The sequence below is a fragment of the Ailuropoda melanoleuca genome, chromosome 2 (genome assembly GCF_002007445.2).
Source record: "Ailuropoda melanoleuca isolate Jingjing chromosome 2, ASM200744v2, whole genome shotgun sequence".
NCBI classification, from domain to species: domain Eukaryota; kingdom Metazoa; phylum Chordata; class Mammalia; order Carnivora; family Ursidae; genus Ailuropoda; species Ailuropoda melanoleuca.
The window spans coordinates 159,301,798-159,373,886 of NC_048219.1; the positions used below are offsets into that span (position 1 = coordinate 159,301,798).

Genomic DNA, 72,089 nt, shown 5'->3' on the forward strand with positions numbered 1-72,089 from the left:
AATCTTCAACGAAGGAGGAAAGACTATCCAATGCAGAAAAGACAGTCTCTTCAACAAATGGTGTTGGGAAAACTGGATAGCAAATTGCAGAAGAATGAAACTGGGCCACTTTCTTAAACTATACACAAAAAGAAATTCAAAAGGGATGAAAGACCTAAATTTGAGACAGGAAACCATCAAAATCCTAGTGGAGAACATTGGCAACAACCTCTTTGACATCCGCTGTAGCAACTTCTTACTAGACACATCGCCAGAGGCAAGGGAAACAAAAACAAAAATGAACTATTGGGACTTCATCAAAATAAAAAGCTTCTGTACAGTGAAGGAAATAATCAACAAAACTAAAGGCAACTTACAGAATGGGAGAGATACTTGCAAATGGCATATCTGATAAAGAATTAGTATCCAGAATCTACAAAAATCTTATCAAAGTCAACACCCAAAAAAACAAATAATCCAGTTAAGAAATGGGCAGAAGACATGAATAGACATTTTTCCAAAGAAGACATATAAATGGCTAAGAGACACATGAAAAGATGCTCAACATCACTTGTCATGAGGGTAATAAAAATCAAAACCACAATGAGATACCACCTCACATCTGTCAGAATGGCTAAAATTAACAACACAGGAAACAACAGATGTTGTCAAGGAAGTGGAAAAAGGGGAACCCTCTTACACTGTTGGTGGGAATACAAACTGGTATAGCCACTCTGAAAAATAGTATGGAGGTTCCCCCAAATGGTAAAAATAGAACTACCCTATGACCCAGCCATTGTACTACTCAGTATCTACCTAAATGATACAAAAAGGATGATTCAAAGAGGCACATGCATCCCCATGTTTATAGCAGCATTATCAACAATAGCCAAACTATGGAAAGAGTCCAGATGTACACACACACACACACACACACACACACACACACACACTAGAATATTACTCAGCCATCAGAGAGAATGAAAACTGGCCATTTTCCATGACATAGATCAAGCTACGGTATACTATGCTAAGTGAAATAAGTCAGGGAAAGACAAATACCATATGATTTTACTCACATGTGGAATTTAAGAAACAAAACAGATGAGCATAGGGAAATGGAAGAAATAAGAAAGAGGGGAAGCCATAAGATACTCTTAACTATAGAGAATGAACTGAGGGTTGATGGAGGGGAGGTGGGCAGGGGATGGGCTAAATCATGATGGGTTTTAAGGAGGACACTCATTGTGATGAGTATTAGTTGTTATATTTAAGTGAAGAATCACTAAATTATACTTCAAAACAAAACAAAACAAAATGTACCTCATCCTAGAAAAGATCATACATGACAACTCCACAACTAAAATCGTACTCAGTGTTATAAGCTGAAAAATCAGGAAGACAAGGAAGCTCACCCTTGACACTTTTATTCAGTGCAGTACTAGACGTCTGAGCCAGGGCACAGAGGGAGAAGGAGAAATAAAAGGCATCCAAATTAGAAAGAAAGAGGTAAAGTTGTCACTGTTTGAGGATCACATGAGATTATATGGAGCAAACCCAAAAGACTCCATGTACACATGTACACACACCTGTTAAAGCTTATATACAAATTCTGTAAAGCTGCTGAATAAAAAAAATCAATATTAAAAATCAATCACATTTCTATACACTAACAATGAAAAAATTTTTTAAAAATCTCATTTACAACAGCATGAAAATGAGTAAAATACTTAGAAACAGATTTAACCAAAGATGTGAATGATTTGTACATTGAAAACAGAACAATACTGATGGATGAAATTGAAGAAAACAGAAATAAACAGAGGGATATTCTGTATTCATGGATTCAAAGAATTAATATTGTTAAAATGTCCATACCACCCTAAGCAATCTACACATAAAACTTTTCATGGCATGTGGATCTAGCTGAAGCATTCCAACTTTTATGGATTGCATCTTTCTTTCTGAGAAGTTAAAAGTAAAGGAAAATATGACAGTCTTTTTAAAGGCTGGTTTCTATCTACAAAAATTTAGATCATACTCATAAAGAATAAAGTAAATGGTATTATTTACTGCCTCTATGATATTATTTTTAAAAGATGTTGCCATTCAGGGACTTAACAAAAGCATAATATATAACTTGATGTCTTATAGTATGCATTCATTAGCCATAGAACACATTTGTAACTGGTTTCATTGTGAATATTGTACAATGTCTGAATTACCCCACTTTTTAAAAACCACTAATTACTCTTCTCTAAGTTAAAAAAATTACCAAGCAATTTAGACTAATTTCTAAACCATTTTTTATATAAGGTACATTTCCATCCAGCTTCTGAGAATGTAATTTTTAGGACAGAATTGAAAAAGAAAAAATTATGTTTTATTTATTTTATTATAGTAGGCACAAAGAGATGTTTATTCAACTACAGATAGAAAAAATACTTTAATTTCAGTTATTATGGTATGATGGTATTATTAAATAATGTAATATTATCAATATTAATTTTAGTGAAAAGTAATATTACCAATTTGATGCTATTTTATGATTAACATACACTGTTGAACTTCATAAATTTTGTCAAATTTTTGAAATGTGTTTTAATATGAAGATTTATCCATTATGTTCAGAGCTTGCTTATTAAGCATGATTAAACAATATATATTAAAGCTTCTTCACGATATCTTTTTCCATGAGACATCTTATTTTTCCAACCTTTTTTTTTAAAGTTTTTATTTAAATTCCAATTAGTTAACATACAGCATAATATTAGTTTCAGATGTACTATATAGTGATTCAACACTTTCTTTTTTTTATAATAATTTTTATTTTGTTATGTTAGTCACCATACAGTTTATCCTTAGTTTTTGACGTAATGTTCCATGATTCATTATTTGCGTATAACACCCACTGCACCATGCAATACGTGCCCTCCTTAATACCCATCACCGGCCTATCCCAATCCCCCACCGCCCTCCCCTCTGAAGCCCTCAGTTTGTTTCCCAGAGTCCACAGTCTCTCATGGTTCATTCCCCCTTCTGTTCCTTCATTCTTCCCTTCCTTCTCCTACCAATCTTCCTATTTCTTATGTTCCATAAATGAGTGAAACCCTATGATAATTGTCTTTCTCTGCCTGACTTATTTCACTTAGAATAATCTCCTCCAGTCCCATCCATGTTGCTGCAAGTGTTGGGTAATCGTTCTTTCTGATGGCTGAGTAATATTCCATTGTATATATGGACCACATCTTCTTAATCCAGTCATCTGTTGACGGGCATCTTGGCTCCTTCCACAATATAGCTAGCTATTGTGGACAATGCTGCTATGAACATTGGGGTGATATGGCCCTTCTCTTCACTATGTCTGTATCTTAGGGGTAAATACCCAATAGTGCAATAGCTGGATCAGAGGGTAGCTCAATTTTTAACTTTTTAAGGGACCTCCACACTGTTTTCCCGAGTGGCTGTACCAACTTGCATTCCCACCAACAGTGTAATTTCATACAACACCCGGTGCTCATCACAAGTGCCCTCCTTAATCCCCATCAACTATTTAATGCATCCTCCTGTCTACCTCCCCTCTGGTAACCATCAGTCCGTTCTCTAAGGTTAAGAGGCTGGTTCTTGGTTTGTCTCTTTCTCTCTCTTTTTTTTTTCCCTTTGCTCATTCGTTTGGTTTCTTAAATTCCACATATGAGTGAAATCATATGGTATTTGTCTTTCTCTGACTTATTTCGCTTAGTATACTACTCTTTAGCTCCATCCATGTCATGAACTAAGGTCCCAGTGGGAAACAAAGTCGTTCCTCCATATTAGAGATGAATCCAATTATCCAAAAGCATTTGTCACTTAGGATAATTTTAAATAGAAATATTAGTAAGCACTCTAGATACAACTAGATGAGCACCAAATATCTTGGTCAGTAATATCAAAAGCAATAACATGGTGAGAAAAATATTATTTAAAATTAATTTTGTGCACGCATGCAAAATGTGATGTGGATTCCTAAGAAATAACTGGGTGAAACCACAGGAGTTTCACAACACCTATTTTTTTTTAATTTTAACTAAGCTTTATGCTCAACATGGGTCTCAAACTTACAACCTTGATATCAAGAGTTACATGCTCCACCAACTGAGCCAGCCAGGTGCCCCGACAGACATACTCAAAGTATGAACTCAGTAAATATTTACTAACTAGTTGAATAAATTAATAAAATATGGAAAAACATTAAATAATGTAAGTAAAATATGTGGCTTTAAAATACATTTGAAATATTATGCGATTATCCACTCAATTTTTAGCTATTCAAAATATTCAATATATTTTCTGAGGTGATTAATCTCTAGACTTTGGAAAAAAAACTATACTGCAAAAACAGATTCAGAAATTTGAATAATTTCCTCCATGTCTTAGTTCAGGCTGCTATAACAAAGTAATACAGACTTGGTGGTTTAGAAACAAAATAAATGTATTCCTTACACTTCTGAAGGGCGGGTCCTAGATCAGAATGACAACATGGTCAAGCTCTGGTGAGGGTGTTCCTCTGAGGCACAGACTGATGTCTTTTGGTCAGATCGTCGTGTGGCAGAAAGAGGGTGAGAGAGTTCTCTAGGGCTCTTTTTTAAAGGGCACCAATTCTATATATAATTGTTACTACTGTTATTTCAAAGACAATCACTATTGTCATTTAAGCTAGAAAGAAAATAATGACTGTCCCATATTTATTTTGACAAAAAAGTAGAAGGATACCTAATAGGACTAAATAAACAAGGAGAAATTTTGTTACATGTGACAAATGATGTTTTGTATCTCTTGATAAGTCAGAGTTTGAAATACCTTTTATTAGTACTAAATAGTAATATTTAATAACTATGAAATTTTATTATTCATTAAAAATAGTATTATCCCTAAAAATTTAGAGGGAAATATTCTAGATAGAGAATAATTCTTAGTCTAACTTCTTACCAGGAGCAACACCTGAGATAAAAGACTGCAGACAGTGGTTTATTTTAGGAAATGATCTTAAGGAACAATAGTGAGAGACTTGGAACCATGACACAAAGGAGGCTGAGAAGCCAATCTAAGCTTATGCTATTGGGTTGCTTACTCATGTAGGTCATTGCACCTAAATTCTGGGGAAACCTGCAGAATGAATCATGGACTTGTGCTCTTGAAACAAAGAAGGGTGACTATATATACACAGACTTTTTTCTTTTGTTCTCCCTGGTGAAGGGTTGTCTTATGTTATGTTAACCCTTACCATTCCAGGTTTGTGCCAAATCTGAATGACTGAGCTGATTCCTGTAGGAGTCCCATGTTCCCAGAAAAGCCCTGGGGTGGAAAGCAAGAGATGTATAGTTCCACCCGGTGACATGCTTGTAGGTTACACCTAAGGCAGCTGATTGCCACAGCAATGAGGAAGAACTGGAGTTACCTGAAGGCAAAGGGGATGAGCGCAGAAGACTAGTTATGTTGACTAAGGAACATAAATGTTTTTCTAGGCTGTGGTAATCTTTTTTTCTCTCCCCACAGTTAAAAAAAAAAATAACCAAAGTTTGTATATAATGTGATAAAACTAATCAATTCTTTTGAAAAATTTGATTATTTTTACATGATTTTATGCACAAAATATATGAATTAAATTTTACTATTTCGTTTGAGTTTCAAAAATTCATGAGACATGCTCCATTTTTGTTCGCTAGTTGGTTATGTTTTTACCAGATTTATTAGCCAGTACAAATCTGAGGTTTTCTTTTGATAAAAGAATACAAAGATCATTTGTATATTTGCAAATACTATGAGAATCTCTCTTTTCTTCAACTGTCATTCATATTTATCTCTTTATGGGTAGGTTAGATTTACACCTATTTTGGTTTTCATGCAATGGGATCACATAGCTAAAATTGTGAATTAGGTGGAATTATACCCCTCTAACAGAGAACGACAAAATGAACTCCCCCAGACCGAGACAATCCTGTTTCCCAGTATCCAACCTGTAATATGGGTTTTGGTAACTTTCTAGTGTTTCATCATGTATCAAAGCTTATCAGTGCCTAAAATTTTTCCTTCTTCTGACTACTCAGTATTTACTTAGCAAACTCTACACCTATTCTCTTCCCTGTGGATCTTGATAGAGCCAACACCTCAGCAATTTATTCACACCGCATGATTCTTTATATAAACCTTGTCAATGTTCCATGACTGAGTTAGATCATGGATGCTATTTGTAATCCATTGCTGTATACTTGTTCCCTACAAGAGCCTCCTGTCTATACTCCTTTGTACTTGCCAATGGCTTTAATTCTGATCATAATATTTGGCCTATTTCTTCCCATCCAGACAAATGCTGGTTGATTTCTTTATTTTATGTGTATAGCAAACACAAAAGTAAGATTTATAACTGCCTTAAATAGAAGGAGGTGTGATCATTTAAACAAAGGAACCAGCCCTTATAACATGCGTAGTGCACCTGCTTGTCAGTACAGATAAGCGCCCACTGCAAGCTCAGCACACTATCAATATCCTCCAGGACTTTCTGTTTCTTTCTGTCTGTTTGTTTGTTACCACAAAAGTCATCATAGAATGCCATGTGCCTCAACAATACTGCAGAGAAATAGAATCAGAAGCTGCTCTTCTGTCGGTGTGACAGAATAGGCAGCAACAGTCTCACTCACTGATGATTGCAGTCAATTTTTTTTTCTCAATTGTATAGATTTCAGAGACAAGAAAATACAGTAGTTTAGATCATAGACCACTTTGGTTCAAACAGCACCTTCATTTTCTGGCTGTATGACCATGGGCATGTTGTTGTAAAACTTTGTGCCTCAGCTTGTCTTCTGTTAACTGTGTATAAAATTATTTCCTATGTATAGAATTCTGATGAGAAGTAAATGAGTTAATGCATGGAATATACTTAAAAGAGTTATGCAACTATTAGGTGCAACATAAGAGTCAGTAATTAATGTTATATGAAACTCGAAAGCTCTCTTTTAAATATGCTCTCATCCCAAACATCTAATTTTTCAGTGATCACTCTGAGCACAGACCAAAAATCCAATTCACTTCTAAGATATAGACAGAAGAAAGGAGTAGTAACTGGAAGTCACAGTTAGGATGGGAAAAAGAGTAAAAGTTACAGAGTAACCAAAATGAAAGGCATGGAAGGAAGGATACATCATTGCCATTTTATTCTGAGACACTTCCCCAAGGCCTTTATCCTTTACTTCAAGTGATCACAGATGTTAATCACATCTATAAAATAACATCACAGCAGCATCTATGTTAGTGCTTGATTGAGGAAATGAAACTATAGTTTATCCAGGTTGACGCATAACACAGATTATCACAAGCCTCTTAAGCATTATATATTTTAATATATTTCATTTTATTGATATACATTTCCTATTATTATGAAAATAATTGTATTCAATATGCAAAGTAATTAGATTCAGAAAACAAGTACAGTAGTAAAGCATACAACTTAAGTCACTGATTAGGCAATATCATAAAGCCCGTCTAAAATCTGATTTGTATTTCTCAGTCTAAATGTATAGAGGCATGAAAAATTTCCACATGATGTAATGATGTCGATCGAACTTCCCCAGCAACTTACTACCAAATATTCAACACATAGGAAAACAAAAATCCTGAAATTGCATTAAATGTAAGTAAACTTAGATGAGTAACAAAATTGTTTTATGAAATGTTGCAGTACTATTGAAATGAACTGAATATATTTTTATAAAAGATTTCACAACATGAGGCCCCTGGGTGGCTCAGTTCGTTAGGCATCTGCCCTCGGCTCAGGTCATGATTCCAGGGTCCTGGGATCAAGCCCTGCCTCAGGCTCCTTGCTCAGCGGGGAGCCTGCTTGAGCTTGTTTCTCCCTCTCCCTTTGCCTGCCACTCCCCCTGCTTATGTTCTCTCTGGCTCTCTCAAATGAATAAATAAAATCTTAAAAAAAAAAAAGGTTTCACAACAAATAGTAAAAGCAAAAATGCCTCACAAATTGTAATGTTAGGTTTCAGACTATACCGGTAAGGAGATAAGGGTAAGGTTTTAAACAAAACTATCAGTGTAATAATTGAAGACATTTAATTATAGATTAAGAATGATGAAGAAGATTGTTAAATCAAAAATGTTTACAACAGAATGATGAGTCTACAGATATTAGTGACTACTCAGTCAAGAACACAGACTACATTCTCTCAAGATAGATGCTTGGAAAACATTCTGTGAAAAAAATGTCAAAATTATGAAGAAAGAGTCAAATACCTAAATAAATCCTTAAAAACAAACAAGTTTTTATAGCAACATTCATAAATGTGTGTAGTGATGAGACCTAACTCTAATCCTAACCTTTCTGCTAACTCTTTCTAGGATACTGTTAAGAGAGGAACAGGTAAAGGATATGCGGAGAGTTTGTTCTAAAAATAATAACATTCAAATTATACTTTTTTTTAATCCATAGAAAAGCTCTTGTATGCAAATATTTGTCAATTGATCCAAATTCTGTCAGTGACATTATCTACATGGAAAATCTAATAGCATTCTGATCTCTACAGTCCAGTTTGTTTGGGGCGCTGTAGAAGGAAATGGAATTACGGTGGCCCTTTTGGTCTTTTAATGACTGTATCTTTGTGGCACAAAGTTTTCTTATATGATTATGAATTGAAAGAAAAAAATTAAAATTGTACATATAATTCAATAACATAACAGTACTATACTGTATTGATGAGCTCTAAGAAGCACTTTTTATTTAATTTAGAAACTCATGTATTATTTCATTGGGCATTGCTATATCAGTGCAGAAACTTAGTTCACACCACCTCGGATTTAGTAAAACCTCTTCATATTATCAACTAGTAATCATTCTAACATTCCCCGGTGGTTTGTAATATTCATTTATTATAGGTACCTTATTCTTATATGTTTGGATCTGTATTGGAATTTACTTCATATATATAAAAAGAATATCCATTATCCATGATTTGCTTTCTACAGCTTCAGATACTCTTAGTCAACCATAGTCTGGGAGGAGATGACCCTCTTTCTGATGTACGGTCAGGTCAGTAGTAGCTGATGATATGTCATAATATATATTAAATATATATACCATTCACCTCACTTCATCTAATCATATAGGCACTTTACCATTTCACATTATCACAAGAAGAAGTACCCATCATACTGAGTACAGTATGATAAGATATTTTAAGAGAAAAAGAGGGAGAGAAAGAGACCACATCCATACAACTTTTATTACAGTATATTGCTATAATTGTTCTATTTTATTAGCTATTGTTAATCTTTTGTGCCTATGTTTAAAACAATTTTGTTTATTTGTCAGAGAGGGAAAGAGAGAGAGATAGCGAGCAAGCAGGGGGAGCAGTGGACAGAGGGAGAAGAAGGCTCCCTGCTCAGCAGGGTGCCCGATGCGGGACTCTATCCCGGGACCCTGGGATCATGACCTGAGCTGCAGACAGACACTTAACTGACTGAGCCAGCCAGACATCCCTCTTTGTGCCTAATTTATAAATTAAACCTTATCAAAGATATTTATGTATAGGAGAAAACAGTATATATGGAGTTCAGTACTATCTATGGTTTTAGGCATCCACTGGGGGTCTTAGAATGTATCCCCCTCTGATAAGGGGGGGCTACTTATGTCATAAAATAACTGATGGTAAATCTTTTCATCATATTTCATTACTTTGTTTCAATATTTATGATGACCTATATAAAGATCTCCACCCAGTGACTTTCCCATTGGCACTGCTCGGCTTCTCAACCGTCTTCCTTTTCATTAGTCTGGCATTATACTGATGAGGAACTTGGCATCATTTAAAGTATGAGCCTCAAGGCTCATGCTTATCTTAAAAGGCTGTCTTCTACTTAAAAGGCTTTCATCTACTCTGAAACTATAATAGCATCTCCTTAATTTCAATATGATAATTCCTAGAACATTTGTATATACCTCTTGAGAAGGGCCATTTGAAATTTTTTTTTAAGATTTTATTTATTTATTTGACAGAGAGAGACAGCCAGTGAGAGAGGGAACACAAGCAGGGGGAGTGGGAGAGGAAGAAGCAGGGTCCTAGCAGAGGAGCCTGATGTGGGGCTTGATCCCAGAATGCCGGGATCAGGCCCTGAGCCAAAGGCAGATGCTTAATGACTGTGCCACCCAGGCGCCCCCATTTGAAATTTTTGAAGAAAACACGATGCCTGATTTTTCTACAAAACAATGAATATGAAATCACTTTAGAACTGTAACATTCTCTCTTACCGCTAATGCCTACTTTTTTATTCTGAGGTTAGAGATGGTGGAAGTGTTTCCTCAAATGACTATAGCTGTTAATAATCTTGTGGATACAATGTTAAGATATTTCATAGCCTCTGAGACTGTGCCAAGGTTAGTGAAAGTTTTCATTACTACCTTCTACCTCCCTTTTCTTGTATCGTCTTTTCCCAGGCACCCAGAACTCTCATTCACTCTTTGGTGTTCCCTTCTTAGATTAAAGGCTGACTGTAGCTTCATTAGGCCATTTCCTACTCTAAAATATCTCTGATTTCCCTTCTCAAATCACACATGACATAAGTCTCATTCTCTTAGGGTTTTCTGAAAAATTACTTCACACCAAATAAATGGTTGATAATGATACAACATGCTGTTCCTAGGAGGAAGGATTTACTATTTAATCAAGGACTCCTGGAATGAGCATGGTAAAGCCAAAGGCATGGAACATCAAGGATAGGAATGAGGATGCCGGGGCCAAATGGCTTACTCTGCCTCCACAGGAGCACTGCATCAAATCAGAGACTCTGATACCAACGGATTAGATGATTTGAACCTGAGCTGTCTCGTTTTGAAAAACCAGAGAAAGGAGAAGCCAAGTCTGAGATATCAGTGGAGCATAATATTGGGATTGAAAAATATCAGGGCATTTAGATTAAGGCACATCTCAGCAAACAAAGTAGATAGAGGTTTAATAATGGGTGAAATAAGAAGCAGAGATTGGATGTAATTGGAACTTTCCTCTCATTAGTTATTCTCTACTTTCCTTCTCTTTCTAGCACTCATACAAATGCCTCTTTGTAATCTGGGACACATATTCTTAAGTTTAATGCCAACAGAGGAAGTGTTAAGGGGTACATGTGTCAGGATGAAAATGTTAATAGCACCTCATGCCCTGGGCTATTTGTGCTACTAAGTACACGCAGTTCTATTAGAGAATAACTTGCATATCATTTGTGCTCTGAGTTCTTGTTCACATTTCAGTTCTAAACCAGGAGCAGTATTTGAGGCATTTTTTAAGAGAGAGGTTTTATGTGATTATTTCCCCAGGAGTTTAACATTTCAAATATTTTAGTTTTTTTTCACTGATTAGTATCCAAAAAGATCAAATATATGTACAGTAGCTTGGAAGCTGTTGTTTTGTGTTTTGCACATCTAGAGTCCTAGAGATTAAATTCATGTTAACCGATAATTTCTTGGGAAAAAATATATGCTATAGGTTTAGCAATATCTACTTTAGAAACATTGTGTTATATATGGTGTAACAATATCTACATTAGAAATATCCTGTTACATATGCATGGCAAAGAAGAATACTTACAGTAATGAGAGCAGTGGCTTATTTTTTAAATTGTGTTTGATAAAGCTCTGAATCTGCATGGAGATGTTTATGTGATTGGGAAGCTAGCTGTTGGAGAATAGTAGCCATTAGGAGACTGGAGATGGCCACAGGAAACAATCTGGCAAGGAAGGAAATAGTGCTCATCATTGAATTAACAGTCGGTTAATTGATCCATCTGAAAAATATGCATCCTCTATTACTATTAAAATTATTAATGTGTGTTGAAATGCATGCAGGAAGATAAGATTCAGTAAGCCCACGTAATAACTTATTCTATATAAAACATTTTTAAGAAAAAGTTATATTGAAAAATGATGATTTTTTATTTATCTTTGAATTCATTTATCTTACCCCTTAGAATACACACACACACACACACACACACACACACACACACACACACACGTTTGCAAGTCATAGGAATTTACATTTTTTCTTAACTTATTTTGTAGCAACAGAAAATATTAATGGCTTTTGGGGCCACAGAACCGAGGTAAGACAGCATGTATTGGGCATGATTAGAGGTGATCTTCTCTACAATTTGGGCTAAAGAAATAGGTAAATTGTTTGACAGAATATCCAGGGCTAACAAGTACACATATCTTCCTCCTTCATTTCAGAATACAAGACACAAGTAGGAAAGAATTTCTCAAGTGTTCTATTTCACCCAATCACATTATTCTTTGTTTCATCTATTTCCTTGTTAAGGTTTTTGTTTGTTTCCTCCTGCCTTTTAGCTATTACAGGTAGAAATTTTTGGGGGGATGCCTGGGTGGCTCAGTCAGTTAAGCGTCTGCCTTCAGCTCAGGTCATGATCTCGGGGTCCTGGAATCGAGTCTCACGTGGGGCTCCCTGCTTGGCTGGGAGTCTGCTTTTCCCTCTGTCTGTCATTCCTCCCTGCTTGTGCTCTCCCTCTCTCTAACAAATAAATAAATAAAATCTTTTAAAAAAAGAATTTTTTTTCATCAGGATAAGTAACCGCATCATATATGTATTGATATGAAATATAAGGAAGCTGATTAGTATGACATTTTATACCCATTTTGATGGCAAATAAAAAAATAATCTCTTTTGACATGTACTTTACTGAGAGATTAATTTTGTGATCTGAGTCTGTGTGATGGCTTCCCAGATTTTTAAGCAGGATTGTGTACAAATGAAGTAATAGGTAGAGAATCATATTATTTGTCTTTTAAACGGGGACACTTGCAGTAATGAAAAGGGCACAAAAAATAATTACCAGGTGTCAACCAATCTATAAAAGGCATAAAACCCAGACCACCTTAGAAGAATCAAGAATAGTGATAGGATACTATTTAGTAAGATCATAGAATTCTCCAAGATTTCTTCATAGGTAAAAAAATATCTTTCCTTCAATCGTACTTCCTTCAAGACATTGAACAAACAGCTGTAGAGCCATTCAAAATGGCTGAAAAATAAAGGTGGGATTATTTTATTCAAGATGTCAAAATTATAATAAATAAACATCCTTAGCATATGGGTAGTCTGCCTTACATTTATTAATGTGGTTTTTTTTTTTAGATGAATATATCAGATTGGAAAAATGACACCTTCGAAAGCTCAAGGGATCTGCTTTCAGAGACAAGTGTGGAACACAGGACGGTTCCATGGTATTGGCACATGGGAGATACAGCACAAATTATCCCCAAGTGATGGCAGAGGCTAGTTAATTCAGCGGCCCAGATGACTGGGTCAGTTCTCAGAGCTTGTGAGTTCTAGCATAACTTGGGCAAAGACACAGACATCACAAAAAGAGGTGCACGAATAGCCATCATCTCACAAACTGATTTCAGGGACATTGCAGGCTTCCTTCCAGAAGTAAAAGACAGGAAGAATATATTTGGAGAGGTTATTAGAGATAACTTACTTAAAATTGCTAATTTTGCAGATAACATTACTGAGACCTACTGAAAGTGAGAGATTGGGCCAAGGTTAAACAGTTCTAAGAAATTTTATTATTGTCTTGTAGATGAAAAGGAATTTTAAAAATTATTCCACTTTCAACTGTGAGATAATAGGAGTATAGTAGAAGTGAGAACAAATGTGACTAAGAAAGAGTGTTCCTGAAGGATTTTTGTAGCTTAATGAAAATATGTAGATTTAGAAGAATAAGACACTCATTGATTACTTGTCATTTGAATTGTTAGGATAAGAATTAACTACTTTTATTATTTTTAACATTTTGATATTCAGCAGTAACAGAATTTAGTACCTAAAATATTCTTAGAAATTTAGCAGAGATTTTACAGCTTTGACCTTTCAATATTTCACATTAGGATTGGTTGGCAATTCTTTCTATCCCCACAGGTTATTAAGGTCATAAAAAGAGAAGGGAATTGAATAACTAGTGAATTGGACACATTTTATGAAAAGGCCAAAGAGGAAGCCTATGGCTCCTTAATTTATGGAAATTATAAGATATCAAAACACCTGGACAATAAGATATGTACTATGTGGGAAGGTAGGGGAATGTTTTTAATCCTTACTAAAAATAGATTTTCTAAATTCCTAGAATTCAACCTCACAATAATGTTTTATATTCCAAAAATCTAGGATTAGAAACAAAGGTGTACGCTTTTCAGGGGATTTCTGATAACACATACCCTTTAGGTTGTTGCATAGACAGCTCTGATGAATGCTGCATTGTAAAGACAGTTCAGTACCAATGACAGAGCTAACTTTAGGTGACAAAAGGCAGGAGGGATTTATTCTGATTTATTCTGATTAAAGGCAGTAATTTTTGTTCTTACTTTCTCACGTATAACCCCCCCAAAAAATAATAACCTACTATATTAATCATCTGCTCCCTCATCTATATCCTTGGCTCACTCTGTCAGGCATTAAATATTTTTAATTTTTTCTTATATGGAAGTATATAGTTAACCTCTTAGTAGATGATCTGACTTTAAAATATTTACATGGCTTAGGTATTTTAGTCATATTTGTAAAAAAAATGTTTACATAATAGTACAAAACAAAACAGAAGAAACAATACAATATTTAACTAATAAAATTGATAAAGCTTTATAATTAACAAAATTTATACATTCTTTATATGCTGAGAACAACAAGAAACTACTAACCACATTATTTTAAAACAGACATTCTCTCTTAAATCACATATTCTGACAGGGGAAAGAATTATTATATAGTAATTGTACAACTACACATATAAATGTATTTGTAAAATATTCTCCAAAAAAATAATAAGCTGCTTGAGAGTAAAATATAAAACATGAGTTTATGCAACAATTATTTAATGAAATCCATATATTTACAGACTACTTTTGAGTGTCAGCTTTAAAAATTGGGATAGTTATCTTATTACCAATGATAAGGCATTGGAAATTTTAAGTGTTAGCAAATATAATGTAACATTTTATGAATATATGAATGAATATGCATTCCATATATATGGAATATATACATCTATGTAAATGTGCATGCATATCTATTAAATAGATATAGTACATTTACTGCACTAAACATAATTATTAATATTAAATATATGCTGATGGATGTTGGCCTTATTCTCTTACGGATATTTAGGTTAAATAGATTCAAAAAATTTTATACAATAAATTATATATTTCATTTATGATTGTTCTCAAGTATAGGATTATATTAGGCATTGACATAATTATAACAAAAGCTGGCCTAGAAAAGAATTTTATAATCTAAGATATTATGAGCAAGAAGAGTAATATGAATGGTCATTTCTAAAACATAAGAAAACACTGTAGAATGTTTTTATATGGAAAATGGAGAAGAAGAAGTACAGCAATTACTCCCACCCCCACACACATACAACACACAGACACTCAATGTATTATATATAGTGCAAGGGCTGGGTACGAAGATGAGTAAAATTTGGGCCTGTCCTTTTAATCACAAAGCAAATAACTTTTATATGTAAATGTACCACTTAGTGTTATAATTCTTTAACGTTCTTGAAATACAGTTTTAAAACCATGATTCATTTTGCTGTGTGTGTATACAGACACATGCACACCCAGTTGCTTCACTAAATTGGAATTCTCCACTTATATGTAAGTGCACTGTTAATTTCCCAAGGCAGAACCTGTCTTCTGTTTCTGTATCCCTAGCACCTAACACAGCTAATACAGTACATGTCACACAGAAGGAAACTTACTGTTGCAGATTTATAATAGATTCATGATAGAGAACCAAAAATTTTTTTAACGATTTTATTTATTTATTTGACAGAGATAGAGACAGCCAGCGAGAGAGGGAACACGAACAGGGGGAGTGGGAGAGGAAGAAGCAGGCTCCCAGCGGAAGAGCCTGATGTGGGGCTCGATCCCAAAACGCCGGGATCACGCCCTGAGCCGAAGGCAGACGCTCAACCGCTGTGCCACCCAGGCGTCCCAGAAAACCAAAATTTTAAGTGAGTTTCATTTACCTTTGATTGTAGAGCTTCATTTTTCTTTGTAATACTTCTCTAAATCTCATTGTTGAGTGTTTCATCTCTGAGACATATATTCCTTTTTTTTTATTATTATATTATGTTAGTCACCATACAGTACATCCCCGGATTCCGATGCAAAGTTGGATGCTTCATTAGCTGCGTATAACACCCAGTGCACCGTGCAATACGTGCCCTCCTTACTACCCATCACCAGTCTATCCCATTCCCCCACCCCCCTCCCCTCTGAAGTCTTCAGTTTGTTTCTCATAGTCCATAGTCTCTGAGACATATATTCTTAAACAACAACAAAACCCTAAAAATGTAATTTAAATGTTAAAAGCCTCAAATATGATTTCATAAATTTAATTTAGAAAAAATCAAAGCAATGTCTGTTTCCTTCATTGTACATATTTTAATTAAATTACATTAAAGTGAGTTTTAATGTTCTAGCAGAAAATCTTCAATTTGCAAATTTTAAATGCAAAATATAAAAGACTTTACATCTAAAAAATAGGCCTTTGGGATCTAAATTCATTATCATAAAAGTGTGAAGTTCTAATTGTATTGCCTTTAATAATATATCTTCTATATAGATATTACTCAGTGCCTGCAAATTCAGGAAGTGGGAAATGGAGAGGTTATAATGCAGGGGAGATTTATGCTAAGAAGATTCCGAGTTGTCACGATTAAAAATTTTCCACCCATTATGTGAATCCTATTGATCATTGCAGGAAGCAGAAAAGTGTGTTGTTCATTGATTTTCTTTGGCTACTGAATGCATTAGGCCTGACACATTAGGCAAGTTTTCAAAGGAAGCGCAGTTAAGCTGATCTTAGTTCAGAGGAATATACACAATGGAATAAGAAACCTTGTAATTGCAAGAGCAAATAGAAGAGTCAGAGGACTATATTATGAGCCATATCAGCATAAAAATTAGACATGAGCCTTCCCAAGAGACTACAGTAAAACACATCAAGGCTTTGATGCTGTTTTTCACAAATGTAGCACTTACTGGATAAATTGGGTTTTAGCTTTTCACCCTTCAGCCAAGATATGAATGCAAAGCAATTAGTTGTTCTGTCTTCTTAGCTAACGGAGAATATCAGAATTCCATCAAGTTTATAAAAAACACAAATGAGGGCATTAGATAATTGCATCCCACAATGAGGTGAGTAGCCACAATGAGTTGCAATCTACTGCCTATAAATTCAATATTTTATTTCTAATGATCTATTACTGATTCCCCTTGTTATTATATTGATTCTTTAAGATACAAATTCACCCATGAGTTGTAGCTGACTACTGAACTAGAAAGAATAATAGCAAATGCAATCATAATGACTGTTTTACCCTGGAAATTAATTCCCATTAAAAAAATAAAGCTAGAAAGCACGATCTTGAATCCCTGTAGGAAGCTGTCTAGTGACTTATTAATACAATGTCAGAGTACAATGTTACCTCTCAGTAGTACAGGATAGTGTCAAAATGCTATGTATATTTTTCCAGTACATTAATTACCAGGGCAGTGTGTATGCTTTAGGCGAGGATTAATTAAATTTGCATAAACCACGTTGTCCTTTATGTCCACAAACAAACATTGTACATTTTGCAATCACCGTTCTCATTTTTTTACAGGCCACTTGGCATACAAGCGGACAATTCAAATTTAAAAGAATAAATGAAGACATATAAACTATTAATATCATGTTCTGATTTAAGGAAATTCCATAAAAATCCACTCCCTGGGCATACTAATATGCCTTTGGATATGTTTGGAAATTTGTCTTTTAATACAGAAAACTATTATGAGTTACCCATCATGTGCAGAATATTTGAATTTTAATAACTAATTTGCTTTTTGATATATTATCAAAATGGTATAAAGATAAGTATTTTTAAATATTACAATAACCATATGTTGGCCTCTGTACACAGAGGGCAAGAAGAGACTGAATAAGGAGGCTGGCCACCCCAGATGGGTAGGTGGCAGGTTTAAATTAGCAAGGGTACTTACATATGAGTCTTGTCTTGGGAGGTTGCAAAGTGAGTAGATGTCCACACCTGCCCACCAGAATCTTAAAAGTTTGTATAGAGGCTTTCACTGGGTTCAATCATATACACTACCCAAATGGTCTCAACAACACCTTACTCTCTCAGCATCCTTCTCTTTGCTCTCCTCCCTTTCCCAGGGATTCCACCCTTTAGTGTCCCAATCAGTCTTTGTCACAAGTGCTTAGACCTTAATCTGCAGCAGCTTGTACCCTCCTAGCTTTGCAAAATGGTATGCTAAGGTGTCCAATTTATTATCCTGCTCTCCCACCTTGTCTGCCAACCCTGGAGCTAGCAGAATAGTCAACACCCACAAACCCTTCTATAATATCAGTTCTTCTTCCAACCTTCTAACTCAAACTTAAGCCTCTAGGTGGGCATGGGCAGGCAGCCAAACTGCACACAGCAGAGGCCAGCCCACTGTGATGGCAATTCATTTCCCTTCTTTGCTGTCGTGCACTTTGTGTAACTCTTGCAACAAACATGTCAAACCAGGTGGTGTTTTCATGGCCTCCCATACTCACACAACAGTCCACAAGCCTCTAACGTACAGACCACCTTTCCTCACACAGAAGTTGATGGACAACTTGGGATTTCTCCCACCTCCTTTCCCAAGGACTATTTCTTTAGTCTCCTGCCTGGCTCAGCAATTGTTGGTTCACAAACTGGTCCCCATATGGGAGAACAAGGAGAGACTGAAGAAAAAGACAGACCACCCAAGACTGGTAAGTGGCAGTTTTAATAAGCAAGAGAACTTATGTACAAGGCTTATCTTGGGTGGCTACAAGACAAGTAAATCTCTGCACTGGCCCCATAAAATCGTAAATGTTTATATAGGGGCCTGAATGGGGTTCAGTCACATATACCACCAAGATAGTCTCAAAAACACACAGCTCTGTTAAGGTTGTGTCCTTGAAAACTCTTCCCACTTTGGGAACTATAGGCAGAACATACATTCCAAGGATGGGAGGGGGTGAGGAACCTCCAATTGCCCAAGTCCACTTTGTGAGTCAACTGGCAGTCACATTCTTTCAATGACTTCTTCCAACACTACATTATTTCTTTGTTATTACTTATAACAGAGTTTTTTGGGGTATGACATCTATTCAGGGAAAAAAGAATTTCATGGAATTTCATTTATTTACTAGTGTTTTTTGAGCAATTTAATTATAGTGTCAAGATGCGACTCTAGAACTTTATATGGCAAGTCTAATTTTCTTTGTTCATGTTTTTAATGTCTCTGGTCTTTTTCTTTTCTTTTCTTTTCTCTTCTTTTCTTTCTTTTCTTTTCTTTCTTTTCTTTTCTTTTCTTTTCTTTTCTTTTCTTTCTTTTCTTTTCTTTTCTTTTCTTTTCTTTTCTTTTCTTCTTTCTTTCCTTTTTTCTTCCCTTTCCTTCACTTCCATTCCCTTCCTTTCTTTTCTTTCCTTTTAAGTGTTCAAGAAACAATTCAAAGAATGATGTGCTCTAGTTGAGTAGATGGCCCTTGCCTGTGATTCTCAACAGTCTATTAAAAGGTATATAATTTTACCTCTTTGGAAAGACTTAACTCTCTTCTTCCAAAACTCTACCAGCCTCTGCAAAAATAATTCCTATGACATTTTATTTTTCTCCATGGTTCTTGCATCTTTTGTTTTAGAGGGCCAGACTCCATTTTCCTCATAGTTTGCTTCAAAATAAACATTTAAAAAATTCTGCCAGAAATAGTGACATTATATAAATACAACTATGGTAAGGAAAATTTAAAAAACTGAAAAAGAGAATTTCCTCTGGGGAATGTATGTTTTGTGAGAGAACATAAAATACTGTACTGAACATGGCCAATAACTTACTAAGAAGTCAGTACTATGTTGCACTACTACATGCAAAAAATTTAGTAAAGGAAGTGACAGTAAAACTTCATAGTGTATTCCAGTCTGGAAATTGGAGATAATTTGGAGTTTTGTTTAGAAGATGAAGGCCAAAGTGGAATGTTGAAATTGGGAAAAAGATTAAACCAGAGGCTTTGATAGTTTTCTTCAAATATTTGAGAGACTATCTCATGAAATTGACATCATCTTGATTTTACGTATTTCCAAGGCATAGATATTGCAACAAAGGATAAAATTACAGAGATAGATTTTGTTAAAAAAAAAAAGGATAAAATATTTATTGTAAGAATTAGAGAATCATGAAAATGGAATGATCTGACAGAAATATTGAAGTCACCGAAGCATTTAAGCACTCAAGGAATGATCTTCCCCAATAAGGTGGTATATTGTTTTCTTAGACTAATCGTTTAAAATGAAAAAGAAGGCTGGAACAGTATTTAAGTTTTCTTAATGTCAATTTAATACAGGAAAAAAATCAATGAGATCTAAAAGTTGAGGCTTTGATTAAATTTTAACCGACTTCTAGTATTTCCCACCCGAAGTTTCTATATATTTTTAAATGATTCTGACCAAAAAAAAATAGTTTAAAAAAAATCTAAAACTGCCTTTGCCATGTAAACTTAAAATGGTACCTTTGTTAGAATTTATGTCTATATCAGCCCTCCAACAACATCTCCTCTTCTTTCTGTAGTAGTCAAAAATCATTACAAGGTCATTAAGGAGACAAGGACTAAGAGGGAATGGTAGAAATGAGATAAAATGTAAATGAAGAAAGATGATTCTTAAGCAGTAGGGTGTAATCTAAATGACCTCCTTAGGACTGTGAAGATATATAACAAGAGCTACATAACTACTGCTTCGAATTTTGATTTGTTTTATTTTGTTTTCTTTTTTTTTTTTTTTAAAGATTTTATTTATTTATTCGACAGAGATAGAGGCAGCCAGCGAGAGAGGGAACACAAGCAGGGGGAGTGGGAGAGGAAGAAGCAGGCTCATAGCAGAAGAGCCTGATGTGGGGCTCGATCCCAGAATGCTGGGATCACGCCCTGAGCCGAAGGCAGACGCTTAACCGCTGTGCCACCCAGGCGCCCCTATTTTGTTTTCTTAAATGTTGCTGAAACCCCAGAGGCAAGTCCCTGGGAATAATATGCTATGGCTACAGATTTTTGCCTCTGTAAAATGTGAACCTAATCAGTGAGAGTGGCCAATGAAAATATAAACCACGACTTTCTTTTCAGCAATACAGAAAAACACACTTAAATTATCTTTTTTTCTCTATTTCACTATGTGAGATATTTCACTATTCAGCAAATCAAATAGTCCATTCATGGATTTTGTCATCACAACTCTCAGCAGGAAGATACAATAGGTGATAACCACTCTTTTTTTAACATGTATAACTGAAGATACTTGTGTGAACATAGTCAACATAATAAGAATATAGTAAATGTTACTCTATGTCTATTATAGAAGACTTCTTCATTTATATCAGTCATCTGGTATGTCTGAGATTGTGTCCTTTAGAATGGATAATGTTACTCTTCAGCAGTAAATTAGGAAAGTAATAATAATTTTAGAATAAAACAAATGATGAAATGAAGGTCCTAACTGTACTGCTCATTCAGAAGCATTATTATTCATTATAATCTCACTGCCTACCATATAAAATCAAATGATGTGTATTTTAATGTAGAATTTAGTGAAAACTGTAGAAATCATCCCTTCTCTTGAACAAGTTCCATATATTAAAATTAACTATTAGCATTTCATTTCAGGCCAAATAANAAAAAAAAAACCCCCCCCCCCAAAAAAAAAAAAAAAAAAAAAAAGAATCACATAGCAGCCCGGCGGAAGTGAATTGAAGAATTTCTCTAGCAGGAATATGAGGAATAGCATCATTTTTGAAAGATAAATTTCTATAATGTTTACATATGCCACATTGTTCTGATATGGAATTCAAAGAGAAAAGTTAAAGCAACTTATGCTTTCTATATGTGTCCCCGAGCGATAATATACATAAAACAATTGTAATTTCACTTCCTCAAAAACTAGAAAGATGCCTGTTAACTGGAATATCAACCTATGTAAAATGAAACTGAACTCTGAATGTGATGTCAGAATGCCTTACCTAGTGTTCCCTGGGTATATGACAGCATACCAGAAGGGCTCTAGAGCTTATGTAAAACATACTCATTATATATTTTGACTATTGTTTTCTTTTTTCAAAATACATTTTTAAGTGAACTGTTTTTTCCCAAATTTTGATTTTTGTTTTACCCCAAAGCAATATAGATAGATAGAATGTTTGTATATATGGTCAAGAAATGTACTTAAATTAATCAAACAAATGGACCCAAATAAGAGGGTTTTACTTAAGAGACTGTGATCATATATTACAATGAAGATCCAGAAAGTAGGGATGGAAAAGAAAAGATTGACATTTAATTTTATTTCCTCCTGTGTCTGAATTATTTCATGGCTGGATATCATTTTTACTATGGTAAATGGAGAATCATAATAGTTGTTAAGTTATGCTCCCTAAGATAATTACTCATTAACATAAATTAAATGGAATTTACTCTGTCATTATAATTGTAGACAAATGCTTTTGTTTCATTTTGGCCTACAGTAAAATAAAACAAAAACAAACACAATAAACTCTGATTATTAATTAACATTTTATTAGTTTATCATCCTGGATTACCACAAGATGTACTAGGTGCAATGTATCGTTTTCAATGAAGTTTCTTGCCAATGTTTATATGAACACAGCAGAACCTATTATTTGTTGGAATCTGACATAAATTTGGTTTTGCTCCAATACAGAGTTTTTTCTTGAAATATATTTCAAAGGGTTGTCATTGTTGTTGCTATTTTATATTCCAAGCAAAGAAAACATGTATAACTGAAGATCTTATGTAAGAACACGTGATACATAATTCAGAAATGGTCTAGTTAGTTATTAACTTGGACCAGAACATAAACATTTGATGTTACAATTTGGATAAATGATGTCAACTATGCCAAATGTCTGACATTTCTTCTAACATTTTTAAGTTACTTATAAATTAATCAGTAGATGTGGCACTTCCTTTCTATCTATTGGCAAAGTTAGAGGAAAATCCAAAATTGTTAATATACTTTTTAAACTGAAGATATTGTCAAAATTTTTGAAATGGTGAAATTCCTTTGACAAATAAAATTTTAACTTTAAAAATAAACCACCATTATTTTTGTTAAATAGAGCATCTGAAATTCTTATCCAATGTGTCTAATTGCTTTATTAAAAATAATTTTATAATATAATTCATTGCTTAATAAAGAACATGTGTTAATGTTATTTATGTTATTAATGTTATTTGGTAAATCCAGTAATTATGACACATTAACAGAATAAAAGAAAACCACATGAAAATGTCTATAGAATGCTAAAAAAGCAGTTGACAAAATTCAACACCCTTTCATGATAAAAATGTTCAACAAAACAAGAATAGAAGGAAAATATCACTATGATAAAGACCATACATTAAACACCTATAGCTAACATTGTATGCAGCGGTGAAAACTTGATAGCTTTTCCTCTAAGATTAGGAACAAGGCAAGAGGGCCCATTCTCACTACTTCTATTCACGTAATACTGGAAATCCTAGCCAGAGGATTCCCATAAGTAAAAGGAATGAAAAGCATCTTAGTTGGGAAGAAACAAAACTGTCTGTTTGCAAATGGCATCATCTCGTATATTAAAAATCCTCCAGACTCCATAATGAAAAAGTGAGGGCTAATAAATGAATTCAACAAAGTTGCAGGACATAAAATCAACACACAAAAATAGTCTTTCTATACACTAACAAGGATCTATAAAAGAAATTAACAAAACATTCCCTCCTACAGTAGCTTGAGAAAGAATAAAATACTTAGGAATAAACTTAACCGAGGAAGTGAAGGTTTATACTGAAAACTATGAAATATTGCTGAAAGAAATTAGAGCAGACATGAATGGAATGACATTTCATGTTCATGGACTGGAAGACTTAACATTATTAAAATATCCATACTACTCAAAGTGATTTGCAGATTCTATGAGATCCCTATAAAAATCCCAGAGGCATGTTCTTGTATACGTAGAAAAGAGCATCTTAAAATTCACATGGAATGTTAAAGGATCCCAAATGGCCAAAACAATCTTGACAAAGAAAAACAAAGCTGCAGGTCTCACACTTCTTGATTTCAAAACATGTTAAAAGCCATAGTAATAAAAACAGTATGCACTGGCATTAAGACAAATCCAATCAATGGAACAGAACAGAAAACTCAGAAATAAATTTGTATATAGTCAGAAGGTTCTAGACAAAGTTTCCAAGGCTACTCAGGGGGGAAAGTATAGTCTCTTCAACAAATGGTGTTGATAAAATTGAACATCCACATACAAAAGAATGCAATTGACTTTTACCTTATACCACGTACAAAAATAAACTGAAAATAGATTAAAGACTTAAATATAAGACCTGAAACTACAAAACTCCTAGAAGAAAAGTTGGGGAAAGACTTCATGACATTAGATTTGGTAAGGTTTTGTTGTTGCTGTTGTTTGTTTTTGTTTTTTTCTGTTGTTTTTTTTTTTTAGCTATGACAGCAAATACAAAGTCAACAAAAGGAAAACTAGACAAATGAAACTACAACACACTTAAAAAACTTCCACACAGCAAAGCAAACAATCAACAGAGGGTAAAGGCAACCTATGAAATAGGAAAGAATATTTTCAAACCATATATTAAATAAGGGGTTCATAGCTAGAACATATAAAGAACTCTTACAGCTCAATAACATAATTTGATTACAAACGGTCAAAAGATCTGAATAGACATTTTTTAAAGATGATATACAATTGGTCAAGTATACAAAAAAGATGTTCAACATCATTAATCATCAATAGTGAACTTGAAATCACAATGAGATGTCACCCTATACCCATAAAGATGGCCACTATCGAAAGAAAGAAGAAAGAAAGAAAGAAAGAAAGAAAGAAAGAAAGAAAGAAAGAAAGAAAAAGAAAGAAAGAAAGAAAGAAAGAAAGAAAGAAAGAAAGAAAGAAAGAAAAAAGAAACAAATGTTGGAAAGATGTAGAGAAATTAGAACACTTGTATATGTTGGTGGTAGTGTAAAATAGTGCTGTTGCTACAGAAAACATTATTGAAGTTTCTCAAATAATTAAAAATAGAATTACCATATGTTCCAGCAACCCAACAGATGAACTTTGAATGATGCAGGAGTTAGGGGAGTTGAGCCCTCAGGCAGTGAAAAATCTGTGTATAACTTTGAGCCCTCCCAGACTTAAGTATTAAAAGCCTACTTTTGACCAGAAGCCTTGCCTAATATAAACAATTGATTAAAAACGTATTTTGTATATTTTATGTGTTATATACTATATGCTAAAATAAAGGTAGAGAAATGAAAGTTTCATGGAGAAAATTTAAAAAGAGACAATACATTTATAATACTGTACTGTATTTATAAAAACAAGTGGATGCATGAAGTTCAAACTCATATTGTTCAATGGTCAACTTATATACAAAAGAACTGAAAACAGGATCTCACAAAGATATTTCCACACTATATTCATTGTGATATTATTACAATAACAATGGGGTAGAAGGAACCTAAATATCCATAATAGATGAATAGAGAAAATGTAGTATACACATATAATGGAATATTATTCATCCTTTAAAAAGATAGAAATGCTGTTTTATACTACGACATGGATGAAATTTGAGGACATTATGCTAAGTGAAATATTCAGTTGCAAAAGGACAAATACTGCATGATTCCATCTTTATAAGTTACCTAAAATAGTAGAACTCTTACAAACAAAAAGTAGAATGGTGGTTGCCAAGGGTCAGGGGAGGGAGAAAAGGTGAATTGTTTCATGGATATATAGAGTTTAAGTCTTACAAGATGAAAGATTTTGGAGAGCCATTGTACAACAGTGTGCATATAGTTAATGCTACTGTACTGCACACTTAAAATACTTAAGATGGTAAATACTGTTAAGTGTTTTTTAGCACAATAAAAAAATTACCCTGAAATGACCTCAAAATCAAAGAGCCAAGTGTAAGAGCTAAAATTACAAAACCTTTAGAAGAAAACATAGGGTGAAATCTCCATGACCTTAGATTTGGCAGTGGTTTCTTAGATATGACACTAAAAGAACAGCCAACAAAAGAAAGGATAATATGTAAATTGGACTTCAAAATTAAAAGATTTGTGCATCAAAAGACACTATCAACAGAGAGAAAAGGCAACTCACAGAATGGGAGAAATATTTGCAAATTACATATCTGCTAAGGGATTCACGTCGAGAGTATATAAGCTGCTTCTACAACTCAACATCAACAACAAAACATGCAGCCTGATTTAAAAAAAAAGTGTTGAGAACATGAACATCTATTTCTTCACAGATATACAAATAGCCAATAAACACATGAAAAGATGCTCAACATTTGTAATCATTAGGACACTACAAATCAAATCACCAAGATATATTACTTCCTGTCCATTAGATTGGCTATTATTAAAACACACACACACACACACACACACACACACACACACACACACGAAACAAACAACCCAAAAAACAGAAAAGACAGAGTGTTGGTAAGGATGCACAGAAATTCAATCGCTTGTGCATTATTAGTGGTGGATAAGTAAATAGTGTGGTCCAGCTGCTTTGAAAAACAATATGGCAATTCCTCAAAAAAAAAAAAAAAACAGTACCATATGACCCAGTAATTCTCCTTTGGATATAAAGCAAAATAACCAAAAACAAGGAATTGAACAGAAAAGATATTTGTATACTTACACATTCATAACAGCATTATGCATGATAATTGGAACATGGAAACAAACTACATGTTCTTTGATGGGTGAATTTAAAAACAAAATGTGGTATACACATGGAATGGAATATTATTCAGTCATTTTAAAAAAATATTTTATTTTATTTAATTGACAGAGAGAGAGAGAGAGAGAGAGCACAAGCAGGGGGAACAGCAGAGGGAGAGGGAGAAGCAGGCTCTCTGCTGAGCAGGGAGCCCGAAATGGGGCTTGATCCAAGGACCCTCAGATCATGATCTGAGCTGAAGGCAGACACTTAACGACTAAGCCCCCCCAGGCGCCCCTATTATTCAGTCTTAAAAAAATTCTCACAAATGGGATGCCTGTCTGAAATAATTTCATAATCGTGGGCATAGGGAGTACAATTGAAAACCAAAAACCATTGGATATGATCTTTATAAAAAAACTAAAGCATAAGAGAAGATAAATCACCATGTGAGTGAGATGGCAGATGGATAACATGGACTTAGTTTCAACTACCAAAAATTATAATAATTTGAAGGAAACTAAAGGAAAAAATAAACTTTATTTCAGAGGAGAAAATAAATGTATTAAAAATAATATAAACTATCATGAAGAAACAGAATGATGAGAAAAAAAAGAACAATCAGAATAGACAAAAGGAAAAAAAGCAAATTTTAAGGAAAAAATATGATAACTAAAATAAAACTTCAATAGATTAATTAGCATATGAGCAATAAAATTCCACAAGTCACAAGGAAATGGGAAAATGTAAAAGTATTTAACAAAAATGAATAATAGAATGAAAAGTTAAAACCTAACTGAAACTTTGCAATAAAAATTGAAGAAAAATTTTAAATTATAGATGTGAATATTTGAAGAGAAATTTGATCATATATTTTCAGACTTTAAACATGATATAAGTCCCCTAACTAATAATGATGTGAATCCCCAGGAACTCAGTGATTTCTGAGAAGTGTTAATAGAAATAAACTCAAAACCATACAATGAAACATCAACATATTGAAAAGAGTGAATATCTTAACATCAATAAAAATTTAAGGAAAACTAAAATATGACAAACTGTGAGTAAATTTCTCATCAGCAAATTCACAGGTTGAGTGAAAAAGGAAAAAAATCTAGCTTTATTTTATGCACAATGCATTCCTAAACATAATGATAAAAAGTGGTTGAAAATAAAGAAAAATATGCCATGATACTGACAAAATATATGAGTAGTACACCTAAAAATCAGGGGGGAAAAAGTCTCTAATAAAACAAAACAAGCATATTGGGATGAGCAGGAATGATTGATGGAAAGGTAATAAAACTAAAACCCCATCTCCCCAAAAATACATCTTCAGAATATATGAATGCAAAATTTAACACACTTTTCAGGAGAAATCTTAATAAACTCTCTCAGAAACAAGTTGAGGCAAACATTAAAAAAACCTAGTATTAGATCGATGTCAAATTTTATTCATTTAAATAAATATCCTCACTATTATCAGAATTTACCAAATAATTCAGTATGGAAATAATCTATAAATCCTTAATCAAAAATCATCTTACCTTTCCTTCTATACAAAAAAGCATTGAGGTTTTTTTAAATATGTAGTTTGTCAAAGTATACATCTAAAGCAAAGGTAGAAAAACTACATATCTAAAACAAAAGAAGAAAATGTTTATATTTTTTCCCTAAGGAAAAATATGGCAAAGAGTTTTGGCAGGCTAAAGATGATCTTAAATTTTAAAAATCATTTAATGCTTCACTCTTTGAAAACACAATTTATTATGAGTTCATCAACTTGTTCTTTTCTGAGGCTTAATCTGCTCTAGGAGGAGACCCTGAAACTGAATTTCGATGCAAGTAGTTTGAGAACTGATTATGGGAACTGCTGTTCAAGGGGTATGGGAGACAGGAATTGGAAGGAAGTATTAGAGCTTTGGGCTATTGGAGTTCAGTCCCCATGGGGACTTCTGGGACACAGTGGAAATCCTACCTCAGACACGTCTTCTGAAAGACATGAAATCCCTTCATTTATGGTCAAGCGCTGTTACTAGGCTGGTAAATTCTAGTTCTCAGGACCTGCCAGGTGTAAAGACAAAGCATGTTTTGGCCAGAGAAAACGTTAAGCAAAGAATTTTAAGTACTCATAGTAAGAAGCTGTCGTATATAAAAGACTTGTGAGTGCTGGCATAATAAGCCAGAGCACTGAGAGCATCTTCAACGGCTGTATCTTTTCCTAAAACTTGGGTTCTATTTTTTTATTATTATTATTTTAAAATTTTTTATTATGTTCAGTTAGCCACTATATAGCACATCATTAGTTTTTGATGTAATGTTCAATGATTCATTACTTACATATAACACCCAGTGCTCATCACAACACAATTCTTTATATTTAGATGAATATTACTGCATGACACAAAGCATCCACAAGTTCTTCAAAGAGTCAATAAATTGACTTCGGAATAGAGTTAAACAAACTGACACAGCCTCATTTACTGTGAATTGACTAGCTGGTTACTACTGTCATGTATGTGTATATTCATTATTGTTCATTATTATATAAGACAATAAATGTTAAAAATACAGAAAATCTTTTTCTAGTAATTGTTTATACTTGTGATTTTCTGCATAAATGGACAAATAATGTAATAAAATACATTTCGCATTTGTTGCTTTAGATATATTATCTGGCACGGACAGTTTGTTTCTGTATATTCCAAGGCTTTGGTAGTCATTATTCCCACCTCAATTACTTATAATTGAGTAATTCTGGAAAGGTTTTTTTTTTTTTATTAGAAAAAATAAATTTATTTTTTATTAGAAAAAATAAATTTATTTTTATTAGAAAAAATAAATCCTTTAATTACTAATGTGGAGGAATAAAGGATAAAATATATAGTTTATATATTACCTACTATATATTCTATCTCATGACAGATATTGAGCAGTCATAAATGTTTATTTGAACAAAATAAACAAGTTTCAGTGAACACTTTTATTTCAGTTTAATGTTATGCTCTAAAAAGATAATTTATACTTCTTCAAGAAATTTAAATCTTATATAATCAAATTTTAGGTTTAATAATAGCTATTTATTGGTTATGAGTATGTATTGCTTTCATTTATTTATTTGACTATGTGCTGCTTTTAAATGTGTAATTATAAAAATATTTTAAGATAAGCAAAGTAAAAGCTTGAACAAAGCAACTCCAATATATATTGCTTATATAACAATTTTAAACTGATGTACCATCTTAAATCATGTCATAACCATACATTTTTTGTTTGCTTCCTAAATTTCTTGAAACATCCCTGTGAATTCATTATAATTATAAGCTTTATTTTGATGATTTCATTCTGGATTAATGTTTCAACCTCCCGGCAGGGGAAAAAAAAAATCTAAGTTTGTCTTCTGACTCTTTGTAATATTTCTGCTAAATGTAGTGAGGAAAAAATAATTTAAATTTTAAATTCACTTTAATTTCATTACTAAATACCCTTTAGGGAAAACATTTTTTCTCTGTCAAGATAATTAATAATTTTAAAGGGTGTTTTCAATATGCATTTGCCTGTAAGAAAATATATAATACAAAGGCTTGGGAAAACAAAAATTATATATTTCCAGATATGATATGCTCCATGTATCTACTGGGAATGTGACTACATTAATATCCAAAATTAAACATAAAAGATACACATACTCTTTTCACAAAGTCAATCTCTGAGATAATAGCCTATTAATATAAAAAATAAATAAAATATTTTGCTTCTATTTGCTTAACCAGTTTCTAATTTGTTTTTCAGAACTGTAGTAAGATATTTCTGACACAACTGTTTTGCTTTGTGAGTCCTTTCTGTCATATCTTCTCTCATATCAACCATTTCCAAAATGTATAGTGACTGTTTTCTGTGATGAATTACTTTTACCTCTGTTGGAAAACATTAAGTTTTTATGGAAAAAGGGGAACAAACCAGTGCTAAATAAAATGCATGCTGAGTAAACTCAAGCAGTGAGCATGTTATTATTATTTTTTTTACAACCAATAGCACAAGGTGGGTGGCAATTTTATTTTATTGTTTGTTTTATTTTGTGTTTTGACTTGTAAAAGTTTTATTCTTAGGAGACTGAAAGATTCATAAATGTCACAAGGTGGTTGACTGGTGATGGATGATGATGGAGTGGGAAGAATGTGACCAAGAGAGGCCTTGATTCCAAACCAGCCTACAGGACTAATCCATCTGATAAAACAGCATAATCTAATCATAAAACATGATTTAGTGTTAGGTAGAAAGTAACCTCTTAATGAAAATCTAAGGCTTCTCTCAGAATAAAACTGAGTTATTATGTGTAAAACTTTATAGATTGTGCTGGGATAACTGTGTTGAGAATCAGTATGGCATAAGGAAGGGGGAAAATATTTTCATGTTAGCTCTAACTGGATTTGAACTTCGATTTTGCCATTGAAGAGTTGATTGAATTTACCTGAAATATTTAAATACTCTGCAATTCCTCTTCCTACGTAAACAATCTTTAGGTATGTTCCAATCATTAAGATAAAAAATGTAAAATTCAAATAAGTGAGTGGATCCATAAAAGTGCTCCTTGCCATTATTGTCTTCATAATGTATATTTTAATAATAGCATAATTACAGTATTCCCCCTTTATCTGTGAGGATACATTGCAAGACCCCCAGTGGGTCCTGAAAGCACAGATTGTACTAAACCGTATATATACTATGTTTTTCCTATGCATACATACCTATAATAAAGTTTCATTTATAAATTAGGCACAGCAAGAGATTAACAATAATAATAATAAAATAGGATAATTAAACAATATAATAAAAGTCGTATGAATGTGCTCTCTCTCTCTAAGAATATCTTATTGCACTGTATTCACCCTTCTTATGGTGACATGAGATGATAAAATGCCTATGTGATCAGATGAAATGAAACAAGTATCGAGTATCGGGAGGTGTTGAAGCTGTTATTGAACTGATGACCTTCAGAGGAGGATGGATCATCTACTTCTAGATTGCAGTTGGCTGCAGGTTAAAGAAACCTCAGAAAGTGAAATCATAGATAAGAGGGGGACGAGCGTTATCTTGTTTAGTAGGGAACTCTCCTTCAATATGTAGATACTGGTATGTGTCTACTGATAGCCTTTAAGCTTTAGACAGAGAGTCTACGACTAAGAGGTGGTTGTAGCAAAAAATAACATGAGTTTATTGATGTACTTATAAAATTAAAGTTCTCTGAAGCCAAACTTTATACTCCACTTTTTCACGCCTATCAAAAGCCAGTTGCCAGTTGAACTACCCTATGACCCAGCCATTGCACTACTGGGTGTTTACCCCAAAGATACAGACATAGTGAAGAGAAGGGCCATGCACCCCAATGTTCATAGCTGCATTGTCCACAATAGCCAAATCATGGAAGGAGCCGAGATGCCCTTCAACAGATGACTGGATTAAGAAGCTGTGGTCCATATATACAATGGAATATTACTCAGCTATCAGAAAGAACGAATTCTCAACATTTGCTGCAACATGGACGGCACTGGAGGAGATAATGCTAAGTGAAATAAGTCAAGCAGAGAAAGACAATTATCATATGATTTCTCTCATCTATGGAACATAAGAACTAGGATGATCGGTAGGGGAAGAAAGGGATAAAGAAAAGGGGGGTAATCAGAAGGGGGAATGAAACATGAGAGACTATGGACTATGAGAAACAAACTGAAGACTTCAGAGGGGAGGGGGGTGGGGGAATGGGGATAGACTGGTGATGGGTAGTAAGGAGGGCACGTATTGCATGGTGCACTGGGTGTTATACGCAACTAATGAAGCATCCAACTTTACATCGGAATCCAGGGATGTACTGTATGGTGATTAACATAATAACAAAAATCATTAAAAAAAAAAAAAGCCAGTTGCAGAATGCTTGCAAGTTCCGTGGCCAACTACATAGTTAAATGCGGTGCCCTCAGGCTTCTGGGTGGTTCAGTCAGTTAAGCATCTGCTTTGGGCTCAGGTCATGATCCCAGGGTCCTGGAATGAGTCCTGCATCGGGCTCTCTGTGCAGCAGGAAGCCTGCTTCTCCCTCTCCCTCCACCTGCCTCTCTCTCTCTGTGTCAAATAAATAAAATCTTAAAAAAAAAAAATGCAATGCCCTTTGTACTTAAATGCTATGCTTAGGTTAGAACTGGAAAGTATTCTAGCCAGTTATATAAACACTGGGCACTCTTATATTGGTTTGGTTAAAGTGGCTCAGAAATTATTGCCACTAAATGAAGTTTTTTGTTTGTTTTTAGAATTCTATTTGGGAATGTAGATCACTATAATGACATTAAAAGCAGCAGAAATCGTTTTATACTTTGTTATAGCTTCATTAAATTCTATAAGCTAGGGCACGGCTTTAGTGGGAATACTGAAGCAGATTCTGAAGTTGGAGCCTGTTCTTAGAGGCTCTCAGCTAACTCTGCTTCTCACAACTGAAAGTCAGATGAGGGAGATCTGAACAGTATACCTCCGTTGCTGACACAGGATTATCCCAAGCACTGAATTATGACAGAATGGTGGATAATTGGTGGATAACACACTTCAAATAATTAGTATCTTTGTACCTTAAGATAGGAGTAAACAAAACCACCTCTTTGAGCATAATTACATTGCATTAATACACACTAATTAAGTCTTATAATGATATTTGAATAGCCCCAAAATTTAAATTTATGTCCCCTGTAGCCCATTAATTAATATTAGCTCCCTTTTCTGAAAGTGTTTTACCATGTCCCTCACTGACACCAACATCAAAGTTTATCAAGCAGTTGATAAAAAATTTACAGAATAAGTTGATAACAAAAGAATATGGTCAAAATCTCTGTTTAAATTATATTCAAAATAGGCTGTACTATGTGAAAGATAGGTACTATATATGAAAACATTTCCTCAATCATATTTATGTTCCCCAGGGCAAGGAGATTATCTACTACTTTGGAGAAAATTATTGAATGTTTATTAAAATAATGAACTGATTTATTAATTTTTGTAAGTCGGTATCTAAAGTCATTAATTTTTAGACTATTCCAGAAGTAAAGAACACATGTACATAAAGCTAGTTTTCACATAGAGCACAGCATCGCTGGAATAAACAGCCAGTACATGGTTCAACATTTTATTAAAATATGAGACACATTATATTCTAATTTATCTGTCCACCTCATTAGTTGTTCCACCTCCTCTTATGCTGATGTTTATTGTAAGCCTCTATTAGTGCTTTATACATGGTAACTGATATTTGTTGAATAAAGAAACACTGATGGATAGAGTAAAACACATGAATGGAAAGGGAAGGCTAACTCCTTCTCTTTGGGCAAAGAACTCACAGGGATTATTGGGACATTTCTTCATCTGAAAGACACACTTAACAGATGGTCTCCACCCTTCATTGGTTGAATATTCAGAATTAAAACAGATTTGGAGAAAATATCAGAGCAAAAATCAAAATGAAATGTTATAGATTAAATAATTTTCAAGAATAATTTTGAAGGCTTTTTTCCAATCAGGACACTAAAGTTCTATGAGTATTTCATGAATACTAATTTTAATTTCTTTTCTCTACAACAAGTCTGCTCAAAAAAAAGTATAACCTCTGTTAGGTTTTTTCCTTTTTTTTTTCCCTAGAAAAAAAATTGGCAACAATTAAGAGAAAGATAAATTCCCAATACTTGATATCTGGTGGTGGCAAAAACCCAGGCAGTAGGTTTGTGCCTCAGGTATATTCTCTACGAGAAACTCTATTGTACAGAAGCATTTTCCTCCATCTAAAAGGTCCCTTGAAGTAATTGCTACTGCAGAAGCAACCATTATGATTTGCATTGACTTTCAATATTTCTCACAGGCATGCAAGACCCTAAATGCAGTTTTCTCATCTAAAAATATGAGTTTATAGACACTAGTTTATTGATCATTTTTGCTATTGAGTGGATATTATTGACATATCGGACATTCTTTCATAATGCTCTCCCATTAAGGAAATCTGCACTGAGAGTGAAAATACACCATGGGACTGCCTTGACACACAACTTCCATTTTAAATAAGCTGAAATTGAACCATAGTAAGTTGTTAAGTGTGATGGATTAAATTACACATAGAATGAGTATTACAAATTAAAATTGAGTTCTATAAGAATTCAAAATCAAACATAGCATTTAAGTGTAGCTACTTAAATGGGATGTTTAAGTTCATACACTAAAAAGAGCCTATACAATGGGGAAAATATGGTCTCTTCAACAAACAGTGCTGGGAAAACTGGACAGCTACATGCAAAAAAAATGAAACCAGACCACTTTCTTACACCATAAACAAAAATAAACTCAAAATGAATTGAAGATTTAAGTGTGTAACCTGAAACCATAAAACTCTTAGTAGAAAACATAGGCAGTAATTTCTTTTGACATCAGCGATACAATTTTTTTTTTTAATGTATCTCCTTAGGCCAGAGTAACAAAAGCAAAATTAAAGTATTGGGACTACACTAAAATAAAAAGGTTTTGCATAGTGAAGAAAACCATCAACAAAATGAAAATGGGAGAAGATGTTTGCAAATGATACATCCAATATGAGGTTAATATCTAAAATATATAAATAACTTATGCAACTCAATACCAAAACACCAATAATATGATTAAAAATGGGCAGAGGACCCAAATAGACAGTTTTCCCAAGAAAACATACAGATGGCCAACAGGCACATGAAAAGATGTTCAATATCACTAATCATCAGGGAAATGAAAATCAAAACCACAATAAGTTATCACTTTACACCAATCAGAATGGCTAAAATCAAAAGTTACAGAAATAACAAGTGTTGGTGAGGATTTGGAGAAAAAAGAACCCTCATGTGCTGTTGGTGGTAAAGCTAATTGATGCAGCCACCGTAGAGAACAGTATGGAGATTCCACAAAAAATTAAAAATAGAATTGCCACATAATCCAGTAACTCTACTACTGGCTGTTTACCACACACAAACACTAATTCAAAAAGATATATGCAGCCTTATGTTTACTGCAGCATTATTTACAATGGTCAAGATATGGAAACAACCTAAGTGTCCATGGCTGGATGAATGGATAAAGAATATTACCTATATCTCTGTCTATATCTATCTATATCTATACCCCCCCCACACACACAATGGAATACTAGTCAGCCATAAAAAAGGAAATCTTGCCATTTGTGACAACATGGATAGACTTTGAGAGTATCGTGCTAATTGAAATAAGACAGAGAAAGACAAATACTAATGATTTCACTTATATGTGGACTCCAAAAACAAGACAAAATCAAACAAAATTAGTAGATATAGAGAACAGATTGGTGGTTTTGAAAGGGGAAGGGTTTTGGGGGCTGAGTGAAAAGGGTAAAGGGGGTCAATTGTACGGTGACAAATGGTAATGACTTATTGTGATAACATTTCATTATATAAGGTATGCAAATATCAAATTATTGTGTGGCATACTTGAAACTAATATGTTATATACTAATTTTGCCTAAAAAAAGCTTAAAAAATTTTATCTGTTTCCTATTGCTGCTGTTAGAAATTACCATGCAACACAAATGTGTTCTCTTACACTTCTGGAGTTCAGAAATCTTAAAGCAGTTTCACTGGGCTAATGGCAAAGCTATACTTGGATGTGAAAATGTTATATAATACAGGTCTAAGAATATATTCAATTATTTTCTGAGACCTTGATTCTGGCTCTTCCTATTATACTTCAAACTATACTATTATTACCAATAAATATCAATAATCCGATGTCTGTTGCTTTCTCTAAGGAATCTTTCTGAGACAGTCTCAATTGAAATATTTTATCTCTATTTTTTTTCAGTTGCTTATTGTTAAATGTTAGTGCTCATCCTTTTTCAATCAAACATTTAACAGAAATCTGAAATATTTACAAAGTCTGTCCTTTGAGGAGCAGTAGATTGGTGTGTCCTACAGACAAAATTCTAATTATTGTATGTTTATGAGAGTTCCTGTGGTGTTAAAAACAAATAAATATATAAAAGGGCATGTACAGACTACTCACGTTAATATGGTAAGAAACAAAGATTAAGATCAATTTAAAGTTGTCTACCATAAGACAAGACAAAGTGTACATTTTCCTTTTTACTTATTTTACATGATATTCAGAACAGTAGCTAGAGTTTCAACCAAAATCCTTAGTATTGAAGTTGCAGGATCCTTACTTAAGCTGCACTGTTTTATTTATGAAATTGATCATTGTTTCAAAAATCCTATTTCAGAAGACTAGTCCAACCCTATTTACAGTGACTACTACTCTGACTAGATAATTATAATTTATATTATAATTAAAATGCTCAGATTGGTTTTATTCTCTGCTAGATTGTAATGAAGCTTTATGGGTAGCTATAATTAACCTCCACTGATATTAATTATGCACATTCAGGGATCTAGAAGTTGCTGATCATGCAGTTCTCTTAAAGATGCATGGGGCAGTGTGGATTGAAGAGTATACACAGCAGCACTTGCAACCATAGTCTACGTGGTGAGCAAAAATAGACAGTTGCTAGAAGTGACATGCAGAAGTCATTCAGTTCATGTTCATTATAAATTATTTCATTTTCCGCCTGTTAGGTATATGAAAGCCATATATGATGTCACACATTTTCTCCAAAGTAGCTCAGGCTCTCAATAGCTCAAGTTACCCAGCCAATCTGTAAAAGGTGGATGACACTGTTCAATTTTCTATCAGTGACTTTTCCAAGGTTAGCCAAAGAGATCCAGCAAGATTCTGTTCCCCAAAAGAACGTAATGGGAACTGAATCTTTATGCAGTGTCTTTATGTTTGAAATGTCACTACAAATGCGTGTCCATCTCTCCTCTCTTCCGTTACTCCCTTTGTTACAATCCACTCCTAATGTGCTTTCTTTCTTTGGTTCTAATAAGGTCCTTGATTTTGTGTTTACTAACATCAAGAACAGAAGCACAATAGGAAGTGTGGGTGCATAGTTCAGCAGTAGAACTACTGCTTAAAATATAACAGCATTATGCAGAGAAAGGGGAACCCTCTTATGCTGCTGGTGGGAAAGCAAACTGTACAGCCACTCCAGAAAACAGTATGGAAGTTCCTCAAAAAGTTAAAAATAGAACCACCCTATGACCCTGCAATTGCACTACTGGGTATTTACCCAAAGGATACAAACATAGTGATATGAAGGGACACCAGCACCCCAATGTTTATAGCAGCAATGTCCACAATTAGCAAACTATGGAAAGAGCCCACATGTCCACTGACAGATGAATGGATAAAGAAGATATATATATATCATATCACACACACACACACACACACACACACACACACACACACACACACGGAATATTACTCAGCCATCAAAAAGAATGAAAACTGAGTCCTTGGGCTGCCGGGTGGAGTGAGCACCAGGCCTCCCTTCCACCAATGGCGCCTTCCCTCTCCTCGAGGTGTCATCCTCCCAGCCGTTCATGGATATGGCACCCAGAAACCAGGTTTGACCATGTGAGAAGACTCTTGTCTTTGGAAATGGCCAACAAGAAGGAGAAGCTAAAATTCAAGCAAGAGCAGTTGATGAACAAGATTGTGGCAAACCCTGAGGACACTACCTCTCTGGAGGCTCAAATTGTTACCTTGACGGTCAAGATCCATAATTATGAAGAACACGTGCAGAAACATCGAAACGACAAGCACTATCTGCTGATGAGCATTGACCAGAGGAAAAAGATGCTCAAAACCCCCATAAGACCAACTACAGTGTCTTTGAGAAACCATGCAAGGAGCTGGAGATTGAGTACACCTTTCCCCCTCTGTACCACCAGAAAGGCCACCAGCACTGGGCAACCAAGAAGACCTTGTGCATTCGGGTTTTCCAGGAGGTACAAAAGCTCAAGAAGTACAAAAGGGCCATAAAAGCTAGAGCAGCATCCCAGAAACAAGACCAGAAGAACCCAGAGAGCCCTTCCAAAGCTGTACTAGAGGCAATCAAAGAAAATAAATAAATTTTATCAGAGTTAAAAAAAAAGAATGAAATCTTACCTATTGCAACAGTGGGGATGGAACTAGAGGGTATTATGCTAAGCAAAATAAGTCAGAGAAAGACAATGATCATAAGATCTCACTCATATGTCGAATTTAAGAAACAAAACAGAGGATCATAGGGAAAGGGAGGGAAAAATAAAATAAGACCAAATCAGAGAGGAAGACAAACCATAAGAGACTTTTAACTATAGAAAACAAACTAGGGTAGTTGGAGGGGAGGTGGGTGGGGGGGATGGGGTACCTGGGTGATGCGTATTAAGGAAGGCACATGATATAATGAGTACTGGGTGTTATATACAACTGACGAATCACTGAACTCTACCTCTGAAACTAAAAATATACTATATGTTAAGTAATTCAATTTAAATAAAATAAAATTTTAAAAAATAATAAGAAAAAATATAACTGCATTATGTTTTAGAATTGGCCTAAGAAACTGGATTACACAATTTCTTTTTTTTTTAGTTATGGAAATGCAGCATTTATTTTTTTATGTTTAGTTAGCCAACATATAGTACATCATTAGTTTTTGATGTAGTGTTCAGCGATTGATTCGTTGCATATAACACCCAGTGCTCATCACAATTTCTTTTGATCAAGAACACCTGTCTTTTGCTTGTGTTCCTTCTCCATCCTCCCCCTTCACTACTTCTAATACCTATTGAAATACCTATTTCACTCAATTTATTTAGTCACCGTAAATGGGGTATAAACCTCCACCTTCAGGAGTGGCACAAAGACCAGGAAACTTCTATGGGAGGTGTGAGTACACAAACATAACTGTGAAAAATTCAATTTAATTTAAAGTACCTTCAACCTTAACCCCAAGCTATCTCAACACAATTTGAAACTTTATGTTTTTAAAATTAGCAACTCCAACAGCCAGAGGGCATTAATTAGCACCAGGTAATGGGAATTTTCCTATTGTCATGGATCAAAAATTCATATTTATCTCCTTAACGGCTTCTTCCAGTAGGCGATATGGTATTCTTTCTATATTTCAGGACCTGCAATTTTTTTCTTTCCTCAGGCTATTCTCAATAGCTTAAAATCATTAATATTGAAGCTGCAGGATCCTTACTTAAGCTGCATTGTTTTATTTATGAAATAGATCATTGCTTCAAAAATCTTATTTCAGAAGACTAGCCCAAACCTATTTACGGTGACTACTCTGACTAGATAATTGATACTAACAGTTAGGTCTGAAACTATGCAGGACCGTAGGTATTACCCTGCTAACAGGATAGCCTGCTGCAGTTTTACACACACACACACACACACACACACACACACACATACACTCAAGGAGGTATACCCTGCTTTTCAAAATTTCATATAGGCCACTTTGCTTTTTTGAAAGACCTACATTTGTACATGTTTTTCTAACTTAAAGAAATGAGAAAAGGACCTTTACTTTTACAGGAAAAGGTAAAAAGCAAAAATAGTGTTCAGCATGTGTTTTGCAGCAAACCCTTATAGAGGCAGCACTCACCCCTAGCAACCAGAGTGGCCCCCCAAGCTCTTTCCCCAGGAACTACATGCAGCATCTCAGCATCTCAAGCCACTTGAACTTTGAACTGTGTGAATGTGTACTTTATCTCAATCTATTTTGTGCATCCTTAGCAAGATGTATCCTAAGTTTTCAGAAAAGCTTAAGAGAGGTTGTTTTTGGGGTCTGGGAATGTTCAAAAAATTTTAGTGTAAATTAACAATAATTGTTTCTTCACTTAAACTGTTTCAGCGTACAGAAATTTTCAGAGGAAAGCTCTTCTTTCAGATAGCGGGAGAATCTTGTATAGACGTACATATGTATACATACACATATATATGCATATCCACATATATGTATTTATATATGATATGTTCTTATATATGTGCATATATACAGAGTATGTGTGTCTACCTCTCTATAATAATCTATACCTATATCATCTATACTCATATGTATCTACCATCTATTAACAGGAACACTATATTTCTGGATCAGAAAACAGGCTTTTTTATTTATTCACAGAGCAATCTGAGCAGCACTGACTCCCCGGGCCCCAATCCTCCACAGGGCGATGCAATGAGAGCAAAATGCCACTGCATGCAATGGTTGCACCAGAGGAGATTTAATTATGAAACCTGGAGCATGTGTAGGGCAGCTTGTACATCTAACCATTCTCCCTCTGGAGATAGAGTGAAGGAGACCTTTGTTCTGGAATACAGACAAATCCTCTCTGGGGGAGGAGAGGGGAGGTAGAGAGAAGGTCCCTCGCTCTTTCACAAGTCTGAAACTTAAAGAGATGACTCTGAATTTATTGTACTTAGAATCTAAGTAAATGGATCCAGGGGAGAGGCTACTTTACATTCCCTTGGAGCAATACGCAATGTCTAACTTCAAAGTCATTTTACCATTCAATCCTCCTTAAACTCAAGTACCAGTGTTCTTTGCTCCCAAAGCTCTGACCATATAGAAACATAAAAAAAAATATTCACAGAGTGTTGTTTCCGAACACCAATATGGGGTGATTTGCATAGATATTTAGTAATTATGGGATCTAAACTCCAAGAGATCACTTCCTTATTCCAACCTATTGCCCTTAAATTAACAGTCTTCTCTTCGCTCTGGTCATTCTGGCTACCGAGCATAATTTCTTCAATAATCTTAAATAATTATAACCCAGTGGTTTTTATTACTGAGGAACAATATTTTTGCATCACACAGCCTGCTCAAGTTCTGATATGGAGATCCTTAAAGGTTGACCTAACTGTTGAAACCATCTTCTCTCATTAAGGGAGACCACTGACATGTTTAAGCAGGAGTGTGTCCATAGTGTTAATTTATGATGATTTTTTCAGTAGCAATTGGTTTGAAATATAAATGTGGAGAAACAGGAGACTGGGAAAACACATTAGAAAATATAGCAGTAGCCCGGGCATAAGATGATATATTCATGAACTAGAGTAAAAACAGTAGTGCAAAGGAGGCATTAAAAGCAGGAGACATTAGAAGGGAAGAGCTGATGCCTGAATTTGGAAGTATGGGTATAATGAAAAGTCAAATCACCAACACTTACGTGGTGGGAAATGAAAATATCTTTACTTATAATTAAAGTCAAAGGAGAATGTTAGATTTGATGGGAATAGAGAGCTTTTAGAAATGTTATGTTTGGACTGTTAGAATAGCCAAGTAGAAAGGTACAGTATACTCTAGAATGTCACCACCAGAACACAGGGCTGTACTGACCGTGGGTATGGCAAATGCAATTGTACCGTTAGAATAGCTAGTTTATCCCTGGTCTTATTCACTTAATGAAGCTATTTTTCTGGTGGCAACTTGGTCTCGTAGACAAGTATGATATGCTTTTCTTATGAAGTCTTCACACATTTCTAGCTGTGTCATTATTCTCAGGAACATTAACTGTCACAGGTGGTTATCAAAACTTTACAGGTTTTTGTCCTCTGAAATCTCTGTAATATGTTTTGAGTGTGTGTTTCAGAGGATATCTCTTTTTGTCTTAAAAACTAAATTGCACACAGTTCAATCTCATCCCATTAGGGATATTACATTATGGGTGTTTCCTATCTCTGTGAATTAGTTGTATATTTAAGTTAAAGTGAATCAATATAATTGTACTTCTAATGATTTCATTTTTCCTGTGTAATATTAATGTATTTTATGAATGAATAGAAAATGCACTTCTAATATTAATTAATGACCAATTGTTCCTTTTAAGTACTATTTCCAAAAATATTTTCAGTAATCATTCACTGTTTTCCTTTTCTGTAATACATGGGTCACACAACATGATGTCAACACAGATCTTTATACTTTTTACCTCCTTTTGATACCATTTCATGTGAATTACGGGCACTAAAACTTTTAACAAGTTTTCAAATTATCTAAAATGATACAACTAATATTTGGTTGTAATTCAAGAACAAAAATACACAAAACTTTGAGCTAATCTAATTATCTGATTTATTTTACAAGAATTAAAACAATTATACTCAGGTTAATACATAAGCTTACCATTAGAACACTCCTGGTACTTTAAGGTAAGGGATGGTGCATATCTATATGTCATATGTGAAGCTAATAGTAGTCTCCAGGAACACAAGCCTTTAATTTCTTGTCTAGTTGCTATATTTAGTTGAATAAACAAATAACAAAGATGAACACTTACGTGATAGGTAGCAAATTAAACTTTTCAAAGAAGGTACTACAATGGCTAAGCGGGTAAAATCAACAAACTGTCATATTTTTCAAACTACAGACCACTTAGAACTTTTAAATAGAATTTTAAAATGACTGTGACTAGGGGTTCCTGGGTGGCTCAGTCAGTTAAGCATCTCACTCTCGATTTCAGCTCAGGTCATGATCTCAGGGACAGGAGACATTCTCTCTGTCCTGCTCCCTCTGCCCTTCCCCCCCCCCTTTAAAAAGGCATGTGACAAATGATTTAACCTGGGCATGCATATATTCTGCCACAAAAGGAAGTGGATGAACACAGTAATTTCATGTGTCTAAAATCATTAATATAGCTCTGACTTAATGATATACTTTTGTGACTTTTTTGTACGTTGAAATATGCAGTTGGAAAAAAAAAAGTCTCTTAGGATAACACACACTCTAATACAGCTGGTATTGAGATGAAAATACACAACAATAAACTTCCATGGCTCAGATTTTGAGATATGCCACTTTAAAGGAAAAGCATTTTAAGAGGCAGAGTCTTGATGTGGGAAATCTGCAAAGAGAACTGGATCATAATGATGTATAAACTCACAGCAGACTCAGTGCAAAATCAAATCTTATCCACCTATATCCTTGAGATACAGAAATTGTTTGATTAAATTAAAGTATATTTTTAGGAATCTTTTACCATATATTTCAATTGTGTGCTCTTTCTCTACAAATAATAAACTGAATGAGCTAGGAGAGAATTAAATATCAATATACTGGTAGGAATACTTCCTACTTTTGAAATGGCTTATTTGTGGAAATGACTTTAGGGGACTAATGTGAAGAATGCCATGGAAGCAACCTTATGATAAGTCATTTGTTTTTCTGTAATCTGCCTTATTGTTTATCTTGTTAAGAAACTTGTTGAGCAATTCTGCTGGATCTTCTGACACCTGACAGGAGCATCATCAGTCACTGCACAAGCTTTGGCCTACAAACACTTTTACGGGATTCAGGAGGGATATGGATTTAAATTTTAAACTGGTTTCTGTCAGTGTGACAAATGAACACCAGAAAATTGTAGGACAATGGTAGAATGTTGAAATGCATGCCAGAATAATGGGCCAATCTTCAAGTAGAATCGACAAAAATAGCCTTCAAGCATCTCCAGGTTACATCATTAATATCATTCTATGTCTAAGGCGTAAGGACAGCTTATTACTGAAGCTTTCAACTCCGCATTATATTCAGAAGTAACATAACTGACTGCTCAGAGTAATTAAACCCTTTAGAATGAAAAACCCTGTTAATAAAGCATTAAATTCTTAGCATTATTTTTTTCAAGAGTCAAATAACAAAGAATAACCTAACAAAGGCTTATGATAATGATATCTGAAATTTTCTACCAGTTTATTTTTCCCAAATTCATTTGCTTTATTCTTTTACTAGTTACTATAATGGTGATACTCTGAAGTGTGCCATCTTATTCAGATTTTAAGAATCTGTTTTGCCCGAAAGAACTAGAAAAGATTACTGCATTTAATGAAGTGCATTTTAATAGACCTAGGGACTCGTCACAGAAATAGCAGAAGCAGTGACTGCTATGTTATCAGATGGGGCACAGTGGGGCCTGCCTCAGGATTTAGATTCTATACTTGGAAGTCAAAACTAGAAAAATGCTGGGTTTCAGACTCTTTTGATTCCCAACAGCTTTGCTTTGTATCCTTATGAAGTAGCTTCGCTGTTCTCTAGTAATGAAATCCAACTTAAAAGTGGTTCAATGTTGATATGCTAATACAAGTAACTTTAAGATGCTGCTGGGAATATTTCATATGGAATTTTAAAAAAAAATATTTTATTTTATAACATTTTAATGTTATTATTTTATAACATTTAATTTTATCACATAATTTTATAACATTATTTTGTAAAATTTCTAAACTAAAATGCTTGTCAGAGTTATTATCACACAATTATGAAGAAGAAAATCTTAAATGAAAATGCCTATTCATAAATGTTTTTTAAACATTAATATAATTAAAGATTCTCTGAATACTTGCCTTCACCCCAATCTCAAAAATTTTGTAAAAACAGATTCTGTTTCAAGTAAAAAAAAAAATGCTGTTTAGCTTTAAAATGTTGAGGTCAAAATCAAAATAAATAAAAATAAAATGTTGACGTCAAGTCATTTTTGAGTCGTTCATCATATGGTAAATTTGCATCCAATCAAAAATATTAAAAGTAAGAGGGGTTGTTGTTGTTATTGCTGTTATTATTTATGAGAGAGAGGTGGGGGAGGACAGAGAGAGAGAGGGAGAGAATCTTAAGCAGGCTTCACAGAGTCTGGGATGTTTATCAAGGGTCAGAGGCTTAACTGACAGAGCCACCCAGGTATCCCAAGTGCTTAATTTTATAACATGACATGATATCTATTTTATTTGCAGATAATAAGGGATACAGATGGGGAGAAATATGTGTTTGCTTTTATTAACATTTTTTAGCCATTAGAGTAATGAATACCATAAATAAAAATAAGTGTTCAAATTGTGATGGCACAATTTAATACTTTGTTGAAAAGCAAGGTTGTTTTTTTCTTGTTATTATATAAAACTACATATCTTATCTGAATTTATCTAAAGTAGAAATGATTTAAGCCACGGAGCCACCAAATATTTGAATGGTATTAAGTGCTGTTTGTTTATATATATATGTATGTATGTATATATATATATATATAATATATATATAGAATATATATAGGATGTTATATATAAATATCACAGGATAGTGAGCTTCAAGTTGCTAAAGGATTTGTACTATTATATTGATTTCATTGATATTCCTGAACATGCTAAAATGAAAACTACTAAAACAAAGTAGGCCTAGTAAACTAATTTTAGCAATCTCGTACATCTCTAGTCAGTTCAACTCTGTATGACTTACAGATCAACCTGATCCTCTGGGGAGTCTGAGGGAACATCACGCCTTTATAATCATCATGGTAGCTATAGAATATATTTTTTAGTATTGCTAAAATATCATAAGGGGCATAAAATAAATCACTAATCAATTTCATACAGAAATAATGATAATGACAAATAGCCAAGGTGAACTCTTCTAAAAATGCACATACTAAAGAAAATTATGTTAGCAGAACTATGAATTGATACACTGAACTAAATACATTAGAAATACGTTGTTTAAATTTTCTTTGGAGTATGGGAACATATGTAAATGTGAAATATAAACACATGAAAGAATAAGGGAAAAAAGGTTTGGGCCATGAGCAATTCAAACATTAAGGAAAGTGGAATATAAAAGAAAGGAAGGTAATAGAACACAAGACTGTAAAAATTTCACCAGAAATATAGGTTCAAGTAAAACAAACAAATGAAGGTAATAAAGTGAAATGAAATGTGCTTTAATTTTCTTTCAACTTCTTGGAGTTCTGAGCAGAATTACAGCACCTACCCCGTAAACTTGTTTAGCAAATATTCATTAAAATGAAATATAATGATGATGGTTGCCAAAAGTGAATAGAATTGCTCTTCTTTCTAAATAGTGTGGAGTTGATTATACTGGAAAAGTCAGGATCTAAAGCCAAAATCTCTTGACAATCAAATAAAAGCAAAAATCATCTTTGGCAATCCTAGTCTAAAAACCAACGTAGAACTCACTTACAGTCAAATTACCCTTCAAAGTCCCTTAGAAAGTTGTGATGTTGAAGACCTACACACTTTTTCTCATCTGCTTGGCTATCGCTCAACCGAAGTTTTTCTCTAGCATTGAAAGAGATAGCTCTTTTGTTTTGCAACAGCTAAAGTAGTTGTCTTACACTGGAGGGCTTTGTATTAAATTTAAAAATTTCCTTAAATATCTAGCATCACATTCAGCATTAGGAGAGATCAGTCTAATTCTGGGTCAGGGGCTTCTGAACCTAAGGGAATGAGCAAATCTAATTATTTCAAGCTCACTTTTGGGACTGATAATAAAAATTGTCCAGGCTATTTAATTGCTATTTCTATCTTTGAAAAAAATCCCACTCTGTGTTTTTTCAGTCCCTACATATACAATCAAGAATATTAAATACAGTTAAGTTGAATGTATATATGATGTGATTCCACAATATAATTCTTAATAGTATTTTGTCTTTACATTAAATTCCCTTTATTAGGGTTAGTTATTTTATTGTTTTTACCTTTACAAACATATGGATATGTCTTTCCTCCCTAAACTGGACCTAATAAATACTTTGAATGAGATCAAGAGAGTTCGTTATTTCCGTATCTGATATTCTGATTAATCCTACATAATAAAGCGCTGGAAAAGATAAGGACATTTTTCAAGGGGATTATGGTTTTAGTTAAGTGAGTAGAGATGTGTAAAAATAATTTCAGTCTCATTTGGGACAAGGCAATTTACTTTATTTCCAAGATGCCAGGTGGATTTGTGTGGACTTATGTGAACTATTTCTTATGCTATATCATAAGTATAACCATTGGCTGTAATTCTTGCTCTTTTATACTTGAGTCATTTACAACAGAAATTTCTATCTGCTTTGCACTTAAGAGTATTAAAAATCCATTCTTTATAAACCTAAGCTATTTTACATCTTATTTTGTAAAAAAAAATAAGATGTATAAGAGATATACATTTCATTATGTTTCAATTAAAGACTACAGAAAAACCAATTGATGAATAGTACAGAGAGACATGGCAGCTTTGAAACATTTTAAATGTTGATACAAGTTTTTCTCCAGCATTTCACAGACTGTGATCTGATAATATTCTGTCCTGATGAAGTGTTGGCTTAGGGACTATGACACATCTCCTGTAGTGTTGGCTTAGGGACTATGACACATCTCCTGTTTTGTATTTTCTTCTAGTGAAACTCCAGCAAATCTGGTATGGAGGAATTCTGGAGTGGTGTTGAAGAGCAAGGGCTTTATACTGAGGAGATAATGGAGACTAATTGACTAGAGGGTTCGCATGAATTGAGCACTAGCGGTGGATGAGAAGAAGGAACATATGGGAAGAGCTGAGGAGAAAGCATTCTGGTCTGAGAAACCAAGGAAGAAGAAAGTTAGCCCTCTGTGAAGAACATAAAAAGTGAAGTGATAAGAAAAGAGCAACTAAGAGGGGAATGGAAGGAGAGGGGAAAACATATGCAGACTTTTGAAAGTTCTAGTCCTACTAAGTAGTTTGGGCTTCATTTTAAAGACTAATTCCCTGTGGACTGTCCTCGTTTATAAAGTGAGGATAATGCTATTATACATTGCATAAGGTTGCTATAATAATAGCTAATAGTTACACAATATGATATGTTAGACACTGTTTAAAGGTATGTTTAGTATTAAAACTCTTTTTAATATAGATATCGTCATCCCCATTTTATGGCTAAAGATATTGAGGCAGAGAAAATTAAATTCTACAAGTCACACACTTTGGACATGCGTGCACTTCTTAAAAGTTAGAACCAAAATTTATACTGAAGTCATTGACCTCTAGCTGCTGTGCTCCTAACCACACGTATGCCATCCTCCGTTATCAGAACTAAATGTGATTATGTATATGATGAAGGAATGTCACCACTCTGATACTCTTTGTGTCCTACACTCTAAAATCAACATTTCTCCTTTCAAATCTTAAATATTTTAAATCCTGTATAACTTATTATACTCTTGTTTCAAAAGCTATAGTCCTTGCTTCATTTTCTCTGAAGTCTCTAATGTCTCACACCTGTACCCATGGTTACCTTCCCCCCAATTTCAGTGTCTCATCCCTCCTCTCTCATTTTAACATCAAGTAAAATAAATAAAATAAAATAATAAAATAAAGTAAAATAACAGAAAAGGTGTAAATAGATTCAGCTTCCTATTTATTAAGTTTAAAACTGTGTCTCTCACCCACTATAGGGTTCTCCACTTCATATTCTAAGGATGTTTAAATAACTCCTATGACTAGACTTTCTGACCAGTCTGATTAATGCTCTTAACACCCAACTGCATTTTCTTACAGAAAGCAGTATTCCTAGGGATTATAAAAAGTTTAAAAAAAAAGTCAAATGATTATGACAAAGGAATAAAACATTTATGATGTTACAAATGTTGAGAATGTATATATCGCCTTCAAATATTTGAAGGAATTAGGTGTAGAGTCAAGAATTCATTAAAAAATAAAACAAAAATTAAACCACACTTTTAGAATCATGTCAAAATGCAATTGTTTAAAAAGTTTTTCCTTTAGATCTAGTTCTACGATAAAATATCCTCGGCAAGAGAGACTACTTTTGTTTTTCTTATTTCAGTTTCATACCCTATAAGCTGTTTATTTCATTATTATGAGTTTTAGTGGTTCAGAAGTATCTTCATATTTTTGGTAATATAATATGATTTTCCCCTTTGGTAACATTGTTTGAGAAAAGTGCTTTGGTATGATTCTCAGTATAGTCACTAGTGTTCTTCTAGTCAAATAGTTTGAATTTAGATATAAAGAAAAAGTAGATTCCAACAGATGAGCCATCCTGTTCAAAACAGACATGACTAGATAGTGATAAACCAAAAAAAAACCAAAAAAACCACTTGGAAATGATTTGAAGATTATAGAAATCCAAGAATGTATAATGCAAAAATTCTCTCAAGATCATCATCACAATCAACTCAGTTCATTTACAGATAGGCCTTTGGGTTTTTTTTTTTTTTTTTTTTGAAACATGCCAGAAAATGAACAATATCGACAATACCAAAGGTCACCTGTGATGTTAAATTTAAATTTCATTACTCATTAAATATTTGCTTCCAACTAGGATATATTACAAACAAGTTAGTTTTTATGTCCTCCTAATCCAAACAATGATTCCTGACTAAAACAAAACCACACTTTAGGTCTATTCTACTGTTAAAGTTATAAATCCAAACATCCAACCATAGCTTTTCTTTGCACACAACTTAGTTTTTTCTTCTAAACAGAGTTCATATCCTCTTAATTTCTTCCTAGGGAATCTGAAAATAATCCTGAAAATATCTGTTTCACCTCACAATGAAATTGCAATTTCCGTGTACGTCAAATTAAAAAATATTCTATTTCATCCATTTTAGATATTGCATCTTTAAAGTTTGGTTTCTATATCTAACATTATTTCGTTTTGTCTCTTTACCATTCCTTGAAACATGAAAAATATAAATGTGATTTGGTCATAGAACAGAGTGATACCTGATGAATATTCTCTACTGAATATATTTGGAATTATTATTGGATGATATCTAACTTTCTCTTGTTTGAAAAATATTAAGATTATTTCTGAAATATTTAAATTCTTACCTACAAGTTTCCCTATACTGAGAAACAAACCAACCAACCCAGTATTTCCTTTAATGTATAGAAAATCTTTGACTTAGTCCTACATAGTCTTTAATTGAGAGTAGTAACATATGAATGAGTTTGAGATTGTGAGGGTGGATGTGTTAATATTTTTTTTTAAGAATCTAGCTTAACAGCACACTTAGCCTTTGTCTGATTCAATAAGAAACCTTATAACCATTTTCCTTATTACATACCAAATGGAAAAAAAAAATCTTCCCTGAGATATATAGAACCAGTGTTCTAATAAGAAAATTTTGTCTAGTCATTAATTTACCTCTTGTATTTTATTTTTTAGCAGATATTTCAGTATCTTTTTTACTTGACTCATACATTATTTGAATTTCAACTAGCATTTATGTGTGAAAGTATTTGCCCATACTAAATAAAAAGAGCTTATAGATTTTAGGTGTTGGTTCTATTTCTTGCATATTTCTACAGTTTTAGTCCTAATACTTTGCAACTTTTAGCACAACAAGATGTACGTAAGTTTTTATATATACATATTTTATTAAAGGGACAAAATTCTGTCTTTAGTCATAAAAATTAACGATTTTAGAGTTAGTGTTAAAATATGTAAATTCCTATTTTAAACTCTCTAATATTCCCGTGATTATACTAATATTAGAAATAGTTATCTTCTCCATAATATTTATAAAGTTTCCATATGTATTTGAAAAAACATTTCCAGAGTTTCAAAATTCTTTATTATGTTAGGGTTACATAATCAAGAAGTGCTCTCTTTTTATTTAAAAAAATATCTTAGTCTTTGGACTAAATATAGTTTCATGGTTGGAAAAGTTCTTTTTGTCAATCTCAGGCAACTGCTTCTAGCATGCAATTTGTCATTTGAGAAGTAAGTGGAGCATGGCCCAAGTGTGAAGTGAATTGATGGAAAATTATGAATCAAGTTAGCAAGAAGGAGAATTCCAAGGTTGGCTTGAAATATCAGGAAGACCTATGCTTCAGAACTCATGGGCAGAATTATGGAAACAGTTCATGTAAGGCATTAATAAAAACAGTCCCAAGAAATGACACAAAGTTATTATGCCAGTTTAAGACTTGAAAATTAGGGCAGATACTGAGAAAAGCTTCAAAGGGTAGGACTGATAGCACAAAAAGGAATGGTTTAGTCAGTCTTACTCAAAACATATTCTTTTTTTTTTTTTTAAAGATTTTATTTATTTATTTGACAGAGAGAGAGAGACAGCCAGCAAGAGAGGGAACACAGCAGGGGAGTGGGAGAGGAAGAAGCTGGCTCCCAGCAGAGGAGCCTGGTGTGGGGCTGGATCGTAGGACTCTGGGATCACGCCCTGAGCCAAAGGCAGACGCTTAACGACTGAGCCACCCAGGCGCCCCTCAAAACATATTCTTGTTCTTCTAACTGCAAAGCAATATGTTATATCCTAAGGATAAAAATAATAAATAAAACAAATAAGGTCCATATGGTTCTAAACTTAGAGTCAGTAATGCCAAGATCAAGTCTACATTTTTTTTTTTTTTATTTTGAGTATATACACTGGCCCCACTTCAACACATATTCAACTCTATAGCCAGAGAGGAGAAACTTGAGTTAGTCTAATTAGGTCTAAGGGGAAGACATAAATACATGCCCTATAGCCAGAATTCACCAATCAAAAAATTCAGGTATGGGGTATGGTGAGGTTTGTGTTGCCTGCTCTAACAACATTGATTATTTTGATTAGAAAAGTCATAAGTGTTATTTGAAAAAATATTATATAATAAAAAAGTATAAAGAGTAAAACCAAAGTCATCCTTCATTATATCTACCACTGATTTCTCTGTTAACATTTTTATGTATATCTGTTCAAAGTTATTCTACTCATATAATACCGATTTAGATATGCTGCTTGATTTTACTTCACTAAACTGGACAACAGTCCAGACAAGCTCCTCACAGTGACCCAGCACTGAGATAGGTGGTAGATGTGCTTGATATGTTCTTGCAACACACCAGTTTTTACTGACCTAATTTCTTCTTCTTATGTGTATTTCACCTTAATTTTCATTTTCCTTGACTTCCTCTAATCCCTCAGGCAAGGTTGCGCTCTGTAATTCTCCACATTAATTAATATACTTGATATACCTTATTGTCTCTTCATCTTCATTAACTTTTGTTTTTAAAGATTTATTTATTTGAGAGAGAGAAAGTGGGAAATGGGCAGAGGGTGAGAATCTTCAAGACCCATCTTGGATCTTCAAGAATCTTCAAGAATCTTCATGACCCATGAGATCACCACCTAGCCAAAACCAAGAGTGGGATGCTTAGAAGACTGAAACACCCAGCTGCTCCTTTCACTAACTTCTTAATTATATTGTTGTCTACTACATCTTTATTGTTACTGATATATTTTCACTCAGTAAATGTTTGTTGACTGAATCAATACCCTTTTCATAAACTATTATAAATTTAGACATATTTCCATATTAACAAACATATGGCTACATATTTTAATAATAATATATTTCACTAAATGAATTGGCTGTATTTTATTCAGCAGTTTCCCCTTGAACATGGGATATTACCATTTTGATAAAATTTTAATCAAACTTCTCATGGGCAATTTATACAAATGCTTTATTTATTAATTATTTACTTAAGCATATGATTAGAGATAGAATTGTTGGGTAATTTATATGTATTTTTTTATTTTGGTATGCACACACATAAAATATATTATCCAATGAGCTTAAGACTAGCAATAAATATACCAATTTACTTTTATATTAGCAGTCTATAAAGGGCAACGGTCATAAGAAATGGCATCTGAAGTCTATTTTATGAGTCTTATGTTATGCTGTTCTTTTACTTTAATATGAAATAATATTTTTATATATTCTTAGTTTTATGTTGAGTTTAAAATTTAACTCTTTGTTCATAAACATTCAAGTCTCCTTGTTTAAAATGATGACAGTAATAATAGTAATATCAATGATGGCAGTAATAATAAGTAAAAGCAGTAGTATTAGAAGGAGCAGGAGCAGGTGTTACAGAAGTTTCACTAGGAATTCGGCAATCAGTGCTAGTCTATTGGAGTAGGAACACTCTTAAATATTTACAAACAAGTCCTGTCTTAACACTAAGGATTATTAAAGACTCAAATGGGTTGCTGAACATCTAATGAAACACAAGAAGCCAAAGAATAAGTAAATTACTTTATAAGAAAAGCATATGAAAAAGAAAATAGAAAGTATTCTTGGTGTCTCTACTAACTTCTCAATTCTATTTTTACTTAAATCTTATTTTTTAAAGATTTTTTATTTATTTATTTGGGAGAGAGAGAGAGAGCACATGCACACTAGTGGGGGAAAGGGCAGAGAGAGGGAGAAGTAGACTCCCCACTGAGCAAGGAACCTGACACAGGGCTCAATCCCATGATCCCAGGATCATGACCTGAGCCAAAGGCAGACGCTTAACAACTGAGCCACCCAGGCGCCCCTATTTTTACTTAGATCTTTGAATGGATTCTACAGCATTCCAAAAATATGTATTACTTACTCATTATAGCAATTAACAATGACCAAAATTTTCTCTTTAAGGTTATGATCTTTCTTTACTTTTCTTCAGTATCTCTAAAATACTGTAATCACTGAATAAATAATAGTTGCGGTGCTTTACAAATGGGAACTTCTTCCCAGGTTAAAAAATGCATTACTAGATTTTTTTTCAAGCTTATTTTTCTTGTATGGCTAATATTTTGCTTTGCAATATTTGTGTGACATTTTTAAAATGTCAAGAACTGCAATGAACTAACATGACAGTTATTTTTTTTAATTTCTGATTTTGTAGAGAAATCAATTCAGAAATACAAATAAAATGAGGAATCTGTGGGAAAATTAATATATACATATATATGTAAAATTATACATATACACATATACATGTAAAACACAAATTTGTTCAATATCTACTAAACAGAATCCAGAGTAGTTTATAAAATTAAAAAAATAACTAGGACCTATTAGTGGAGCATGGAGTTCTGTCTGAATAATTCTGATCGATCTAGTAGAACTTCTGTTTGGGCATGCTCATACATCTTATACTATAACAAAACTTTTAATACCACAAACTATTATTTTATTCAGTATTTCCCTTGTCCATAAAATGTGCAGCATTTATATGTTCTGTTAACTACATATTAAAAAATAATAAACACATGGCCTTATTATATTGTTGTATACATTTTTAAAACTTTGAAGTTCTCTGAAGAAGCAAAGTGTTGAGGCTTACTTCATTTTGATTCTTGTTATAGATGCTTTATACCACGATATTGACTTTGGTTGTGAGCTGTACTCCTGGTAGAATTGATTTATGATACACTCTGTTGCTATCCAGACAGTTTCCAGTGAAGTGACAAAGAAGTTCTGCTTCCATACCCATCTAATCAATGGAAAGCAAAGCAAGACCAGACAAAACAAAACCCTTTTACAAGGTGACTGGATACTAAATGTCATGTTGTGTATGCTATGTGTGAAAATAAATAGTGGACATATATACTTTGTTAATTGGCATTGTTATGTGCTTCCTAAAAGACCAGTTTATACCTGGTACGTAGACTATAAAAACTGTTGTTGCATCAAATGATTTGTTAAAAAAATAAATGTTCATACATTTTATGTGAAATTTAATACTTCTGCTTATAATCTTGTGAGGATGTAGATGTTAAAACATTAAAGAATAAATAGTAAGTGACAAAATGAGAAAAAATATATATTCAGGTAGGAAATTGACTGCTGGAACATTATTTTGCAAAACTGAAGACCATGAAACATATTATATATTATCTTTACAGTCTAACACACTAAATATTGCAGAACACTGTGGTTAAAACATTAAACCTAGGAGGAGAGGAAAGAGAGATAACAAGGAGTGAAGGAAAGACACAGTGAGGGCAGATTTTAGTGAGTCTTGGATGCCATGATAACCCATAAGGAAGACTTAATTAATTAAAAAGTAAACAATGTCCCATTTGTATTTTGCTTTAGAAATATGTTTGTGTGCAGTGTGTACAGGAAAGGGACTGGAAATAGAATGGATCAAGAGAAGACTATTGCTGTGGTACAAAGAATATTAGGAAAGTTTCTGGGAGGAAAAATATTATAGAGAATGAAGAAGAGGGAGCAGATTTTGTGGTGTTTTGAATATAAATTTTACAACTTGGTTACTGATAGAACATAGATAGTAAAATAGAGAAATGAACCAAGAGTGTTTCCAAGACTCTAGTCTAAGTAAGTAAGTACATTGAAATGCCATTGATTAAGATATGGAACGAAAACAGAAGAACATCTGGAAAATGGATGCAGGGCTTAAGATGCATTCAAGTATAGGTTTCTTAATTTCCAAAATGAATGCAGGTAATCTCTGTAGAAATTGTGGATAAACTCTCACTATGGCACTCATTATTCCCCACAGGCTATAATCTGGTGTCATAGTGGCAGATTGATTACATTAGACCACATCCATCATGACAGCAATTATCCTCACAGTGATAGGCTTATATTTGGGGAGTAGATTTGCCTGCTCTGTCTATAGCACTTCTGCCAGTAACATCACTCACAGATTTATAGAATATTGTGATCATTACCAAGGTATTACATAAAACACTGCCTACCAGGGAATTTATGGCAAGGTAAATTTGGGAGTATACTCCTCTGCATGGAATATTCTGGTCTTATCACCAGAAGCATCAGACCTGGGAGAGCAGTATAATGACTTTCAGAGGGCTTAGTTAAGGTAACAGGAGGCCAATATGAACATGCTACATTGGGACATTGGCTTTTATGATGAGGCATTTGTCTAAAATCAGTAATCAACCTATGATGTAGTCTCTCCCATGGCCAGAAATGTAAATCCTAAAACCAAGAGTAGAGAATGATTTTCCTTATAACTATACCTAAATAATCTATTTGAAGAATGAATGATTCCCATAACTTGTGCCCATAGTGTCAAGGGAAGACTGCTACCATCAGAGAATCTGTCAATGATTCCAATGAATTGGAAAATGAAATTGTCTCCCATCATTTGACATTTCTCATTCAGATTAAATAACAAATCAACATGGAACCTACAATGTTAATTAATCGTGATTGCTAGGGAAAATTGTGTTGTTAATACCTAGCAGGGAACAGGAAGACTGATTGAAAGTCAGGATGAATTCACTATGATTTTTCTTCGAATGATCTTTCCTTACAATAATAGTAACTTATATTGTGCAGGAATGGCACTTCAAGTTATTTCTCCAGGTCAAGAACCCAATTTATCTGTGATGTAGAAGAGGGTAGGGGAGATAGGGAATGATTAGTGGCTAACATTATTTAGACACACAAAGGTGTCTATTTTTACTAAAATATTTCATGGCCAGCTAGGAAGTCTAGGACTATAGCTGTTATTTTATATTACGAATTTTTTCTTCCATATTACTACAACCTTATAAGAAGAATGGCAGTGGATACAAACCAATAGCACCCATGATGATATATTTACTAACAGATGATTATACTTTGTGTATGCCCTGAAATGGAGACACAAACTTTTACCTGAATGAAGGACAAGAGTGAAAAGCTGAAGAGGCAAAGTGATGGACTTTGACAGATCTTCCATCTGTGTTTTTTTTTTTTCCTTTTTAAGATTTAATTTATTTGAGAGACAGAGAGAGAGCACAAAAGGTGGGGGGAGGGGCAGAGGGAAGGGGACACACAGACTCTCCACTGAGCAGGGAGCCCACAGTGAAGCTGGATCCCAGGACCCAGAGATCATGACTTGAGCCAAAGGCAGATGCTTAACTGACTGAGCCACTCAGGTACCCCTCCATTTGTAGTTCTAAATCCACTCTTCCTCTTCCTTCTCTTTCCCTCTGCTCTGGGAAGCTGAGCTCATTGGCTTCTGATTCCATATAGGCAATACAGAGTCCTTGCAAGAAATCACAGAGAGGAATTATATTGATAGAAATCTACTTACTCCACATAGTGAGTAGATATTTAGATAGATAGATAGATAGATAGAAAGATAGATAGATAGATAGACAGATAGATAGATAGAAATCTATCTACTCCACTATGTGTGTCCCTGGGAGATATTTGGTCTGTCTGTATCCCTTGCATGGATGTCACTACTTCATTTAATGCAATTTTCTTTACCCACCTCTCTTTCCAGGTTCTGTGAGCCATTTCCTCATGCCCCTTCATGCCTGAGATATTTAGAGTTCCTCTGCTATCAGGGGAAGATAAGCTCCTCTGCTGCTACTTGTGGATTACTGCACTATTCCTTGTGGTTCAAACCATCCTCACACCTTGCACATATTCTTATTGTAAAGAACACACAATGAAATTTCCTAATCTGAGTGTACCATACATTTCCTTTTAGGACCGTAAAGCTGACACTGTGTGAGAGCTTTCAAAGACAAGCCACATAGGAAGCCCTGAAAGTGCTACAGGGAAGAGTAGAAATTTTGAGGTGACCAGTGCAGGCCAATCTCATAAATCTTCCACATATTTGTTGAGAGGCAACTGCTGTGAGCAAGAATGACTGACCAGAGCAGAATTGCTGGTAGAAGCAGAGAAAGTTGCTTTGAAATAATCTTTGATATCAAAAGCTGTAGATCTCATAGATCACCAATGAGATACAAGCCGTAAAAATGAATAGAAGTTGGGACTGGAAAAAGCTCAAGAAAACACAAAGGGTCTTATTTTTAAGTCCTTTGTTAAAGCAACAATAAAAGACAGAGGATTTTCTACAAGACCTATATAAATTTTTTAAAAATTGCCTAATATTTTTAGAAAAACTAATAAAAAGCTAATGAAGCAAGTATAGCCTTGAGAGAACAACATAAAGAATGTGTACACACACACACACTCAGAGAAACAAACAATAAAAGATGATGGCAGAAAACAGAATAATTTACAAAGGAAATGATAAAAATTATGAAAATATATTTTTTAAGTCTAAATATTCCAGTAAAGGGGCGCCTGGGTGGCTCAGCCGTTAAGCGCCTGCCTTTAGCTCAGGGTGTGATCCCAGGGTTTTGGGATCAAGCCCCACATCGGGCTCCTCTGCTAGGAGCCTGCTTCTTCCTCTCCCACTCGCCCTGCTTGTGTTCCCTCTCTCGCTGGCTGTCTCTCTCTCTGTCAAATAAATAAATAAATAAAATTTCAAATAAATAAATAAATAATAAATAAAATCCAGTAAAGATAAACAATAGTTTGGGTATCTATTAAAAATACTAAATCAGGTTGGCATCATACTTTTGGAAAGCAGTATTTCTTATTAGAAAGCAGTTCCTTCTTTGACAAGTTACTTAAGAAAAGGTCATGGAAAGCAAGAATATATTATTCAGCCAATTTTTCCTCTGAGTAAAAGAACAACACCAAATCTTTGAGTTTGGAACATTAGAACTTGAGTTGAGAAGTCTATATAGAAGACTACTCATAAATATTCTAGAGAAGAAATTTCAGCCAAAATTGATGATTGGGAACATGTGCAAAATGTCTGGAGGTGAACACTGAGAACATTTAACTGTAACATTAAGAGAAAACAAAGGAGGGGTAGGTGGTTCAATATCATAGGATGTAACTGGTAAAAATAAGAAAAAAATAAAAATGGGAGGGAAAGGATAAGAAAAAGTAGAAGTGGACTGATCTCCCTATTTTTCTCATGTGTAGTAGCTGGGAATTAAAAGCTGACAAATCAAGTAGTAGAAATTATCTGAAAAACACAAAAGTAATTAGAAGTGGTAATGTTGATGGGACTGATCGAGGGGTTAGGATAAAGGTACTACAAAATGGCATACATATAAAAATGGCTATGAAGAAATAGAAGAACATTTCCCTAAATATAAAAACTATTATAAAACAATTAAGAAAACTAAACACATTTTAAGACATATACACACAAATGGTTAATATACCACAAAATATTATCACAGGACTGTGATCGAACATACTGATCATATGATTAAGAAAAATAGGTTTAACTCTGTAACAGAAAGGAAAAAAAACCTTAAAAGCATAATTTCCTTTACAAGTTATTTTTTCATGTTTTATCATAAAATGGACATTTTCACACATCATTACATATTATTCTACAAAACTATTTCCTAAGGCTGTAATAGTATGAAATTCATACAAATAGGAATTTAATTGAAATGTAAACTCATTTAAAATAATTCATATCTTGAAACTTTTACTCAGACTATAATTTCTAAAATGCACTTGATAATTTTACAAGTAGATAGTGTTATTTATGGTTAAACAATTTCTTCACTAGAAAAAAAGAATCTCAATTCTGCATTTGACAACCTTCTTTTTTTTTCCCTTTTCAGTTGGGAGAAGAACTATTATTTGCTATAGAAATAAAACAGTAAGAATAGAATCATAGTAAAATTTCACTTTTGTTTATTTCAAAATCAGTGGACAGTACTCCTTGGATATACTTGGATACTTGGATATTTTGATTTTCAAATATTCCTCCTACCTCTTCTAGCTGCCAAAGGCAAGTTTCAGATATATGCCATCAGAGCAGCAGTGCTGCTTCGGAGGAAAAGGAAGTGTTACATTTTATAACAAAAGGTGCTGGTTAATCAATCTTTTCTTTTTTGTTTCTCTAAATGAGCCATATACATAAATGATTTTTTATATTTGTGTAACTTTTTCATAAAGATTATTTACAAGTGTTAAGTTCTATTTCTGAGATACTTTATACATTTTAATTTATACTTAAAGGCATTTTATCCCATATTGTATGACTCTTATGTAAAAGAAAAACACATGTACATCTTGTATAATGCCCAAATTATTCAACAACCTAGCAGTATATTCATGAGATGAAAAATAAGAAAGTAATATTGATGCAAAAAAGCCACCTTAAATTATTTTCAAATATATCAGTTCCTGCTTTTAAGTTAAACATTTAACAACATAGAACCTATAAATTGAGCAATCACCTCAAAATGTACTAAAGAGCAACAAATTTGATTAGCAGAAATGTCAACAGGAATTTGAATTAGTTTCCTATTTTTTACATCTACATTTAGAAAAAAATTAACAACATTATGAGGTTTATTTCTTCCTCATCTTTAAAAAATTCTTTTCCTGGGGCACCTGGGTGACTGAGTCAGTTAAGCACCTGCCTTTGGCTCAGGTCATGATTCCAGAGTCCTGGGATCGAGCCCCACATAGGGCTCCCTGATCAGCAGGGAACCTGCTTCTCCCTCTCTCTCTGCAGCTCCCCCTGCTTGTGCTCTCTCTGTCAAATAAATAAATAAAATCTTTGAAAAAAGGTTCTTTTCCTGCCACTTTTGGTTTTTGCTGGATATTTTTAGTGATTCTATTTTGTCTCATTGTATTGACTTAGCTCTATCACCTATCTATCATCTATCTATCTATCTATCTATCTATCTATCTATCTATCTATCATCTATCTATCTATTGCTCCAGGATTCATTTGAGAGAGACAGAGAGAGAAAGAAAGAGAGCGCATGAGCTAGAGCTTGGGGGGATGGGGAGAGGCTGAGAGAGAATCTCCAACAGACTCCCTGCTGGACATGGAGCCCGCCCCTGGGCTCAATCCCATGACCCTGAGATCTTGACCTGAGCCTAAATCAAGAGCTGTCCACCTAACCAACTGAGCCACCCAGGTGCCCTATGTTCTCGGATTCAAAGATTCATATTATTAATATAAAACTGGTCCCAGGACTTCATGTATCACTCCCATCTGAATGCAGCATGAGAAGCTTATTGCAGTATTCTTACATGTCCAGTTTCCCAGCCTTTGTACTATCGTTCCCAGACATTTTACGTCTACGTATGTTATAAACCCTAAAATGTATTGTTGCTCATTTCCACTATTATTTTCAATCCACTTTTGAAGCATTAACAAATAAAAAGTATTTATTTGATCACGTTTATTTAATTCTATTTGATCATGAATTTACCATTTCCAGTGCTCACTATTCAATTATATGGGTATTTTACAAATATCTCTTGCATATCATTTCCTTCTCCTTGAAGGACTTCAACATTTTTGCAGTGCTAATCTGCTAACAATGGATTCTACTTTTTATGTCGAAAAAACAAAAACAAAACCCACAAGTCTTTCTTATGCCTTTTGTAAAAGATATTTTCTCTTGGTATAGAATCCTAATTTACTGTCTGGTGTTCTGAAATTTAATACCACTGTGTTTTTTTTTTTCTTTTCAATACTTTAAAGATATATGTATATACAATGAACAACTATGCTAATAAAACTATGTGGTATGTTTATGCTGTGGAATAACTAAACTTTCAGAGTATTTTACCCTAAGTTTTATAACACCTACAGTGTCATGTTGAAGAAAAGAGACAAAACCATAGAAACATAAAAGTAAAGGCTATAAAGATAAATGAAAAGGAGAAAAAGACGGGGAAGGTGATGAGTGGCCCATTTGGGTAGAGTGTTCAGCAAATGTTTCTCTAAGAGTGTGAATGTAAAGGAGTCAGCAAAGTACCAGGCAGCAAAAAGTACAAACCTAAGCCTTGCAGTGGGTGAGCACTTGGGTTATTCCTGTTGATTTTCCCAAGTCTGTTATACCTGCAAATAGTAAGTTAAACTAAAAAAATGTGGATTTGATTCACATAGCAAAAAGGAAAAAAAGTATATCAAACATGTCAGTGTTTGCTTGTTTTTTATATTAACAAAATCCCAATTTTAAACTGCGAAATATTGTATTTTTCTGATCTATCTTAATTTTTAATTGTACAGATTGTGAAAAGTCACTAATTCAGCAGTTATTTCTTATTAAAGGTATTTGATGAATCATATCCTTTTATTACAAATGATTATAAATCACTCTTCTTTAAAATCTTTAATATTTAGAAAATATTTCTTTTTTTCCCTAACTTTTTTATGACCACATGTGGAAAATAAATTACATCTTAATTTAACAAATCATTATTAACTAAGTATGTTATGTTGATATTGGCTAACCTACATAATTAGGCCCTGGATATGATTAGGTGCCTTACTGAAACCTAGTAAGTGTCAACTGATGGTGAATTAGTCTATGATAAAAAAGGCAAGATTATGCAATGGGGAAGACAGTCTCTACATAATGGTGTTGGAAAAACTGGACAGCTACATACAAAAGAATGAAACTGGACCATTTTTTTACGCCATACACAAAAATAAACTCAAATTGATAAAATACCTAAATATGAGACCTGAAACCATAAGTGTCCTAGAAGGAAACATAGGCAGTATTCTCTTGGACATCAGCCTTGTTTATGGACATGTCTTCTCAGGGAAGGAAAACAAAAGTAAAATTAAAGTATTGGGACTATAACAAAATAAAAAGCTTTTGTGAATAAAAGGAAGCCATCACCGAAACAAAAAGGCAAGGTACTAAGCAGGAGAAGATATGTGCAATTGTTATATTTGTTAAGGGGTTAATATTCAAAATATATAAATAATTCATACAACTTAACACCCAAAAACCACAAATAAACCAATTAAAAATGGACAGATGACCTGAATATTTTTTCAAAGAATACATATAGATGTCTAACAAATATATGAAAAGATGCTCAACATCACTCATCATCAGGGAAATGCAAATTAAAATCCAATGGGGAAAAAAATGAGGTATCACCTCACACCTGTCAGAATGGCTCCTGTCAAAAAGACATGAAATAACAAGTGTTGGTGATGATGTGGAGAAAAGAGAACTCTTGTACACCATTAGTGGGAATGTAAATTGGTGCAACAACTGTGGAAAACAGTAAAGAGACTTCTCGAAAAATTAAAAATAGAATTACCATATGATCCAGTAATATCACTACTGTGTATTACCCAAACAAAACAGAAACAGTAATTAGAAAAGATATACACACCCCTGTTCATTGTAGCATTATTTGCAATAACCAAGATTTGAGTTGGAAGCAACTCAAATGCCCATCCATGGATGAATGGATAAAGAAAATGTGACACACACATACACACGCGGAACACAAAGGAAGAGGTATTTTATTAGTCAGCCACAAAAAAAGATGAGATCTCACCATTTGTGACAACATGGATGGACCTAGAGGGTACTATGTTAAGTGAAATAAGTCAGAGAAAAACAAATACCATATGATTTCTTTAATATGTAGAATCAAAAACAAACAAACAAAAACCAGAAACATACTCTTAAATAAAGAGAAAAAAACGGTGGTTGCCAGAGGGTAGGTGGGTTGGGGAGATGGCAAAATAGGTGAAGGGGATTAAAAGGTAAAAACTTACAGTTATAAAATAAATAAGTCATGGAAATAAAAAACACAGTATAGGAATATAGTCAATAATACTGTAATAACATTGTATGGTGACAGATTATAACTACATTTATTATGGCAAACATTGCATAATATATAGAATTGTCAAATCACTATGTTGTGCACCTGCAAGTAATATAACATTGTACGTCAACTATACCTAATTTTTTTTTGAAGTGTCAACTGAAACATACTCTGAAACTGCTAGCTTCCTACATCCTTTTTTTGTTCCGTATTTAGGAAATAGAAGACGATTTCTTCCCCAGGACTAAGCCTATGCATATCATTTTCGTTTTTAAAAAATTGCTATTATTCTTTTATCAAAGAAAAAATAATCAACATGGTCAAATTATGCAGAAACTTTCACAACCATGATAAATTTTTATAATTTCAGCCTTTATATTCATGTAGGAGACTGAAAAACTACTACTGATATTACCTTTAAATAGAGTTAAGGAACATAGCCCCCTGGAAAATAATGCTCATTCAAATAAACAATTAAATATACACATACATATATAGATACAAAATCTACATATATTTATATATTGTTTAATGTAGGTATGCATACATGTATATATAGGTGTGTATATGTGTATGTATGGATTTATAAATATATGCATATGTACATATACATATTTGTGTTTTTTCACTGTCCAATTTATAATTTCTTTTCCATATGTATATACATAGCTGTAGAATGTCAACTATAAGCAAATTTTTGAATTAGAATGGATCCAGAGTCACATCAACAAAATCAGTACACTGGTAAAAGCTCAACTTAAATTATACTTTTTGGGAACAGGGCAAAAGTATATATTGAATTCTCCAAATCTATGTCACGCCAAATCTCTAAATCTCCAATTGTCAATGAACCAGAGTCTCTAGCATGCTTTCTGTAAATACATCAGGTATTCTTTCTGTTTTGGTCAGCTGTATTAGTTTTCTATTTCTGTGTAACATGTATTATCGCTGTTTCCATGGAAGAGAAGTCTGGACATAGGCTAGTTAGGTCCTCTGTTCAGCATTCCATCAGGTTGAAATCTAGGTATTGTTTAGGCCTATGATCTCATCCTAGGCAAGAAAGCATGCTTGGATAGAACAAAGTGATTACCTTCAATGTCTCTCACTAGGTAGAACACAAGCATTTAAAGTACAAACATTTATAAGCTAATGCCAGACAAATTCCAGATGAATGATCTTCATCAGGAATTATAACAAGTTTTTAACTAAGTGGTGAATTAAATATAATAGTGATGGTTACCTAGAATATTTTGTGAGGGAGTCTCACTATCCCCCAAATTGAAAACATACAGACTTTGTCTTAATAATTTGATTGTCTAATTTTGTGTATTATATAAAAAGTTATAAAGAGACATTAGGTTGCTCACTAGAGACTCATTATACAGATACTTGGATTTTTTTTCCTCCCCCGTTTCCAAGAAAAATTAATAATGGGTTCTATCTTAATATTTGCTTCCCAAGATATCTTATTTTAACTTATTATGTGATAATGTGTGCTTATCAAAAAAACCACATATTAAACAATAACAAAAACAGGAAAAGTCAAGAAAAACATTATAGAATATAAACATGAAAAATAGCCCATATAATTAAAATGTAAATATACGTTTTGCCAAGATTATGCCAGATATATGTTTGTAGACAATGAAAATCTTTATCTCATTTAAATATATTTAGAGAATAATTCAAGGAAATTATATAAAATGACATTCACATTTTTATAAATTTCATTTTGCAAAGAAGTTGAAAAAAGCTAATAAAAACACTATAGTCTAAAAAAAAATTGTTGACCAGTTTTATGAATTTCCTAAAGTCGTAACAAATGCATATCAAATAATTATGTTTAAATTTTCTATATTTAAAAATTAACTGTCATTTGTAAATGCCCAGTGTTATTTATCCTCATGTTAGTGTGTGTGTGTGTGTGTGTGTGTGTGTGTATCTTTCATACTACTGAATTTTATTTATTTTATTTTGGAAAAATACAGCCCGATTTCTTATACAATATCTAAAATTAAAGTATTTGTTTTTTGGGGGGTATCTGGGTGGTTTGGTTAAACATCTGCCTTTGGTTCAGGTCATGATCCCAGGGTCCTGGGATCTAGCCCCATATCCGGCTCCCTACTCAGTGGGGAGATTGCTTCTTCCTCTACCTCTGCTGCTCCCCCTGCTTATGTTCTCTATCTCTCTCTCTGTCAAATAAATAAATAAAATCTTTTTTAAAAAAGAGTATTTTTTAACTATCGTTTACTTGGCTTAATATCTTAAATTATCTCTTCATTATATTTCACTTTTCCAATATGTTAACTGCCACTTTTTTAGTCATTGACATTTCATTATTATACAAGCAGATTAATTCAGGTGAAATGATACTAAATTTGCTTATCCACATGACTTTATTTTTGTCATTTCAAGGTATTTTATTTTATTCTCTGTTATCTCCCCTTAGAGAACAAGTAGAAAAGCTGTCTACTGAATACTCTGGTTTTCTATAAAATGCCCAATCCTGAAAAATAACTTACTTAAGCCTGTTTAAGCTATAATAGCAGCACTTTTTTTTTGACAGTTCTAGGTTAATGTAACCTTGGAGAGTTTGAGCAGAACAAGAGTTCAACTAGGAAGAAACTTTTTCTTTTCTCTAATATTTGCTCCACTATAAGACCTAGCTAATTAAATTTACTTCATCTCTAACGAGACCATTTTGCTAACTCCCTCTTCTCAGCCAGCAATTTCTTTCTAGTATTAATCTGAAAACTGAATATTTTTTCCATTAATGCTAACTAAATGCAACATTGTTTATAAAAACAATAATTTATAATCATAAGCATTTTCTTTCTAGAGACTAGGAATATGTAGTACTTATAATACATTTACATAATTAAAAGAATTTTCCAGTTGTTTTAGGTAAGCATTTAATAAAATTATAATTTATTTCTATATATTTAGGCATAAAAGTCAATAAAAATATAATTAATGGAAAATATACACCTTTATATACATATGTAATTCTTTCTCTCTCTTGGATTTTGATGAGATTTTCTTTGAAATCATTTTCTATGGTTACATGACATGTAAAATGGTGAAAAAGGTTTAATTTGCAGCTCAAGATACTAGTACAAAATGACAGAGCTAATAACATTAATTTCATAGCCTCCCAAAATATTGGAACATAGTAGGTAAACAAAATAATGTGTGTTTTGAATAAAGCACAGTGAAAGAGACATTTGCAATTGGGTCCTCAATAGGAATTCCAGGCATCTTCCCCCTCCCTTCAAGAATTTGAACTGGGAAATTGACCACATCTCCAGAGACTTGGGATAGGGAAAATTGACAAAGTCAATCATATTTCCATTTTCCTTGACACTAACTGGTTCAGAGCCTTACTGAAACAAGTCAGTTTCTCTTAGTAAGGAAACAGTAACTATTTAAAGAGACAGCAACAAGAAATGAAACTTTTTCTCTTGTATTTGAAATGAGTGGTAAGTATTGATAAACCACTTGCATTTTTAGTTGTCTTGATATAACCACATAAGAAATCAGTGATTGGATAGAACCAACATTGTAGATGGCAGAGCAGAGAGAAAGATTTTAGCTCTTGTTAACACTGTTGATCTCTTGGACTAACACTGAATGTCTGTTATTTATAGCTAAAATGTATTCTATTTGAAAGGAAAGAAAATATAGTAAAATTGGAAGAAGAAAAAAATTATGATGGAATGGTAATATTGAAAACAAATATAAGCATAATGGTAATGTTGAAACCAAATATAAGCAGTCAAATATAAAACAAACTGAAGCACATAACAAAAATAGTAAGTGTAACACATATTTAAATAATTTATTTGAATAAAGAAACAGAGCAGAATGAAGGGTGTTCAAAGACAGAAACATTCTTGCTTCACTCATTGGCTTAAAGAATCATTTATTATTTTAAAACCGATCATCCTTAGACTAAGAAGTAGGTAGAGTTTTAGAATTACACTGAAAGCCATTTTAGTGGTTTATTTTGCTAAATTTCTTAATCATAATCATAACTACTACTTAAATAGATGTGCAATCTTGATAAAGAAGATGATGATAATGGTAAAAAAAAATATTACTAACATCAAAAATACTCATTCATCAACATGTAAAGTCGATAATTTTGTTGGATAGTGTGGATTTCAAAAAAACAGTCCGTGTCCACAGTTGTGGAAAAAAGATTAGGCGCACCAAATATTAGGTAAGCAAAATGATAAACATATGAATACATTATATATTGACATTACTAAACTGGGAAGTTCGTATAAGGTAAAATAAGATAGAATTTATTGGTATGCTAATTGTAGTGTACAAGTAATAATATAAAACTATGAGGAAGAGGTTAATTTTTGTTAAACATTCAACAGGACACTTTAGGCCACATCTAATTTTAATTACGTTAACCATTTAAAAAATATGTTATTATGCACACTAATTCTGAAAATTATGGCACATAAAACGTTTTATGTCAATTAAGTTTGAGAAATATTGCATATTTCATTCTCCTCTAAATCCTATTAGAGGTTTAATACTTATCAGCTCATTAAAGGCTATAAAAATTTACTATAGTAAAAAAAGATAAAATGCCAAACATTTTAACTTCTTTTTAAAAAAAAATCTTAATTATTTTCTGAAGAGTCAATTCATTCAAAAGGTACAGAAAGTTATGAAAAAATAATTACTATTTCAGTTCTTCAGTATCCTGAAGCAAACACAGATATCAGGTTTGTTTATGTACTGGTAGAGAGTCATTCTATTTTTCATTTTTCTCTCTTATCAAGCATCAGGAAAATCTCAAATAAATGAGAAAAAAAAATTGAAGTAGTACATATGGTAGAATTATCTGACAAGAATTTTAAAGAAGATGGGGTGCCTGGATAGCTTAATTGGTTAAGAGTCTGCCTTCAGCTCAGGTCATGATCCCAGGGTCCTGGGATGGAGCCCCAGGTCAGGCTTCCTGCTCAGTAGAAGTCTGCTTCTCTCTACACCCTTGCCCCTCCACCCCACTCATGCTGCTCTCTCTCTGGCTCACTCTCTCTCAAATACATAAAGTATTTATAAAATAATTTTAAAGAGTTATTATAAAAATTCTCCCACGAGCAATTATGACTACTTGTGAAACAATAAAAAAAGAGTCTCACTCAACAAATAGAAAATGTAAAGAATGAACATTTTGAATTGAAAAGTATAATAACTAAAATAAGATACTAATTGTAGTGCTCAATAGTAGAATGGAGATGATGGTGGAAAGAATCAGTGAACTTAAAGATAGATCAAATTATCCACTTTGAACAACAGAAAGAAAATAAATTAAAAAAACAAACCTGCATGAGGAGGGTGCTAATAATGGGGTAGACTACGCATGTGTGGGGGCAATGAGTAAATGGGACATCATTGTACCTTCTCAATTCTGCTGTAAATTTAAAACTTTTAATAAAATGAAGTCTTTAAACTTTTTTTTAATTAAAATGTTTTAATCAATCAATCAATCAATTGCTGGAATCTGGACAATAAATTAAGTTCTAATACTCATGTCACTGGAGTCAAAGAAGGAGAAAAGCAAGATTATGGTACCGAAAAATGAAGGAAATAATAATGGTCAAATCTTTCTTAATTTGGTGAAAGACTTAAACCTGCGGATTCAAGAAGTGGTTATAACCACACAAGATAAATCCAAAGAAACCCATATTAAGGTATCATAATTAGATGTTTGAAATTTAAGATAAAGGGGAAAAAAGTCCTAAAAGTTGCCAGAAACAGTGCATTTAACTTAGGGGAACAATGAATTAAATAACAATGGATTTCCCACTAATCCATACAGGCCAACAGGCCAGTTAGAAATGGCACAATATTTTTTAAGTGATGAAAGAAAAAAAACCCTGCCACACAAAAACAGTGTATCTATTAAAAATATTCTTAAGGAATACAGATGAAATAAGGCATTTCCAGATTAATGCAAACTAAGGTATTTATTACCTGAAAAAAGGAATTGCGAAGAGAAATTCTTCAAACAAAGAAAAAGATTCTTGAAATATCAATAGAGAAAGATTTCATAAAGGGTAAGTATATGCATAAAATAATAGATTATACTACTAGAGTTAGAATATTATCTGATGATTAAAAATAAAAATTATAAGTATGTCATGTGGATCTCAGAATAGAGAAAGTATTTATGACAATGATATTATGAAAGGAGAGTAAAGGGTTCAGGTGTTCCTAAGGTTTTTATATTCTACTTAAAGTAGTAAGATATCAATATTTTTTAAATTGTGGTAAATTGCACACATATATTGTGATACCTAGAGCAACTATTAAACAAAACAAAATTACAATGAGAGATCTTAAGTATCTTAAACTTTAGAATTAATGTTTCAGTTAAAATAGAGTCAGCATTAGAATATTAAACAGCTGTAAACATGACAATTTGTGTGTGGTAAATTCTATGGTAATTGATGGAGATCCTATTAAAGTGATATTTGTGTACACAGAAATCTGAAAATAATATATACCAAGTGTAAAAATCAAGAGTGCCCTCTTCCATCTGAAAGAGGCTTTGAAGATCTGCTGTCTGACTCTAAATTTTGAGGGTGAGGTATTCCAATATACCTGTTACATGTAATCCTCATAATTTACTATGCATATTTTTGTAGATGGATATATATGTTGCTGTGGACTTCTTGTTTTGTATGAAAAATAGAATTCTGTTTTTTTACTGATATAGAGGGTTTTTTTTTTAGATTTTATTTATTTATTTGAGAGAGAGGGAGAGGGCAAGCATAAAGGAAGTGAGAGGGAGAAGCAGACTCCCTGCTGAGCAGGAAGACCAACGCAGGGTTCCATCCCAGGACCCTGAGATCATGACCTGAGCCGAGGGCAGATGCTTAACCTACTGAGCCACCCAGGTGCCCTGATATGGAGCTCTTGAGCCTCTTTTTTGGGGGGTGAGGTTAGTGAGGTGAAGCATAAATAAGCGTTAAATAGTTTCAATTAAAAAATAGTCAATAGTGAAAGAGATGAAGGGACTAGGAGTATACTTAACATGATGAGCGCTGGGTGATGTACAGAACTGTGGAATCACTACACTGTATGTCTGAAACTAATATGAGACTGTATGTTAACTAGACTGGAATTAAATTTTTTAAATAATAAAAAATTTAAAAAATTACAAATAGTCAATAAATCAAATCTTTGTGTAAATCTGTATAAAGGGCAAAATGTGCTCCTAACACTAGGCAACTGGTGAATTATACCTTATAAATTTCAACTTTTAACTTTCTTCCTACCTGCTTGCTTTCATTACTAAACCAGGATTTGAGTTTCAAAGGAATATGTAATTTTCTTTACTAATTTCTTGATTTTCCAACTCCTTTCTTATCCTTAGTTCAAGTTATTCTTGATAACCTATTGAGATTTACAAATCTCTATTTGTAAATGAACTGTAATTGAAGATAATTCGTAAATGAATACAAATAGTGACAACTGAAGTTATCAAGCTTCCCTGTAATTATTAAATTAAGAGAAAATATGTACAGATTATGTTGGGTACTTAATGATATTTCAATATTATACAAGTGAGACTTTTTTGTGTCATTAGAAATTATTTGTAGCTTCTTAAACATATAGTTATCATTAACCTCAAAATTTTGCCCAATACCAGAGAATCTTCCAAATTATTATCTCAGACTTCACTCTGAAACAAGATTATTACTGTTTTGGAAAACTTTGGCAAACAGTAACCAGATCATAATGCTCTGGGTTTTTTGAAATGCTCTTTTAGGCATATTAGTGTATCTCCATCTTCTAGCAGTAAGGGACAAATGGCCTCCCATTTAATGTATATTTCTGAATCTAAGTCATAGTGCCTCAATATTTATATTTCCTAGTAAATACAGTTGATGCTTAAACAACATGAGTGTCAACTGAGTGGATCCACTTATATGGGGAGCTTTTATACAGAAGGTACTGTAAATTTATTTTTTTTCCTTATGATTTACTTGATAACATTTTCTCTGGCTTAGTTTATTGTAAGAATACAGTATATAATGCATATAAACATGCAAAATATGTGTTAATCCACTGTTTATATATTATAATGCTTAATCATAGTAGGCTCTCAGTAGTTAAGTTTTTGGGGAGTCAAGTAATAGATGGATTTTTTTTTCTACAACAGGGGTTGGCACCCCTAATCTTCAACTGTAGTTATGAAAAGTTGGCCAAGTTATATTTTAAAATTGTATTATATTTTTATAT

At 33.4% G+C, this 72,089-nt stretch overlaps 1 pseudogene; it reads left to right on the top strand.

Moving 5' to 3' along the window:
• The first annotated feature begins 4,489 nt into the window (after positions 1–4,489).
• Positions 4,490–38,922, top strand: LOC100470893 (annotated as a pseudogene).
• Positions 38,923–72,089: the final 33,167 nt, after the last annotated feature.